This window comes from Lissotriton helveticus, chromosome 9 (genome assembly GCF_964261635.1).
Source record: "Lissotriton helveticus chromosome 9, aLisHel1.1, whole genome shotgun sequence".
NCBI lineage: Eukaryota > Metazoa > Chordata > Amphibia > Caudata > Salamandridae > Lissotriton > Lissotriton helveticus.
In genome coordinates this window covers 1,287,451,088-1,287,512,035 of record NC_136070.1, presented here as the reverse complement: position 1 = coordinate 1,287,512,035, position 60,948 = coordinate 1,287,451,088, and the positions used below count along the sequence as shown (strand labels likewise).

General features: G+C 49.3%; 1 protein-coding gene and 1 non-coding gene across 2 annotated transcripts; one reads left to right on the top strand and one right to left on the bottom strand.

Moving 5' to 3' along the window:
* The first annotated feature begins 7,135 nt into the window (after positions 1–7,135).
* Positions 7,136–39,517, top strand: TNNC1 (troponin C1, slow skeletal and cardiac type). Its single transcript, XM_078661889.1, has 6 exons — positions 7,136–7,387; positions 27,583–27,613; positions 28,779–28,925; positions 29,402–29,516; positions 37,039–37,175; positions 39,352–39,517. Exons 1-6 carry the CDS (start codon positions 7,364–7,366, stop codon positions 39,381–39,383), a joined length of 486 nt encoding a protein of 161 aa, XP_078518015.1. The 5' UTR covers positions 7,136–7,363; the 3' UTR covers positions 39,384–39,517.
* Positions 39,518–59,192: 19,675 nt separating this feature from the next.
* LOC144783531 (small nucleolar RNA SNORA71) lies at positions 59,193–59,323 on the bottom strand. The gene has a single exon (XR_013601489.1). It is a non-coding gene; the product is annotated as a small nucleolar RNA SNORA71 (small nucleolar RNA).
* Between the last annotated feature and the right edge of the window lie 1,625 nt (positions 59,324–60,948).

Below are 60,948 nucleotides of genomic sequence, written 5' to 3'. Positions count from 1 at the left end.
GCCAAGATGCTGGTTCTAAACGTGGCAGCCGGAGCTTTAAGTGGGACGGGTCCTCTTAAAAGCAGGTGCCGAAACGGGTCGCTATCAAGAGCTCCATTTTTACCTTCAGGGTGAGGGGGTGGGAGGGGGAAGCTTAGCTCTGCGACAGAACCACCCGTCACTGCTCTTGATTTAGCTTCAAAGTGACTCATTTTTCAGTATTATAAAGGCAATCTTGGCGCAAACATGCGCACCAGTTACATAACACAAGCACATGTTCATTGTTTTGAATCACAAGATGTTGAGCCGACGTAAAGCTCCAACCTACCTTCTCAGCTCGAAAGTCGGCAACTCTGGCCCTACGCCACAATCTCGTGCACGAGAACAGAAGCATTTTCAATTTTATATACAGCGAAGTAATAGTAATAGTTGTTGTTTACTTATCTTATGCAATGTACAATTATTGACAATGTTATGTTATGTTATAAAACACTTATAACGCTCACAGATACTCAAGAGTGTCCCGGTGCGAAAGCCAACTGCAGAAAACAAGAAGCAAGGAGCTGGGAGGGTCTGTGTGTTATTTGAAAAGCAAGGTCTTAAACTGCTTTTTGAACAGCCTGAGATCCTGAGTGTTTCGCAATTCATAAGGAAGGGCCTTCCAGGCTTCGGCTGCCTTAAAAGAAAGAGAGCTGCCCTCCATTCGTGTAAGGCAATAATGGGGAATGACTGCAATATGTAATGCGACTGATCGCAATTGTCTTCGGGGAACGTATGTTTGGTGCATGCTCAGTGCCCTGTGTCAGGGGACACGACTCACAATCCATGGGACCTGCATGGTGCTGTACCACCGGACTGCGCTGACTGTCTGCTCTTCTGACAGTGAGCAGGGGAAAGGGTCCTAAAAGGTCACATGTCGTACTACATTGCCATGTGTGTACTTTCCCCCCAGCAGCATGTCCGAATTGGGAACGTTGCCAAACGATGCTGTGCAGCTACGACCATGGGACTGCGTCACCTTGCACAGGTGTGTGTACACATGCGTAGGAGCACGCACATGCATTCTGAGTCCAGGCGAAGGCAGACATGTCCACTGTTGTTGTGGGTTATGTGAGCATCCCCCAAGATGCAACAAGGTGTGGGGAGCTGTGCTGTGGGTGAAAATCAGATGTAGTTACTCGTCCATGAATGCGAGCGCAGCTTCATGGGCAATCTGTTCCAATAGTACATCGTTGTCGAGTTCGAGGAACACAAGGGAGAGCCAATCCCTTAACTGGTCGGGGCAGATGTGCTCCGTCCACGCCGTTTCACCAATCCCCAACACAGACCAATAGGGGAGCGCTTCGATGTGGTCACTGCACACGAGGATTTGTGCAATCTCCCATGCAAAACTGCCAGCACATACGCCAAAGATCAAGGCATCCCATGCACGGGTATCCTGGTGATACTACTGTTCATGGGCCAACAGGGGGCGCACAATCAAGTCATAATCCAATTCAGCTAGCGTAGCGTTGGATAGGCAGATCTCCATGGGACACATGAATGTGCATGATTGACAGTGGAACCAGGGCTGGACGCATGTGACACAGGCAAGACGAAAGCTCAGACGGTAACTGATGCGCAACACTGCCAGTGGCAGTGATGTCAACAGATGCAGCATTCGTGCACGGTACAGTTCCATGTGAGGGGTTGTGCGTGTGCCCGGGAATGCCTGCCATTGCGTTTGTGGGTCTCGTAGCACAGGCAATCCTCAGACCGGCGGCAGTTCGGTGGACCATATGCCATAGCTCTGGGCAATGAGTCGTATTTGTGTACAACGTTTGGACGTATGGGTTGTTTTTTATCAATGTGTCAGGGGCATCTTATGCAGGTATAGCTCGAGCAGGGACAAGTGTGTGTGGGGTGTGGACAAGTTGTTTTTTCATTAGCGCCGCCGTTCATGGTGTGGGAGTCGTCGGAGTCTCGTATGGTATCTCACGCAGGGTGTGCTAGCCGCATTCAAGGCCAAGGTCTGAGGTTCGGTTGTCCTTCCGCCTTGTGTATTGATACAAAGAACCTTTCATACCAAATTTTAGTCTGACTACTGCTTGCATTTCTTAAATGTGATGCGACTTTGATGCGAGGCCTTAGATTTGGGGGGCACCAATTGCATAACACACGCAGCAGTTGTCATGTATGAATGAGCCAAGGGCCGGATTGGCTTGCGCTCCTTGTTCAGTCTCTCTCTTCTCTCTCTCTCTCTGTCTCTCTGTCTCTCTGTGTCTCTCTCTCTCTCTCTGTCATTTGATGAGTGCCTGGCACACCTTCTTATCTTGGATATTATCTTGCAGGCTGTGACTCGCAGATTGTCCAGGGATGCCCCACCATGACTCTTCGAAATAGTTGTTTTGAGACATGTTTGATTGTCACATTTTGTTTTGACTTTCAATGGTGAATGAAGGATTCAGATATTCTGTACTCACATGCATGTTACTTGTGGTAAAGGTGCGACATCAGGCGAATGCTTTTGTTCATGATTTTGTGACGTTGATGTGCAATATCTTGGTCCGTGAGGTGGGAGGTGCCCAGTGTAGGGCCTTTGGGGTGGGGGGTAGGGGGTGGTGGTCCTGGGGGTGGTGGCGGTGGGTGTTGTGGCACTCTTGTGTGTCCGTGATTCATGTTCAGTAGCTTCATGGCATCTGTTGTTCTTCAGGTGTGGCTCTGGTCTGGGCTCCCTTTTGTGGTGCAGGTTGTCGTCCGACTTTACACCAGGTCAGAGCAGGTGTTAAATTTCTGCTGCTAACGCGCCTTATCGCGTGTTTTGTGATCTAATCGCAGATCTGGCTGGTCCTTGAGAATGTTGTGACGTGTTTTTTTCGTGGGTTTTTGCTCGGGAACGCCTACTCTGCATCTCATTAGCGATAGTTGCGGGGGTCATCTGTGGCGATGTTTTTTGCGGCTGCTATCACAGGTAAACTGGTGATATGGGCTGTTTGCACCAGCTTATGGATGGGGCGATACATTTATCGCCACTTTGGCTGCGATAAAGTGCCGATAACGCAGTGACAGTTCCTTGAGAATATGCCCCTTGAACTTTAAAACAACAACAGACTACTCACGACACCTCTGCATGATGGACTCCGCGCTCCGTTTACGTTTCTTGATGCGAGTATAGAACCCTCGTGCTTGGACGGCTGCAGGCTCCCTTTTGTATTCTTTTACGTTATCCTGCTCATGTTGTTGAGTGCGTTTAATTGGGGTTGTGTCAGAGAGTGGATGGGAGGATGAGTCGTGCATGGATGAGTGGATGAGTCGGTGGATGGATGAATGGATGAGTCGGAGGATGGATGAATGGATGAGTCGGTGGATGGATCAATGGATGAGTCGGAGGATGGATGAATGGATGAGTCGGAGGATGGATGAATGGATGAGTCGGTGGATGGATGAGTGGATGAGTCGGTGGATGGATGAATGGATGAGTCGGAGGATGGATGAATGGATGAGTCGGAGGATGGATGAATGGATGAGTCGGTGGATGGATGAGTGGATGAGTCGGTGGATGGATGAATGGATGAGTCGGAGGATGGATGAATGGATGAGTCGGAGGATGGATGAATGGATGAGTCGGTGGATGGATCAATGGATGAGTCGGAGGATGGATGAATGGATGAGTCGGAGGATGGATGAATGGATGAGTCGGTGGATGGATGAGTGGATGAGTCGGTGGATGGATGAATGGATGAGTCGGAGGATGGATGAATGGATGAGTCGGTGGATGGATGAATGGATGAGTCAGTGGATGGATGAGTCGGTGGATGGATGAATGGATGAGTCGGTGGATGGATGAATGGATGAGTCGGTGGATGGATGAATGGATGAGTCGGTGGATGGATGAATGGATGAGTCGGTGGATGGATGAATGGAGGAGTCGGAGGATGGATGAATGGATGAGTCGGTGGATGGATGAATGGATGAGTCGGTGGATGGATGAGTGGATGAGTCGGTGGATGGATGAATGGATGAGTCGGTGGATGGATGAATGGATGAGTCGGAGGATGGATGAATGGATGAGTCGGTGGATGGATGAAAGGATGAGTCGGTGGATGGATGAATGGATGAGTCGGTGGATGGATGAATGGATGAGTCGGTGGATGGATGAATTGATGAGTCGGAGGATGGATGAATGGATGAGTCGGTGGATGGATGAATGGATGAGTCGGTGGATGGATGAATGGATGAGTCGGAGGATGGATGAATGGATGAGTCGGTGGATGGATGAATGGATGAGTCGGTGGATGGATGATTGGATGAGTCGGAGGATGGATGAAAGGATGAGTCGGTGGATGGAAGAATGGATGAGTCGGAGGATGGATGAATGGATGAGTCGGAGGATGGATGAATGGATGAGTCGGAGGATGGATGAATGGATGAGTCGGAGGATGGATGAATGGATGAGTCGGTAGATGGATGACTGGATGAGTCGGAGGATGGATGAATGGATGAGTCGGAGGATGGATGAATGGATGAGTCGGTGGATGGATGAATGGATGAGTCGGTAGATGGATGAATGGATGAGTCAGTGGATGGATGAATGGATGAGTCGGAGGATGGATGAGAGTCGGAGGATGGATGAATGGATGAGTCGGAGGATGGATGAATAGATGAGTCGGTAGATGGATGAATGGATGAGTCGGAGGATGGATGAATGGATGAGTCGGTGGATGGATGAATGGATGAGTCGGTGGATGGATGAGTGGATGAGTCGGTGGATGGATGAATGGATGAGTCGGTGGATGGATGAATGGATGAGTCGGAGGATGGATGAATGGATGAGTCGGAGGATGGATGAATGGATGAGTCGGTGGATGGATGAAAGGATGAGTCGGTGGATGGATGAATGGATGAGTCGGTGGATGGATGAATGGATGAGTCGGTGGATGGATGAATTGATGAGTCGGAGGATGGATGAATGGATGAGTCGGTGGATGGATGAATGGATGAGTCGGTGGATGGATGAATGGATGAGTCGGAGGATGGATGAATGGATGAGTCGGTGGATGGATGAATGGATGAGTCGGTGGATGGATGAATGGATGAGTCGGAGGATGGATGAAAGGATGAGTCGGTGGATGGATGAATGGATGAGTCGGAGGATGGATGAATGGATGAGTCGGAGGATGGATGAATGGATGAGTCGGAGGATGGATGAATGGATGAGTCGGAGGATGGATGAATGGATGAGTCGGTAGATGGATGACTGGATGAGTCGGAGGATGGATGAATGGATGAGTCGGTGGATGGATGAATGGATGAGTCGGTAGATGGATGAATGGATGAGTCGGTGGATGGATGAATGGATGAGTCGGAGGATGGATGAGAGTCGGAGGATGGATGAATGGATGAGTCGGAGGATGGATGAATGGATGAGTCGGTAGATGGATGAATGGATGAGTCGGTGGATGGATGAATGGATGAGTCGGAGGATGGATGAATGGATGAGTCGGTGGATGGATGAATGGATGAGTCGGTGGATGGATGAATGGATGAGTCGGAGGATGGATGAAAGGATGAGTCGGTGGATGGATGAATGGATGAGTCGGAGGATGGATGAATGGATGAGTCGGAGGATGGATGAATGGATGAGTCGGTGGATGGATGAATGGATGAGTCGGTGGATGGATTAATGGATGAGTCGGAGGATGGATGAATGGATGAGTCGGTGGATGGATGAATGGATGAGTCGGTGGATGGATGAATGGATGAGTCGGAGGATGGATGAAAGGATGAGTCGGTGGATGGATGAATGGATGAGTCGGAGGATGGATGAATGGATGAGTCGGAGGATGGATGAATGGATGAGTCGGAGAATGGATGAATGGATGAGTCGGAGGATGGATGAATGGATGAGTCGGTAGATGGATGACTGGATGAGTCGGAGGATGGATGAATGGATGAGTCGGAGGATGGATGAATGGATGAGTCGGTGGATGGATGAATGGATGAGTCGGTAGATGGATGAATGGATGAGTCGGTGGATGGATGAATGGATGAGTCGGAGGATGGATGAGAGTCGGAGGATGGATGAATGGATGAGTCGGAGGATGGATGAATGGATGAGTCAGTAGATGGATGAATGGATGAGTCGGTGGATGGATGAATGGATGAGTCGGAGGATGGATGAATGGATGAGTCGGTGGATGGATGAATGGATGAGTCGGTGGATGGATGAATGGATGAGTCGGAGGATGGATGAATGGATGAGTCGGAGGATGGATGAATGGATGAGTCGGTGGATGGATGAATGGATGAGTCGGTGGATGGATGAGTGGATGAGTCGGTGGATGGATAAATGGATGAGTCGGTGGATGGATGAATGGATGAGTCGGAGGATGGATGAATGGATGAGTCGGTGGATGGATGAATGGATGAGTCGGAGGATGGATGAATGGATGAGTCGGAGGATGGATGAATGGATGAGTCGGTAGATGGATGAATGGATGAGTCGGTGGATGGATGAATGGATGAGTCGGAGGATGGATGAATGGATGAGTCGGAGGATGGATGAGTCGGAGGATGGATGAATGGATGCCTGAATGCTCAGATTAGTGACAGGGTGCCTGTGTGATGGCTTCTTGAGTGCCACAAAGGCGCTTTCATTCACAGAGTAGACCTGTTGGCGTTGCCTCAGCTTGTTGCTGATAAGTCTGCGCTTTGAGTGCTCTGGATGTGAGGCCCAGTGTGCGGTGGGGGGCTCTGAGGGGGGGGGACAGGCCGTGAGTGGTGTCATGCTCTAAAAGTGACCGCAGTCCCAGTGACACCCCCCCCCCCCCCGCAGCCTTTGTTCTCCGAGCTCCTGTGCTCTAAAATGGGCATTGTGTGTGTAATCCCCCCAAGGGGGGGGGGGCTGGGGGGAGTGTGTATAAATACATCATATCCCCCCTCCAGAGATGCCTGGCCTCATATCAGGGCCGTGACGTGTCACACAATGGGATGCCAGGGGCTGAGTGACAGGTGCTCCCCCCCACCCTGGGTATAAAGTCAGGCCGGGGCAGAGTCAGCCGGTCGGAGACTGGAGGCAGAGCACCCCTGAAGGAGCAGAGCACCCCCGGGCCCCTGAAGGAGCAGAGCACCCCCGGGCCCCTGAAGGAGCAGAGCACCCCCGGGCCCCTGAAGGAGCAGAGCACCCCCGGGCCCCTGAAGGAGCAGAGCACCCCCGGGCCCCTGAAGGAGCAGAGCACCCCCGGGCCCCTCAGCCGACCAAGACCTCCAGGGACCCTGAACGTGCGCACCCCCGGGGGCTTCTGAGACGTCACAGCATCCTTTGACCCCGGGGCCCTGAAGCTGCAGAGCACCCCCGCACCTTTGAACCCCAAGACCTCCAGACCCCGACCAGGAGCCGCTCACCATGGATGACATCTACAAGGCAGCGGTAGGTGGCGCTGCACCCTCAGCCGGGGCCCTGCACCCCTCGTTTACACATACAGGGCCCTGCACCCCCAGGCGGGGCCCTGCACCCCCAGCCGGGGCCCTGCACCCCCAGCCGGGGCCCTGCACCCCCAGCCGGGGCCCTGCACCCCCAGCCGGGGCCCTGCACCCTCAGGCGGGGCCCTGCACCCCCAGCCGGGGCCCTGCACCCCCCCCCCCCCCCCGGTTACTCATAGAGTGCCCTGCACCCCTTAAATTGATATGCCCATCTGTGGGGTGACACCGCACCCCTTGATGGTGAAGATGTTAACGTTACAATCCAGAGGGTCCCCTTCGATAGCAGCGGGTGGGGGGCACTCTGTGGAGAAGATGCTGAGGGTTCTATTCGGCGTGGATAAAATGCTGAGGCCTGTAGTCAGTGTGGATAAAATGCTGAGGCCTGTAGTCAGTGTGGATAAAATGCTGAGGCCTGTAGTCAGGGTGGATAAAATGCTGAGGCCTGTAGTCAGTGTGGATAAAATGCTGAGGCCTGTAGTCAGTGTGGATAAAATGCTGAGGCCTGTAGTCAGGGTGGATAAAATGCTGAGGCCTGTAGTCAGTGTGGATAAAATGCTGAGGCCTGTATGGAGGGTGGATAAAATGTTGAGGCCTGTAGTCAGTGTGGATAAAATGCTGAGGCCTGTAGTCAGGGTGGATAAAATGCTGAGGCCTGTAGTCAGTGTGGATAAAATGCTGAGGCCTGTAGTCAGTGTGGATAAGATGCTGAGACTTATAGTCAGTGTGGATAAGATGCTGAGGGTTGTATTCAGTGTGGATAAGATGCTGAGGGTTGTATTCAGTGTGGAAAAGATGCTGAGGGTTGTAATGGTTGTAGTAAAATGCCGAGGGTTTTATTTGGCGATGATAAGATGCTGAAGGGGGGGCAGGTGGGGGTGTTGGACATGTCGAGGATTCCCTTAACCTCCAAAGGCGCCGTGAGTTTTTCTCTGTCGTGTGAGAGAGTAGGGACCGTGGGGGGGTTTGTGGTGAATGTTTTCAGCCAATCACGCAGCGACTTTGCACGTTTCTGACCCGAGGTCCCAGGCTGCGCCCCTGGACATAAAGGACACGAAGGAAAGAGAGGATGGATGAAAGGCGGAGCTCGGGAACCTTCTGCCCTCACAATGATGACTTTCACCTGACACTTAACCCGCATTAAGTGAAGTCACACCCCCAAAAAATGATGCCCGGTCCAATATTTCACCGAAAGACTCGTGTGAGCCCCCCTGCGGCGTCCCCGCATCAGTCGCCCCGCCCACTCTGACGAGGGCCCTGCTTGAGCCCCCCCTCCTGCCCCCCCACGGGTCCCAGCTTCAGCCCCCCAGGCACACATGTCAGTCATTCCGAGGGGATCAGAGGGGAGTGTCTAAGGCTCAAAGATGCAAGGGGGCACTCGGGGCACGCTCCGGGCACGCGCAGGGGACACCCAGGGCACATTCCGAGCACCGTCCATGCACGCCCCTGGCACGCTCCGGGCACGCCCCTGGCACCCTCCGGGCACGCCCCTGGCATTCTTTTTCAATGCAGGCTCCGGGCACACTCGGTGCCAGGCCCGGCTTTACCGCTGGTGGCGCCCTGGGCCACAATGTCTGTTGGCGCCCTCCCCCCCCCCCCATGACCTCCTCCGCCACGCATCCCCGCACTACCACCATTTCAGAGCGCCCCTCAAGTCTCCATAACCACTGTCTCTTACATTCATTTAGTTTTATAGCGCCACTCGTGCCAGTGTAGGGTGTCAGAGCACTTTACATCACACACACGTTGCTTGGAGACAATCATATGTGTGTAAATCAGCATATAGGAAATGTAAGATAAGCCCGAGGCCTACAAGGTGCAGGAGTCACAATTCATCCACACTGGTGGGCAGCATAGTTTAACGGCCACATGCCTCATTGTAACATTTTGCGATTTCTTAATTGCGAAAATTAAAGAATCGCAATTAAGAAATCACAAAATGCTATGCATTAAGAAATCGAATTTTTTTTTGCGATTTCTTAATTTTCCTTAATTGCGATTCACAATTTGCTTATCGCAATTAAGGAATCCCTTTTCATTGATTCCTATTGGCCTAGAGGCACATAGGAATGAATGTGAAGGCATTCTCATTTTGCGATTCGCAATTAAGGAATCGCAAAATGAGAATGCAATTTCAAGGGTGCAGGGGGGGTTCAAAGGACCCCCCCTGCACCCCTGAAATTTGACTTTAAGAACATTTTTCACACACACATGCCCCAAGGGCATGTGTGAGTGTAAAATGAAACTTTCAAAAATGCACTTTTGTGCCTTTTTTGTAAGTTTTCGCAAATTACCACAAAGGTATACTGCATGGTAATTTACCTTTACCTATTTGCGAATTTGCATTTTAAAAAATATCATGCATTGCATTTAAGAAATTGCAAAATTGCGATTTCTTAAATGCAAACGCAATTTAAGAAATCGAAAATAAATTGCGATTTCTTAAATTACGAAAAATGCAAAAAGTTTAATGCATCCCAAAAAAGGGATTTGCATTCGCAAACGGCCGAATTTTGCGATTCGCACCGTTTGCGAATGCAAAAACCCTTGATGCATGTGCCCCTAAGAGTCCTTGGTCTGGAAAAGCACACACTCAGAATTTTAAATGTAACACAGTTGTTAGGGGGTTTCCTTAATATTAAGAATTGATTTCTACCCCAAGTAACCCTTTTTGCAATATTAGGATAAGGAAAGACTTGGTAATATATTCCTTGCAGTTGGAACGCAGCTCTTTGACGACTGTTAAGTGCCCACTGCTCTAGGTCAGGATTTTTACTTTTAAACTGCTAGTAACAAAAGGATCCCTGACAAAAGTGATATACCATTGACATATTTATATTTTATGCACTTTGTGATCTGAAAGGGACACGTTCTTTGCAGCAGCCACATTAACCCTCTGAGCTATGATGAGTCAAAACTTTCACTAGACGAAGCTCCAGTATCTCCACGAGGAACATTAATCACCGGAGTTATCGTGACATTTTTATTGATGCCTGAAAATTGCTGGGATAAGGAAGGTGACCTCTGGTGCTTTTAAAACAATAAGCATGGTGCCCCACCCTACGTCAGCGCCCGGTGCGGTGGCACCGATCGCACCGCCCTAGAGCCCTAGAGCCAGCCCTGCCCCCGCCCCCCCCCCCCCTTAGCAATAAAAGTTGCGCTGCGCAAAACAAACACTCCACACAAGTTTTGTTGGAAAACACTTTGCTGCAGGGTTATTACATACAAGGAGTGTGCCAACGTGGTGGGTTAACTGACTGGCGATCCAAGGGCAGGCAGCGGTGACTGACCTAAGCTGCTCTGCCCACCTGATGAGCCAACCTGCACCGTGGCCATTCCAAGCGGTAGAGAACGCCTGTCCAACGGGGCACAAAGAGGGTGACCAGTGGGTGGGCCAGGTAGAAGGACCTGGCCCCAGCCCACTGCGCACCGAAATGATGCCCCAGAGGCGTCGGACGTAGGAGGGACACCCAGAGTAGGGGGTCCCTGCAACAGGGCACAGGGAGGTGTGTAATGCGGCACTAAGGGGGCACACTGCACACAGGGGCATATTCCAGGCACACTCTGGGCACACTTCAGGCACACTCCAGGCACACTCTGGGCACCACACCAGACGCACACTCTGCACACAGGGGCCTGCTCCAGGCACACTCCGAGCGAAAGTAGAGTTGCATGTCTCCACCCTCTGGTGGAGCCCGCACAACAGGATTTATAAGCGAGTGTAGAGTTGCATGTCTCCGCCCTCTGGTGGAGCCCACACAACAGGATTTATAAGCGAGTGTAGAGTTGCATGTCTCCGCCCTTTGATGGAGCCTGCTACAAAGGAATTATAAGCGAGTGTAGAGTTGCATGTCTCCGCCCTCTGGTGGAGTCCGCTACAATAGGATTTATAAGCGAGTGTAGAGTTGCATGTCTCCGCCCTCTGCTGGAGCCCGCTACAACAGGAATTATAAGCGAGCGTAGAGTTGCATGTCTCCGCCCTCTGCTGGAGCCTGCTACAATAGGAATTATAAGCGAGTGTAGAGTTACTAGTCTCCTCCCTCTGGTGGAGCCCACTAAGTCAGGATTTATAAGCGAGCATAGAGTTGCATGTCTCCGCCCTCTGGTGGAGTCCGCTACAATAGGATTTATAAGCGAGCGTAGAGTTGCATGTCTCCGCCCTCTGGTGGAGCCGGCTACAATAGGAATTATAAGCGAGTGTAGAGTTGCATGTCTCCGCCCTCTGCTGGAGTCCGCTACAAAAGGAATTATAAGCGAGCGTAGAGTTGCATGTCTCCGCCCTCTGGTGGAGCCCGCTACAATAGGATTTATAAGCGAGCATATAGTTGCATGTCTCCGCCCTCTGGTGGAGCCCACTAAGTCAGGCTTTATAAGCGAGCGTAGAGTTGCATGTCTCCGCCCTCTGGTGGAGTCCGCTACAATAGGATTTATAAGCGAGTGTAGAGTTGCATGTCTCCGCCCTCTACTGGAGCCCACTACAATAAGAATTATAAGCGAGTGTAGAGTTGCATGTCTCCGCCCTCTGCTGGAGCCCACTACAATAAGAATTATAAGCGAGCATAGAGTTGCATGTCTCCGCCCTCTGGTGGAGTCCGCTACAATAGGAATTATAAGCGAGTGTAGAGTTGCATGTATCCGCCCTTTGCTGGAGCCCGCTACAATAAGAATTATAAGCGAGCATAGAGTTGCATGTCTCCGCCCTCTGGTGGAGCCCGCTACAACAGGAATTATAAGCGAGCGTAGAGTTGCATGTCTCCGCCCTCTGGTGGAGTCCGCTACAATAGGATTTATAAACGAGCGTAGAGTTGCATGTCTCCGCCCTCTGGTGAAGTCCGCTACAATAGGATTTATAAGCGAGTGTAGAGTTGCATGTCTCCACCCTCTGGTGGAGCCCACACAACAGGATTTATAAGCGAGCGTAGAGTAGCATGTCTCCGCCCTCTGGTGGAGCCGGCTACAATAGGAATTATAAGCGAGTGTAGAGTTGCATGTCTCCGCCCTCTGCTGGCGCCCGCTACAAAAGGAATTATAAGCGAGCGTAGAGTTGCATGTCTCCGCCCTCTGGTGGAGCCCGCTACAATAGGATTTATAAGCGAGCATAGAGTTGCATGTCTCCGCCCTCTGGTGGAGCCCGCTACAATAGGAATTATAAGCGAGTGTAGAGTTGCATGTCTCCGCCCTCTGGTGGAGCCCGCACAACAGGATTTATAAGCGAGTGTAGAGTTGCATGTCTCCGCCCTCTGGTGGAGCCCACTAAGTCAGGATTTATAAGCGAGCGTAGAGTTGCATGTCTCCGCCCTCTGGTGGAGTCCGCTACAATAGGTTTTATAAGCGAGTGTAGAGTTGCATGTCTCCGCCCTCTGCTGGAGCCCGCTACAACAGGAATTATAAGCGAGCGTAGAGTTGCATGTCTCCGCCCTCTGCTGGAGCCTGCTACAATAGGAATTATAAGCGAGTGTAGAGTTACTAGTCTCCTCCCTCTGGTGGAGCCCACTAAGTCAGGATTTATAAGCGAGCATTGAGTTGCATGTCTCCGCCCTCTGGTGGAGTCCGCTACAATAGGATTTATAAACGAGCGTAGAGTTGCATGTCTCCGCCCTCTGATGGAGCCCACACAACAGGATTTATAAGCGAGCGTAGAGTTGCATGTCTCCGCCCTCTGGTGGAGCCGGCTACAATAGGAATTATAAGCGAGTGTAGAGTTGCATGTCTCCGCCCTCTGCTGGAGTCCGCTACAAAAGGAATTATAAGCGAGCGTAGAGTTGCATGTCTCCGCCCTCTGGTGGAGCCCGCTACAATAGGATTTATAAGCGAGCATATAGTTGCATGTCTCCGCCCTCTGGTGGAGCCCACTAAGTCAGGCTTTATAAGCGAGCGTAGAGTTGCATGTCTCCGCCCTCTGGTGGAGTCCGCTACAATAGGATTTATAAGCGAGAGTAGAGTTGCATGTCTCCGCCCTCTGCTGGAGCCCACTACAATAAGAATTATAAGCGAGCATAGAGTTGCATGTCTCCGCCCTCTGCTGGAGCCTGCTACAATAGGAATTATAAGCGAGTGTAGAGTTGCATGTATCCGCCCTTTGCTGGAGCCCGCTACAATAAGAATTATAAGCGAGCATAGAGTTGCATGTCTCCGCCCTCTGGTGGAGTCCGCTACAATATGATTTATAAACGAGCGTAGAGTTGCATGTCTCCGCCCTCTGGTGAAGTCCGCTACAATAGGATTTATAAGCGAGTGTAGAGTTGCATGTCTCCACCCTCTGGTGGAGCCCACACAACAGGATTTATAAGCGAGCGTAGAGTAGCATGTCTCCGCCCTCTGGTGGAGCCGGCTACAATAGGAATTATAAGCGAGTGTAGAGTTGCATGTCTCCGCCCTCTGCTGGCGCCCGCTACAAAAGGAATTATAAGCGAGCGTAGAGTTGCATGTCTCCGCCCTCTGGTGGAGCCCGCTACAATAGGATTTATAAGCGAGCATAGAGTTGCATGTCTCCGCCCTCTGGTGGAGCCCGCCACATTAGGAATTATAAGCGAGTGTAGAGTTGCATGTCTCCGCCCTCTGCTGGAGCTCGCTACAATAGGAATTATAAGCGAGTGTAGAGTTACATGTCTCCTCCCTCTGGTGGAGCCCGCTACAATAGGATTTATAAGCGAGCGTAGAGTTGCATGTTTCCGCCCTCTGCTGGAGCCCACTAAGTCAGGATTTACGAGCGAGCATAGAGTTGCATGTCTCCGCTCTCTGGTGGAGCCCGCTACAATAGGATTTATAAGCGAGTGTAGAGTTGCATGTCTCCACCCTCTGGTGGAGCCCACTAAGTCAGGATTTACGAGCGAGCATAGAGTTGCATGTCTCCAATCTCTGGTGGAGCCCGCTACAATAGGATTTATAAGCGAGCATAGAGTTGCAAGTCTCCGCCCTCTGGTGGAGCCTGCTACAATAGGAATTATAAGCGAGTGTAGAGTTACTAGTCTCCTCCCTCTGGTGGAGCCCACTAAGTCAGGATTTATAAGCGAGCATAGAGTTGCATGTCTCCGCCCTCTGGTGGAGTCCGCTACAATAGGATTTATAAACGAGCGTAGAGTTGCATGTCTCCGCCCTCTGGTGAAGTTCGCTACAATAGGATTTATAAGCGAGTGTAGAGTTGCATGTCTCCGCCCTCTGGTGGAGCCCACACAACAGGATTTATAAGCGAGCGTAGAGTTGCATGTCTCCGCCCTCTGGTGGAGCCGGCTACAATAGGAATTATAAGCGAGTGTAGAGTTGCATGTCTCCGCCCTCTGCTGGAGTCCGCTACAAAAGGAAATATAAGCGAGCATAGAGTTGCATGTCTCCGCCCTCTGGTGGAGCCCGCTACAATAGGATTTATAAGCGAGCATATAGTTGCATGTCTCCGCCCTCTGGTGGAGCCCACTAAGTCAGGATTTATAAGCGAGCGTAGAGTTGCATGTCTCCGCCCTCTGGTGGAGTCCGCTACAATAGGATTTATAAGCGAGTGTAGAGTTGCATGTCTCCGCCCTCTGCTGGAGCCCACTACAATAAGAATTATAAGCGAGCATAGAGTTGCATGTCTCCGCCCTCTGCTGGAGCCTGCTACAATAGGAATTATAAGCGAGTGTAGAGTTACTAGTCTCCTCCCTCTGGTGGAGCCCACTACAATAAGAATTATAAGCGAGCATAGAGTTGCATGTCTCCGCCCTCTGGTGGAGTCCGCTACAATAGGATTTATAAACGAGCGTAGAGTTGCATGTCTCCGCCCTCTGGTGAAGTCCGCTACAATAGGATTTATAAGCGAGTGTAGAGTTGCATGTCTCCACCCTCTGGTGGAGCCCACACAACAGGATTTATAAGCGAGCGTAGAGTTGCATGTCTCCGCCCTCTGGTGGAGCCGGCTACAATAGGAATTATAAGCGAGTGTAGAGTTGCATGTCTCCGCCCTCTGCTGGCGCCCGCTACAAAAGGAATTATAAGCGAGCGTAGAGTTGCATGTCTCCGCCCTCTGGTGGAGCCCGCTACAATAGGATTTATAAGCGAGCATAGAGTTGCATGTCTCCGCCCTCTGCTGGAGCCTGCTACAACAGGAATTATAAGCGAGTGTAGAGTTGCATGTCTCCGCCCTCTGCTGGAGCCTGCTACAATAGGAATTATAAGCGAGTGTAGAGTTGCATGTCTCCGCCCTCTGGTGGAGCCCACTAAGTCAGGATTTACGAGCGAGCATAGAGTTGCATGTCTCCGCGCTCTGGTGGAGCCGGCTACAATAGGAATTATAAGCGAGCATAGAGTTGCATGTCTCCGCTCTCTGGTGGAGCCCGCTACAATAGGATTTATATGCGAGTGTAGAGTTGCATGTCTCCACCCTCTGGTGGAGCCCACTAAGTCAGGATTTACGAGCGAGCATAGAGTTGCATGTCTCCGCCCTCTGGTGGAGCCGGCTACAATAGGAATTATAAGCGAGCATAGAGTTACATGTCTCTGCCCTCTGGTGGAGCCCGCTACAACAGGATTTATAAGCGAGCGTAGAGTTGCATGTCTCCGCCCTCTGGTGGAGCCCGCTAAGACAGGATTTATAAGCGAGCGTAGAGTTGCATGTCTCCGCCCTCTGGTGGACCCCGCTAAGACAGGATTCATAAGCGAGCATAGAGTTGCATGTCTCCGCCCTCTGGTGGAGCCCGCTAAGACAGGATTTATAAGCGAGCATAGAGCTGCATGTCTCCGCTCTCTGGTGAAGCCCGCTACAACAGGATTTATAAGCGAGTTTAGAGTTGCATGTCTCCGTCCTCTGGTGGAGCCCGCTACAACAGGAATTATAAGCAAGTGTAGAATTGCATGTCTCCGCCCTCTGGTGGAGCCCGCACAACAGGATTTATATGCGAGCGTAGAGTTACATGTCTCCGCCCTCTGATGGAGCCCGCTAAGACAGGATTTATAAGCGAGCGTAGAGTTGCATGTCTCCGCCTTCTGGTGGAGCCTGCTAAGACAGGATTTATGTTATGTTATGTTATGTTATGTAATATTGAGCTTGTAAAGCGTGCAGATACTCAAAGTGTCCCGGCGCTAGCTCCTGAAGAAAGGATGAGTGTGTATAAATCAGATTAAAACAGCAAGGTCTTGAGTTTTTTTTTAAAGAGCACTGGGTCTTGAGTAGTCCTTAGGGCTAAAGGCAGTAGATTCCAGGCCAAACCGGCCCTACGCAAAAAGGAGTTACCATCAAGTTGCTGGCGCTTGAACTTCGGAATCTGCATCAGCCATTGGGGAGAGGACCGAAGCGCTCTGCCAGGCACATAAAAGGCAAATCTCCTTTGTAGGTATAGGGGCCGGTATCATACAAGGCCCGGTGAGCGATGGTTAGCATTTTGAATTTCAGGCGGGACTCAACTGGCAGCCAGTGCAAGGCACGCAAGTGAGTCCGCACACTATCTCGAGGAGAAAGCCCCATAAGGAGTCTGATCGCCAAGTTCTGCACGACCTGTAGCTTTTTGACCAGGGACCTCGAGCAGCTTACAAGGAGCGCATTGGCGTAGTCCAGCCGGGAGAGAATCAATGCACGGACCACGGTTTCTCTGGAGGCACTCGACAGGAGGGGGAGAAACTACCTCAAGCTCTTCAGTATGCCGAAGCAGGTACTGGCCAGTTTCTTCACGTGCGTCACAAAGTGCATGTTTTGGTCAAACCAGACACCCAGGTTTTCTACCGTGCCCGTTCTTTTCAGAGGGCCGAGAGAAACCCGGAGGCCAAAGCCTTTCTCTTAAGTCGGAGGGAAAGGAGCCAAACAACAGCACCTCAGACTTCCTTTCGTTGCATTTCAACTGGGTCTTAGATAGCCAGTGGAAGACAGAGGAAAGGCAATTTTGGGCCAACCCAACCGAGTCCCCTTCCTTGGGCCAGGTAAACAGCAACTGGGTGTCGTCGGTGTAGGCCATCACCTTAGCCCCCAGTGACTCCACCAGATACTTAAGCGGGGTCACATAGATGTTAAAAAGGAGGGGGCTAAGTGATGAACCCTGAGGCACACCCGTCGACACCGGTAGAGGCGCAGAGGCACTCAGGGGGAGCCAAACTTGCTGCTGCCGGCCCTCAAGGAAGGAACTAATCCAATGCCAAGCGTTGCCAACAATGCCAATAGCAGACAGGCGGTTGAGGAGCATGGCATGGGGAACCGTGTCGAATGCCCCCGAGAGATCCAGCAAGACCAATGCTGCACTCCCGGATAGCCTCCGCGACCTCCAACAAAGCCGATTCCGTGCTGTGGGCAGCACGGAAGCCTGACTGGGCCGGGTGAAGCCCCTTGGACTCCTCGATGAACTTAGTGAGTTGAAAGGTGACAGCCTTCTCGCACACTTTCGCCAAACTAGGCAGAAGCGAAATAGGGCGATAGTTCTCAGGCCCTAAAGGGTCCAAGGACGGCTTCTTAAGTAACGGAAGGATCAGGGCAAGTTTCCAGGCTCTAGGCACAGAGGCCAAGCAGAGTGATTATTAATCAAGTAGTTCACCTCTGGGTTGACGATGTCGGACAAGTCCGACAGTAGCCTAGCAGCACAGGGATCATTGGGAGAGCCGGACTTAAGAGCTTTCAGAATTTTTAGAGAGCTGGCCAAATCCAATAGGTCAAAGTCCGAAAAGGAAAAGAGGGGCTCTGCCCTACTGATAGATGGAAGTAACCCCGTATCATGGGGCCCTGAAAAGATGGAAAGCGAAGCTTGGATATTAGCTACTTTATCCTTGAAGAAAGTCGCCAAGGAATTACACCAAGTCAGAGACAGGAGTGGCCACCGACTGTGCACAAGGGGCCAGAAAGCTTTGAACAATGGCGAGTGTATAAGTGAGTGTAGAGTTGCATGTCTCCTCCCTATGGTGGAGCCCGCTACGATAGGATTTATAAGCGAGCATAGAATTGCAAGTCTCCTCCCTATGGTGGAGCCCGCTACAACAGGAATTATAAGCGAGCGTAGAGTTGCATGTCTCCGCCCTCTGCTGGAGCCCGCTACAACAGGAATTATAAGCGAGTGTAGAGTTGCATGTCTCCGCCCTCTGCTGGAGCCCGCTACAACAGGAATTATAAGCGAGCGTAGAGTTGCATGTCTCCACCTTAAGGTGGAGCTCGCTACAACAGGAATTATAAGCGAGTGTAGAGTTGTATGTCTCCACCTTAAGGTGGAGCTCGCTACAACAGGAATTATAAGCGAGTGTAGAGTTGCATGTCTCCGCCCTCTGGTGGAACCCGCTACAACAGGAATTATAAGCGAGTGTAGAGTTGCATGTCTCCACCTTAAGGTGGAGCTCGCTACAACAGGAATTATAAGCGAGTGTAGAGTTGCATGTCTCCACCTTAAGGTGGAGCTCGCTACAACAGGAATTATAAGCGAGCGTAGAGTTGCATGTCTCCACCTTAAGGTGGAGCTCGCTACAACAGGAATTATAAGCGAGTGTAGAGTTGCATGTCTCCTCCCTATGGTGGAGCCCGCTACAACAGGAATTATAAGCGAGCGTAGAGTTGCATGTCTCCGCCCTCTGCTGGAGCCCGCTACAACAGGAATTATAGGCGAGCGTAGAGTTGCATGTATCCGCCCTTTGCTGGAGCCCGCTACAACAGGAATTATAAGCGAGTGTAGAGTTGCATGTCTCCACCTTAAGGTGGAGCTCGCTACAACAGGAATTATAAGCGAGTGTAGAGTTGCATGTCTCCTCCCTATGGTGGAGCCCGCTACAACAGGAAATATAAGCCAGCGTAGAGTTGCATGTCTCCGCCCTCTGCTGGAGCCCGCTACAACAGGAATTATAAGCGAGCGTAGAGTTGCATGTCTCCGCCCTTTGCTGGAGCCCGCTACAACAGGAATTATAAGCGAGTGTAGAGTTGCATGTCTCCACCTTAAGGTGGAGCTCGCTACAACAGGAATTATAAGCGAGTGTAGAGTTGCATGTCTCCTCCCTATGGTGGAGCCCGCTACAACAGGAATTATAAGCGAGCGTAGAGTTGCATGTCTCCGCCCTCTGCTGGAGCCCGCTACAACAGGAATTATAAGCGAGTGTAGAGTTGCATGTCTCCACCTTAAGGTGGAGCTCGCTACAACATGAATTATAAGCGAGTGTAGAGTTGCATGTCTCCGCCCTCTGGTGGAACCCGCTACAACAGGAATTATAAGCGAGTGTAGAGTTGCATGTCTCCACCTTAAGGTGGAGCTCGCTACAACAGGAATTATAAGCGAGTGTAGAGTTGCATGTCTCCACCTTAAGGTGGAGCTCGCTACAACAGGAATTATAAGCGAGCGTAGAGTTGCATGTCTCCTCCCTATGGTGGAGCCCGCTACAACAGGAATTATAAGCGAGCGTAGAGTTGCATGTCTCCGCCCTCTGCTGGAGCCCGCTACAACAGGAATTATAAGCGAGCGTAGAGTTGCATGTATCCGTCCTTTGCTGGAGCCCGCTACAACAGGAATTATAAGCGAGTGTAGAGTTGCATGTCTCCACCTTAAGGTGGAGCTCGCTACAACAGGAATTATAAGCAAGTGTAGAGTTGCATGTCTCCGCCCTTTGCTGGAGCCCGCTACAACAGGAATTATAAGCGAGTGTAGAGTTGCATGTCTCCACCTTAAGGTGGAGCTCGCTACAACAGGAATTATAAGCGAGTGTAGAGTTGCATGTCTCCTCCCTATGGTGGAGCCCGCTACAACAGGAATTATAAGCGAGTGTAGAGTTGCATGTCTCCGCCCTATGGTGGAGCCCGCTACAACAGGAATTATAAGCGAGTGTAGAGTTGCATGTCTCCACCTTAAGGTGGAGCTCGCTACAACAGGAATTATAAGCGAGCGTAGAGTTGCATGTCTCCGCCCTCTGCTGGAGCTCGCTACAACAGGAATTATAAGCGAGTGTAGAGTTGCATGTCTCCACCTTAAGGTGGAGCTCGCTACAACAGGAATTATAAGCGAGCGTAGAGTTGCATGTCTCCACCTTAAGGTGGAGCTCGCTACAACAGGAATTATAAGCGAGCGTAGAGTTGCATGTCTCCTCCCTATGATGGAGCCCGCTACAACAGGAATTATAAGCGAGCGTAGAGTTGCATGTCTCCGCCCTCTGCTGGAGCCCGCTACAACAGGAATTATAAGCGAGCGCAGAGTTGCATGTATCCGCCCTTTGCTGGAGCCCGCTACAACAGGAATTATAAGCGAGTGTAGAGTTGCATGTCTCCACCTTAAGGTGGAGCTCGCTACAACAGGAATTATAAGCGAGTGTAGAGTTGCATGTCTCCTCCCTATGGTGGAGCCCGCTACAACAGGAATTATAAGCGAGCGTAGAGTTGCATGTCTCCGCCCTCTGCTGGAGCCCGCTACAACAGGAATTATAAGCGAGCGTAGAGTTGCATGTCTCCGCCCTTTGCTGGAGCACGCTACAACAGGAATTATAAGCGAGTGTAGAGTTGCATGTCTCCACCTTAAGGTGGAGCTCGCTACAACAGGAATTATAAGCGAGTGTAGAGTTGCATGTCTCCTCCCTATGGTGGAGCCCGCTACAACAGGAATTATAAGCGAGTGTAGAGTTGCATGTCTCCTCCCTATGGTGGAGCTCGCTACAACAGGAATTATAAGCGAGTGTAGAGTTGCATGTCTCCACCTTAAGGTGGAGCTCGCTACAACAGGAATTATAAGCGAGCGTAGAGTTGCATGTCTCCACCTTAAGGTGGAGCTCGCTACAACAGGAATTATAAGCGAGTGTAGAGTTGCATGTCTCCTCCCTATGGTGGAGCCCGCTACAACAGGAATTATAAGCGAGCGTAGAGTTGCATGTCTCCGCCCTCTGCTGGAGCCCGCTACAACAGGAATTATAAGCGAGCGTAGAGTTGCATGTGTCCGCCTTCTCTACAACAGGATTTATAGGCGATCGTAGAGTTGCATGTCTCTGCACACTGGTAGAGCCGCTACAACAGCATTTATAAGCGTAAGGTTACTACCAGTAACATTTCATACCTAAGTGGATGTCTCTGCCCCTGTGGTGGAGATCTCCTGATGGCAATGTACATGGAAAGTATTCAAATTATTATTCTTAAAGAAAAAATGAACTATATTAGTATAACATGTTAAATAATTTAAACTATTTATCTGAACCCATAACTATTAAAATTAAATGTAACAGCACATTAACTACGTAAAGTAAATGTGCATTAATTATTTAATCAAAGTATATTATAATTTTGGTAAATATGCCTAAAAACGTCTTTTTTTATTCCCACTGAAAGCAACATTTTTATTTTTATTTAACATGGATTAAAAGTTTTGTTCAGAATGAATTAGATTTTTTTTTAAAAAACAGCTTAAAACGTTTTCATTCAATTTGTAATATTAAATTACAGTTATTATTAGATTGAAAAATGATTAAATTAATTATTTAATACGTATTCATATTTTTAAACATGAAAACAGTTATATATAATTTTAACATTTGACATGGTATTTATTTAACATTAGTTCCTACAGGGTGTCATTTTAAGTGTCTACATCCCATACTTTCGAAGGCAGTGTGGTGTGTTCCTTGTGAGTGGACATGTGTGGTGCTTGACTTACTTCACGCAGAGCTGCCAGAGTGGTGGGACATTACCCCGGGTGGAAGCTAGAAACACGCAGACTGGATTGACGCGTCACCGCCGACTGTCGCGGTTTCGGTCTTACTTCCATTCAGTTTGAGTACATTTACACGGTCCAATAATGTCGCGGAGTTACAGATCCACGGCTCTCGTGTCCAGTTCTGGTTGTGTCCGGGGAGTGAGGCTGTGTTGGGGAGCAGGGGTGTCTGAGCAGCATTACCGTGTTTGTGTGGCGGAGGATGTCTTCGTGGTGATTGTGCTCTGAATTGAGGTTTGTGTGATCATAAAGAGCGTTTGTGGAGACACTTTCAGTCTTGTAAGTAGGGTCTTTGTGACTGTGAGTGGTTGTTGGGAGTGAGTGTGTGCTGTGAGTTTGTTTGCATTGAGTGAGTGTAACTGTTGTGACAGAGGTTAATTATGAAGGATGAGTATGCTTGCATAAAAGGTGGAAGAGTTTGTGTAGTGAGTAAAAGTGTTAGGAGATTTTATAAAGACTTTAGGCCGTGTTTGCATCACAAAAGTGGCGCAGATCGACACAAAATCTTTTTTTTCCAATCTACTTTTCAGTGCTAAACTTGTTTAGGGCTGGAAAGAACGTGAAAGTTACACAAGGCAGAGCATAGCGCTGCTTTACATTACTTAGCGCCAAGCGGGCGTTCCCAGGCAACCACTCATTGTTTCTGATGCTAAACCCTAGTTACTAAATCGAGTAGACAGAGTTTAGGGTCAGAAAACAGCGCCCCTTTGAAGGAGGCGCAAGGAGAGAGAAATGAGATCATGTCTCTTCCTTCTCCGACTTTGTACTTGTGCTGCGTTCTGAAGGAGGAATCCATCCACCGATGTCTAAACCAGCCCTTAGTGTCTCACTGAAGGAGTGAGTGTGTGATACGTTGAGATGCCTGTATGGTGAGTGCAGGTGTTGAAGTGGTAAGTGAGTGTGCTTGGAGGTGAGTAAAGGTGGGCTGCTGCCCTTGAGTGTACACGAGTGTGTGGTAAGTGAAGGTGCCTGTATGGTGAGTGCAGGTGAGTGCCGGTGTTGGAGTGGTAAGTGAGTGTGCTTGGAGGTGAGTAAAGGTGGGCTGCTGCCCTTGAGTGTACATGAGTGTGTGGAAGTGATGTGGCTGTATGGTGAGTGCCGGTGTTGGAGTGGTAAGTGAGTGTGCTTGGAGCTGAGTAAAGGTGGGCTGCTACCCTTGAGTGCATGGGAGTGTGTGATATTTGTAGGTGCCTTTATGGTGAGTGCAGGTGAGTGCAGGTGTTGGAGTGGTAAGTGAGTGTGCTTGGAGGTGAGTAAAGCTGGGCTGCTGCCCTTGAGTGTGCACGAGTGCGTGGTAAGTGAAGGTGCCTGTACGGTGAGTGCAGGTGTTAGAGTGGTAAGTGAGTGTGCTTGGAGGTGAGTAAAGCTGGGCTGCTACCCTTGAGTGTGCACGAGTGTGTGGTAAGTGAAGGTGCCTGTACGGTGAGTGTAGGTGTTAGAGTGGTAAGTGAGTGTGCTTGGAGGTGAGTAAAGCTGGGCTGCTACCCTTGAGTGTGCACGAGTGTGTGGTAAGTGAAGGTGCCTGTACGGTGAGTGTAGGTGTTAGAGTGGTAAGTGAGTGTGCTTGGAGGTGAGTAAAGCTGGGCTGCTACCCTTGAGTGTGCACGAGTGCGTGGTAAGTGAAGGTGCCTGTACGGTGAGTGTAGGTGTTAGAGTGGTAAGTGAGTGTGCTTGGAGGTGAGTAAAGCTGGGCTGCTACCCTTGAGTGTGCACGAGTGTGTGGTAAGTGAAGGTGCCTGTACGGTGAGTGTAGGTGTTAGAGTGGTAAGTGAGTGTGCTTGGAGGTGAGTAAAGCTGGGCTGCTACCCTTGAGTGTGCACGAGTGTGTGGTAAGTGAAGGTGCCTGTACGGTGAGTGTAGGTGTTAGAGTGGTAAGTGAGTGTGCTTGGAGGTGAGTAAAGCTGGGCTGCTACCCTTGAGTGTGCACGAGTGTGTGGTAAGTGAAGGTGCCTGTACGGTGAGTGTAGGTGTTAGAGTGGTAAGTGAGTGTGCTTGGAGGTGAGTAAAGCTGGGCTGCTACCCTTGAGTGTGCACGAGTGCGTGGTAAGTGAAGGTGCCTGTACGGTGAGTGTAGGTGTTAGAGTGGTAAGTGAGTGTGCTTGGAGGTGAGTAAAGCTGGGCTGCTACCCTTGAGTGTGCACGAGTGTGTGGTAAGTGAAGGTGCCTGTACGGTGAGTGTAGGTGTTAGAGTGGTAAGTGAGTGTGCTTGGAGGTGAGTAAAGCTGGGCTGCTACCCTTGAGTGTGCTTGGAGGTGACTGACCACGCGAGCAGAATCACAGGAAGTCACCCTGTGCGACTCTTCACCCGAGCGGGATGTTTTTTAACGAATGTGTATTAAAATCATAAATCTTCGGCGTTTCACGGAGCACAAACCCCCAGAACTAAAAGCAGCGGGGGGTGGCGGTGGGGGGGGGGGGAGGGTCGACAGTGGGTCAGTTTAAAGATGCGCCTTGAGGCGGATAGACGGGTCTGGGAGTAGGCGCTGCAGCAGGGGGCAGGATGGAGACCCCCAGCTGCGCTCCCCTCTGCCCCCAGGAGTGGGTGCGTGTGAGTGTGCGTGCCAGTGCGTGGGAGTGAGTGAGTGTGCGTGTCATAGTGTGTGAGTGTGCGTGCTAGTGAGTGTGCGTGCCAGGGCGTGTCAGTGAGTGAGTGTGCGTGTCAGTGACTGAGTGTGCGTGCCAGTGCGTGTCATTGAGTGAGTGTGCGTCTTCAGTGCGTGTGAGTGAGTGAGTGTGCGTGTCATAGTGTGAGTGTGCGTGCCAGTGCGTGTCAGTGAGTGAGTGTGCGTCTTCAGTGCGTGTGAGTGAGTGAGTGTGCGTGTCATAGTGTGAGTGTGCGTGCCAGTGCGTGTCAGTGAGTGAGCGTTCGTGTCAGTGCGTGTGCGTGTGCCCTGCTCTGGCTGCTTCTATTCCGAGGGCGTCTGCACTTAACTCCAAACCTGCACAATGGCGCCCCCCCCCCCACCCCTGGTGCCGCCGGACCTGTGCGGGGTGCAGTGCACAGCCCTGGGTGGGTGGGGGGTGCCCAGGTGCCCCCACCCACGGAGCCCTCGCTCCCTCTCATGCCCACACAAGGCCAGGCTGGGGCCGGTCTAATTCTGGGAAGAATGCGGGGCCGAGGCCGAGGACAAGAGACGAGATAAAGGCCCCCACAGCCCCCGCCGGATGCCGAGCGCAGAACAATCCCCAGGTTTATCTCCCCCCCTCCCCCCCCCACCTGCGGCCCCTGTTAAAAATACCCGGCCTCGGGAGTCCTGTTACCAGGGTGGGGGCACAGCAATGTTCACCAGGCGGGGGGGCTGCCAGGACAATAGGAGACAGGGTGACCCCCCTGGACACCCCCCCAACAGCTGTCCGGCCCATCACAGGGGCATGCCCACCCTCGCCCCCGGCAGCTATTGTTATCTCCCAGAACAGCCCCCACCCCAGCTATTGTTACCCTTCCCTGCCCCCCCCCAGCTATTGTTATTGCTGACCCCCCCCCCCCCCCCCACCGCAGCTGTCATGAACACACGGGGGGCGTCAAGGACACATGCGAGCTATTGTTAACTGCTGGTGAGTGTTAAAGTACAGAGACACTGCCGAATAGGGCCCGGACCCCCGTACACTACAGGGGGCATATTTACAAGGGCGTTATCTCCGCTTTTTTGGCTTAAAAAGCCAAAAAAGCTGAGATAAAACCATCGCCCTATTTACAGGAGGGTGCTAACATGCATAATCGCATGTTAGCACCCTTTTCCCCAACGCCTCCCTTTTATCTCTAATGAGATGCAAAGTGGGCGTCACTGGGCGTACCCCGGATGGACAACCTTGCAAATAACGCAGATGTTCACATCGCAATATTTACAAGGCAGCCCCAGCATTTTAGCACACGTTAGTTTTTGGAGAAAACAGCTGTTTTCTCCAAAAACTAACGTCTGCTAAAATGCAGACTTACCTATCCCCAACATTGGGGTGGATTATGCTGATACGACCCTGAGGGTCGTATCAGCAAGGTTATCGCTGGAAAACCAGCGATGTTCACTGCAAAACGGCGATAACCTCGCTACCTTTGCAATTTTTATCGCCCTGGAGTAACGCGTTGTTAATAACACGCTACCAGGGCGATAAATCCCAGAGATAGCCTGCGATAATATTATTATCGCTAAGCACGGCCAGCGATAATTATCGGTGGACGTTGATAACATGCCCCAGAGTCTCTGGGCGGCGAGGCCGAGGCTGTGTCCTGCTGAGGAGGTCGCCTTGATATTTGTGTGACTGTAGGTCCCCCTTCCCTCCCGTTTTGAAGGCTCATGGGGCATTTTCTGAGCGCTATAAGAAACCCATTCAGCAACACACCTACTGGGGTATAGTATACTGTGCATGTTAAATGTACGTGCACCACTTAGTTAAGATTATATGTAAATACACCGTTGTTTTGCTTTGAGTGTTGAAGGGGGTCTCTTCTAGGTCCTGATGAGAAGCCAGGGGAGGGCTTCAAACTTGTCCACACAGGAGACACGGCTCATTAAAGCATAGGAGCTCCAGCTCATTCCCCACTTTTAACAAGACCAGCTCAAAGGAAAATTAAAATTGATTTTTTTCCACGGAGCCAGGTATTTTTTGTTTTTTACCATTCACTCACTTCTGAACCTTCCACTCACACTCCTACACCACACATAGTGTTGTTTTTCATAATCAGTGCTCCCACGTAGTCGTGGGTTGCAGCACACCCCGCCCCGCAGCGGGGCGGGAAGACCCCGATGATGAAGCAGGCCACCAAGGGTGGGTGACAGGGCTGGACTGGCCATAGCTGGCACCAGGCAATCCCCCGGTGCATCACATAGGTAGGGGCAAGTTTTGGGCCGCTGGGGCCAGTTTTTGTTACAGGGCCGTTAATCGGCCCTGTACCAAAACCGGCCGAGAACCGGCCCCGGCAAAGAGCTCGGCGGCACCTCCAACCCCCCCGAGTGGGGAGGAGCGGCCGAGCACTTTGGCATGGCCGGTTGTGGTTCCCAGTCCAGCCCTGGCGGCTGTGTGCTTTCCACCATTGTAGGAGACACACGTAGTCTGGAGAAACGCTTCTATACTTTCCCATAAGAGAGGATCCTTTGTTTTTTGACACCTGAGCATATGACAGCAGTGACACCAGAACGCGTCACACCTGTACCCATCACATCTGATCCTGTGCCACCCGAACAAGTGCCACCCGAACCCGTGCCACCTGTACTGGTGACATGCCGCTCGCACACTGAGACCTGAAAGGATTATCCGGCGATGGCTCTGCCGTGGAGGTGACGTAGCTATAGAGGGAGGGACGTGTTTATGAAGGAACTCCGTGCAAACGGAAGCAGGTCCAACCCCACAGGAAGTGTAAACCATGGACAGGGGTGGGATAGTTTTATCAGTCTATGGACCTGCTCTTTCGTACTGTTGGTTTGATATCATTTGTTTATCTGCTTTGTGTGAACCGGATATAACTGTATTTAAAGTATAAATGAAGCTATGAATGAGATTGGAGCTCAGATCTCACAGCCCGGCCTCTCTCTCCCCACCACAGGTTGAACAGCTGACGGAAGAACAGAAGAATGGTGAGTGCCACGACTTTACTTCAACACTGAAATATATCCACAGGCCGGAGCCTATAGAGGGAGAATAGATGGACTATTCATAGCGCCTTGAATATATATGTATAATCTAGGTACATGTATGTGGAGTTAGGTATAGAATATCTCTACTTACCTTTCAATATTTCGGTCTAATGAGCTTGATTAGACACAAGATGGTTCTGTGGGTGTATTACACAGCGAGGTCTCACAACCACACCATATAACACCCCAAGGGGCATATTATCAAGGGTGGCGATAGAATTATCGTCGCTTGGCCGCTAAAGCGACATCTTTTAGGTGATAGCGAGTGGTTTGGGGCCCGCTTTGCATGTTAACAATATTTATCGCTAATGACATGTAAAGTGGGCGTACGCAAACTGTTAGCGACTGAAAACAGTCGCTAACGTCGCTATCGCCTATTAGCAAGGTAGGCGTAGCGATGGAAATATTCGGGCTAACCGCAAATATCTCCAAATACTAACACCTGCCCAGACCAGTTCTTAGCCATGTTATACAATGGGAGGTGGATAACATGGCTAAGAGCATTTTGCCGCTAATGCGTGAATATCGCTGTATTCTCCGCGATATTCATGCATTTCGCCGCTATCGCCGGAAAATGTATCGCTTTGGAGATAAACGTTGCTAATAACACGTTATCTCAGCGATAAATTCCGGCGATGCTCAGCGATAAAAAAATCGTCGCTAAGCCTATTTAGCGATAAATATCGCTAGTTGTTGGTAATATGCCCCCACATTCCTCACACAGAGTCAGGTGTAGCTCGGCTTCTTCAGGACACCTATAGATACATGATTCAGCAGAAACCACATGTTAAAGCGTATATAGGGGCACGGAGGCCCCCTGGTTCTTGATAATCAGAAATATCTCAGACACCTACACCCATCCTCACCGCCACAGCCTGGGTGGAAACCTTCTGCTGTGGTGCAGGCGTCCCTCCCCACCAGGGACGCTGGATCCAGGGTGGGTGCAGGCGTCCCTATCCCCGCCAGGCACGCTGGATCCAGCGTGGGTGCAGTCCTGGGTGGACACCTTCTGCTGTGGTGCAGGCGTCCCTCCCCGCCAGGGACGCTGGATCCAGGGTGGGTGCAGTGGCGGCTTCTGATGAGGGATGTTTTTATCTTTCCGCAGAGTTCAGGGCGGCCTTCGACATCTTCGTCCTGGGTGCGGAGGACGGATGCATCAGCACCAAGGAGCTGGGGAAGGTGATGAGGATGCTGGGGCAGAACCCCACCCCCGAGGAGCTGCAGGAGATGATCGACGAGGTGGATGAGGACGGTGGGTCTTCTTTCTGACACCTCTCCAGGGGTCAAACGCATGGGAGCCCTCGCTGGATGATGGGTCGAGATAGAACTCATAAATGACTACATGACAAGGCATGGTGGGGGCACGTGCGTGTTCTCAGTCTGGAGACGTAAGTGAGGGAGCTGCACTGAGAAGGCCTAAACGGGCTGGAAATAGCGCCTGGAAACCCTCATGGGTGAATATCGTGCTTTACAAATCCTGATTGATTGATTGATTAAATGATGCAAGAATCGTGAGACTTCAGGCCACGATCCACTCAACGCATCAGTGATTTATGGTAAATCAGTTTATCTCGGGTGGCAGCTACCCCGGTTACCTGGGACAGGTGGAGTCAGTCTGGCTCTAGGGAGTCACCTGACGTCCTTTCATTCTGTTTCACATTTCCATCCTGGTGATGCCCTCGCTGAGGCTACACTGCCCTTGTTCTGACGCCTCTCCTTCCTCCCCAGGCAGCGGCACGGTGGACTTCGACGAGTTCCTTGTCATGATGGTCCGGTGCATGAAAGACGACAGCAAAGGGAAGTCGGAGGAAGAGCTGTCGGACCTCTTTCGGATGTTTGACAAGTAAGTCATTCATTCATTCACTCACTCAGGCTGTACCCTTGGAGGGAGCTGGCCATGGAGAGATTCACATCAGAGGGTTGGGCCCCTGAATGGTAAACGCTTAGGGCCCGATTCACAGAACTAACTTAAGACAAAATCCTAAACTTACTACTTTTGGTATTCACAGAAGTTAGGATTTTGTCTTAAGTTTGTCTTAAGACAGACTTAAGATGTTTGCCTTTTGTCGCATTGTTGGTTTCTGAGTGTTGTTTATGTAAACCATTTACTTTGCCGCTCATGTCACTGCTGTGATTGGATTGAAATAGTGAGCTATGGATTTACAATGACCATCATTTCAGCTCCAAAAATATCCTCGTGGTGGAGTTAATAGTAAATCTACAGGTATGATATTTCGATAGTCGATATTATGGTCAAAATATACCTGTGGGTCGATATTTCCACTGTGGTGTTGTGACAGAACATAGCAGACCAGGTGATGAGAGTACAAGAACTTCTCAGTGTCGCTGTTCCTAAGTCTGATCCAATGCTGAGGTCACATCTTTGGCTTGCACACGTGGCGAGGGTACGAGAGCTTCTCTGTGTCGCTGTTCCCAAGTCTGATCTAATGCTGAGGTCACATCTTTGGCTTGCACACGTGGCGAGGGTACGAGAGCTTCTCTGTGTCGCAGTTCCTAAGTCTGATCTAATGCTGAGGTCACATCTTTGGCTTGCACACGTAGCGAGGGTACGAGAGCTTCTTCGTGTCACTGTTCCTATGTCTGATCCAATGCTGAGGTCACACCTTTGGCTTGCACACGTAGCGAGGGTACGAGAGCTTCTCTGTGTCGCTGTTGGTAAGTCTGATCCAATGCTGAGGTCACACCTTTGGCTTGCACACGTGGGGAGGGTACGAAAGATTCTCTGTGTCGCAGTTCCTAAGTCTGATCTAATGCTGAGGTCACATCTTTGGCTTGCACACGTAGCGAGGGTACGAGGGCTTCTCTGTGTCGCTGTTCCCAAGTCTGATCTAATGCTGAGGTCACATCTTTGGCTTGCACACGTAGCGAGGGTACGAGAGCTTCTTCGTGTCACTGTTCCTATGTCTGATTAAAATGCTGAGGTCACACCTTTGGCTTCCACACGTAGCGAGGGTACGAGAGCTTCTCTGTGTCGCTGTTGGTAAGTCTGATCCAATGCTGAGGTCACATCTTTGGCTTGCACACGTAGCGAGGGTACGAGAGCTTCTCTGTGTCGCAGTTCCTAAGTCTGATCTAATGCTGAGGTCACATCTTTGGCTTGCACACGTAGCGAGGGTACGAGAGCTTCTCTGTGTCGCTGTTCCTATGTCTGATCCAATGCTGAGGTCACACCTTTGGCTTGCACACGTGGCGAGGGTACGAGAGCTTCTCTGTGTCACAGTTCCTAAGTCTGATCTAATGCTGAGGTCACATCTTTGGCTTGCACACGTAGCGAGGGTACGAGAGCTTCTTCGTGTCACTGTTCCTATGTCTGATCCAATGCTGAGGTCACACCTTTGGCTTGCACACGTAGCGAGGGTACGAGAGCTTCTCTGTGTCGCTGTTGGTAAGTCTGATCCAATGCTGAGGTCACATCTTTGGCTTGCACATGTGGCAAGGGTACCAGAGCTTCTCTGTGTCGCTGTTCCTATGTCTGATCCAATGCTGAGGTCACATCTTTGGCTTGCACACGTAGCGAGGGTACCAGAGCTTCTCTGTGTCGCTGTTTCTATGTCTGATCCAATGCTGAGGTCACATCTTTGGCTTGCACACGTGGCGAGGGTACGAGAGATTCTTCGTGTCACTGTTCCTATGTCTGATCCAATGCTGAGGTCACACCTTTGGCTTGCACACGTAGCGAGGGTACGAGAGCTTCTCTGTGTCGCAGTTCCTAAGTCTGATCTAATGCTGAGGTCACATCTTTGGCTTGCACACGTAGCGAGGGTAGGAGAGCTTCTTCGTGTCACTGTTCCTATGTCTGATCCAATGCTGAGGTCACACCTTTGGCTTGCACACGTAGCGAGGGTACGAGAGCTTCTCTGTGTCGCTGTTGGTAAGTCTGATCCAATGCTGAGGTCACATCTTTGGCTTGCACACGTGGCGAGGGTACCAGAGCTTCTCTGTGTCGCTGTTCCTAAGTCTGATCTAATGCTGAGGTCACATCTTTGGCTTGCACACGTAGCGAGGGTACGAGAGCTTCTGCGTGTCGCTGTTCCTATGTCTGATCCAATGCTGAGGTCACATCTTTGGCTTGCACACGTAGCGAGGGTACGAGAGCTTCTGCGTGTCGCTGTTCCTATGTCTGATCCAATGCTGAGGTCACATCTTTGGCTTCCACACGTAGCGAGGGTACGAGAGCTTCTCTGTGTCGCTGTTGGTAAGTCTGATCCAATGCTGAGGTCACATCTTTGGCTTGCACACGTAGCGAGGGTACGAGAGCTTCTCTGTGTCGCAGTTCCTAAGTCTGATCTAATGCTGAGGTCACATCTTTGGCTTGCACACGTAGCGAGGGTACGAGAGCTTCTTCGTGTCACTGTTCCTATGTCTGATCCAATGCTGAGGTCACACCTTTGGCTTGCACACGTAGCGAGGGTACGAGAGCTTCTCTGTGTCGCTGTTGGTAAGTCTGATCCAATGCTGAGGTCACATCTTTGGCTTGCACACGTGGCGAGGGTACCAGAGCTTCTCTGTGTCGCTGTTCCTATGTCTGATCCAATGCTGAGGTCACATCTTTGGCTTGCACACGTGGCGAGGGTACCAGAGCTTCTCTGTGTCGCTGTTCCCAAGTCTGATCTAATGCTGAGGTCACATCTTTGGCTTGCACACGTAGCGAGGGTACGAGAGCTTCTTCGTGTCACTGTTCCTATGTCTGATTAAAATGCTGAGGTCACACCTTTGGCTTCCACACGTAGCGAGGGTACGAGAGCTTCTCTGTGTCGCTGTTGGTAAGTCTGATCCAATGCTGAGGTCACATCTTTGGCTTGCACACGTAGCGAGGGTACGAGAGCTTCTCTGTGTCGCAGTTCCTAAGTCTGATCTAATGCTGAGGTCACATCTTTGGCTTGCACACGTAGCGAGGGTACGAGAGCTTCTCTGTGTCGCTGTTCCTATGTCTGATCCAATGCTGAGGTCACATCTTTGGCTTGCACACGTGGCGAGGGTACGAGAGATTCTTCGTGTCACTGTTCCTATGTCTGATCCAATGCTGAGGTCACACCTTTGGCTTGCACACGTAGCGAGGGTACGAGAGCTTCTCTGTGTCGCTGTTGGTAAGTCTGATCCAATGCTGAGGTCACATCTTTGGCTTGCACATGTGGCAAGGGTACCAGAGCTTCTCTGTGTCGCTGTTCCTATGTCTGATCCAATGCTGAGGTCACATCTTTGGCTTGCACACGTAGCGAGGGTACCAGAGCTTCTCTGTGTCGCTGTTTCTATGTCTGATCCAATGCTGAGGTCACATCTTTGGCTTGCACACGTGGCGAGGGTACGAGAGATTCTTCGTGTCACTGTTCCTATGTCTGATCCAATGCTGAGGTCACACCTTTGGCTTGCACACGTAGCGAGGGTACGAGAGCTTCTCTGTGTCGCAGTTCCTAAGTCTGATCTAATGCTGAGGTCACATCTTTGGCTTGCACACGTAGCGAGGGTAGGAGAGCTTCTTCGTGTCACTGTTCCTATGTCTGATCCAATGCTGAGGTCACACCTTTGGCTTGCACACGTAGCGAGGGTACGAGAGCTTCTCTGTGTCGCTGTTGGTAAGTCTGATCCAATGCTGAGGTCACATCTTTGGCTTGCACACGTGGCGAGGGTACCAGAGCTTCTCTGTGTCGCTGTTCCTAAGTCTGATCTAATGCTGAGGTCACATCTTTGGCTTGCACACGTAGCGAGGGTACGAGAGCTTCTGCGTGTCGCTGTTCCTATGTCTGATCCAATGCTGAGGTCACATCTTTGGCTTGCACACGTAGCGAGGGTACGAGAGCTTCTGCGTGTCGCTGTTCCTATGTCTGATCCAATGCTGAGGTCACATCTTTGGCTTCCACAAGTAGCGAGGGTACGAGAGCTTCTCTGTGTCGCTGTTGGTAAGTCTGATCCAATGCTGAGGTCACATCTTTGGCTTGCACACGTAGCGAGGGTACGAGAGCTTCTCTGTGTCGCAGTTCCTAAGTCTGATCTAATGCTGAGGTCACATCTTTGGCTTGCACACGTAGCGAGGGTACGAGAGCTTCTTCGTGTCACTGTTCCTATGTCTGATCCAATGCTGAGGTCACACCTTTGGCTTGCACACGTAGCGAGGGTACGAGAGCTTCTCTGTGTCGCTGTTGGTAAGTCTGATCCAATGCTGAGGTCACATCTTTGGCTTGCACACGTGGCGAGGGTACCAGAGCTTCTCTGTGTCGCTGTTCCTATGTCTGATCCAATGCTGAGGTCACATCTTTGGCTTGCACACGTGGCGAGGGTACCAGAGCTTCTCTGTGTCGCTGTTCCCAAGTCTGATCTAATGCTGAGGTCACATCTTTGGCTTGCACACGTAGCGAGGGTACGAGAGCTTCTTCGTGTCACTGTTCCTATGTCTGATTAAAATGCTGAGGTCACACCTTTGGCTTCCACACGTAGCGAGGGTACGAGAGCTTCTCTGTGTCGCTGTTGGTAAGTCTGATCCAATGCTGAGGTCACATCTTTGGCTTGCACACGTAGCGAGGGTACGAGAGCTTCTCTGTGTCGCAGTTCCTAAGTCTGATCTAATGCTGAGGTCACATCTTTGGCTTGCACACGTAGCGAGGGTACGAGAGCTTCTCTGTGTCGCTGTTCCTATGTCTGATCCAATGCTGAGGTCACACCTTTGGCTTGCACACGTGGCGAGGGTACGAGAGCTTCTCTGTGTCACAGTTCCTAAGTCTGATCTAATGCTGAGGTCACATCTTTGGCTTGCACACGTAGCGAGGGTACGAGAGCTTGTTCGTGTCACTGTTCCTATGTCTGATCCAATGCTGAGGTCACACCTTTGGCTTGCACACGTAGCGAGGGTACGAGAGCTTCTCTGTGTCGCTGTTGGTAAGTCTGATCCAATGCTGAGGTCACATCTTTGGCTTGCACATGTGGCAAGGGTACCAGAGCTTCTCTGTGTCGCTGTTCCTATGTCTGATCCAATGCTGAGGTCACATCTTTGGCTTGCACACGTAGCGAGGGTACCAGAGCTTCTCTGTGTCGCTGTTTCTATGTCTGATCCAATGCTGAGGTCACATCTTTGGCTTGCACACGTGGCGAGGGTACGAGAGCTTCTTCGTGTCACTGTTCCTATGTCTGATCCAATGCTGAGGTCACACCTTTGGCTTGCACACGTAGCGAGGGTACGAGAGCTTCTCTGTGTCGCAGTTCCTAAGTCTGATCTAATGCTGAGGTCACATCTTTGGCTTGCACACGTAGCGAGGGTAGGAGAGCTTCTTCGTGTCACTGTTCCTATGTCTGATCCAATGCTGAGGTCACACCTTTGGCTTGCACACGTAGCGAGGGTACGAGAGCTTCTCTGTGTCGCTGTTGGTAAGTCTGATCCAATGCTGAGGTCACATCTTTGGCTTGCACACGTGGCGAGGGTACCAGAGCTTCTCTGTGTCGCTGTTCCTAAGTCTGATCTAATGCTGAGGTCACATCTTTGGCTTGCACACGTAGCGAGGGTACGAGAGCTTCTGCGTGTCGCTGTTCCTATGTCTGATCCAATGCTGAGGTCACATCTTTGGCTTGCACACGTAGCGAGGGTACGAGAGCTTCTGCGTGTCGCTGTTCCTATGTCTGATCCAATGCTGAGGTCACATCTTTGGCTTCCACACGTAGCGAGGTTACGAGAGCTTCTCTGTGTCGCTGTTGGTAAGTCTGATCCAATGCTGAGGTCACATCTTTGGCTTGCACACGTAGCGAGGGTACGAGAGCTTCTCTGTGTCGCAGTTCCTAAGTCTGATCTAATGCTGAGGTCACATCTTTGGCTTGCACACGTAGCGAGGGTACGAGAGCTTCTTCGTGTCACTGTTCCTATGTCTGATCCAATGCTGAGGTCACACCTTTGGCTTGCACACGTAGCGAGGGTACGAGAGCTTCTCTGTGTCGCTGTTGGTAAGTCTGATCCAATGCTGAGGTCACATCTTTGGCTTGCACACGTGGCGAGGGTACCAGAGCTTCTCTGTGTCGCTGTTCCTATGTCTGATCCAATGCTGAGGTCACATCTTTGGCTTGCACACGTGGCGAGGGTACCAGAGCTTCTCTGTGTCGCTGTTCCTAAGTCTGATCTAATGCTGAGGTCACATCTTTGGCTTGCACACATAGCGAGGGTACGAGAGCTTCTTCGTGTCGCTGTTCCTATGTCTGATCCAATGCTGAGGTCACATCTTTGGCTTGCACACGTGGCGAGGGTACCAGAGCTTCTCTGTGTCGCTGTTGGTAAGTCTGATCCAATGCTGAGGTCACATCTTTGGCTTGCACACGTGGCGAGGGTACCAGAGCTTCTCTGTGTCGCTGTTCCTATGTCTGATCCAATGCTGAGGTCACACCTTTGGCTTGCACACGTGGCGAGGGTACGAGAGCTTCTCTGTGTCACAGTTCCTAAGTCTGATCTAATGCTGAGGTCACATCTTTGGCTTGCACACGTGGCGAGGGTACCAGAGCTTCTCTGTGTCGCTGTTCCTAAGTCTGATCTAATGCTGAGGTCACATCTTTGGCTTGCACACGTAGCGAGGGTACGAGAGCTTCTGCGTGTCGCTGTTCCTATGTCTGATCCAATGCTGAGGTCACATCTTTGGCTTGCACACGTAGCGAGGGTACGAGAGCTTCTGCGTGTCGCTGTTCCTATGTCTGATCCAATGCTGAGGTCACATCTTTGGCTTGCACACGTAGCGAGGGTACGAGAGCTTCTGCGTGTCGCTGTTCCTATGTCTGATCCAATGCTGAGGTCACATCTTTGGCTTGCACACGTAGCGAGGGTACGAGAGCTTCTGCGTGTCGCTGTTCCTATGTCTGATCCAATGCTGAGGTCAAATCTTTGGCTTTCTCATGTGGCGAGGGTACGAGAGCTTCTCTGTGTCGCTGTTTCCAAGTCTGATCCAATGCTGAGGTCACATCTTTGGCTTGCACACGTGGCGAGGGTACCAGAGCTTCTCTGTGTCGCTGTTCCTAAGTCTGATCTAATGCTGAGGTCACATCTTTGGCTTGCACACGTAGCGAGGGTACGAGAGCTTCTGCGTGTCGCTGTTCCTATGTCTGATCCAATGCTGAGGTCACATCTTTGGCTTGCACACGTAGCGAGGGTACGAGAGCTTCTGCGTGTCGCTGTTCCTATGTCTGATCCAATGCTGAGGTCACATCTTTGGCTTGCACACGTAGCGAGGGTACGAGAGCTTCTCTGTGTCGCTGTTCCTAAGTCTGATCCAATGCTGAGGTCACATCTTTGGCTTGCACACGTAGCGAGGGTACGAGAGCTTCTTCGTGTCGCTGTTCCTATATCTGATCCAATGCTAAGGTTACATTCTTGGCTTGCACAGAAATGCGGATGGCTACATCGACCTCGAGGAGCTGAAGATCATGCTGGAAGCCACTGGAGAGACCATCACCGAAGACGACATTGAAGAGCTGATGAGGGACGGCGACAAGAACAACGACGGCAAGATTGACTATGATGGTGAGTCCTTGGGGTCTGAGCAGTGAGTGTTGTGGAGGGAAGTGCTCAGGCCACCTGAGCTGTGGGTCCTTCAGGAGAGCTGGCAGCAGGTCATGGTGTCTGAGCAGTCAGGAGGTCCTGGGGCAGAGCTGACCAAAGAAGGGTCACTTGTACCTCAAGTCTCCAGCTTGTAGCTCCTAGATCCAGCATCGGATCCTTAAACCTGCCCTACTGCTAGTGTAGGGTCCTGTGATCCATTTGGGTGGGTGTCGGCTCCTCTCCATCTCCACAGCACTAGAGTGACAGTGACTCCCACTCTTCAGCTGCACTTAGAATTGTCCCCCCTCTTAGATGACACCTTCTTTGTGCAGCAAGACTTGTGTACCCACTACTTGCCTTTGATGAAGTGACGCTGCCACAGAGAGCTCACACCCTAGGGTGTCCCAGGGAGCTAGAGAGCTCACACCCTAGGGTGTCCCAGGGAGCTAGAGAGCTCACACCCTAGGGTGTCCCAGGGAGATAGAGAGCTCACACCCTAAGGTGTCCCAGGGAACTAGAGAGCTCACACCCTAGGGTGTCCCAGGGAACTAGAGAGCTCACACCCTCATGTGTCCCAGGGAGCTAGAGAGCTCACACCCTAGGGTGTCCCAGGGAGATAGAGAGCTCACACCCTAGGGTGTCCCAGGGAACTAGAGAGCTCACACCCTAGGGTGTCCCAGGGAACTAGAGAGCTCACACCCTCATGTATCCCAGGGAGCTAGAGAGCTCACACCCTAGGGTGTCCCAGGGAGATAGAGAGCTCACACCCTAAGGTGTCCCAGGGAACTAGAGAGCTCACACCCTAGGGTGTCCCAGGGAACTAGAGAGCTCACACCCTCATGTGTCCCAGAGAGCTAGAGAGCTCACACCCTAGGGTGTCCCAGGGAGATAGAGAGCTCACACCCTAAGGTGTCCCAGGGAACAAGAGTGCTCACACCCTAGGGTGTCCCAGGGAGCTAGAGAGCTCACACCCTCATGTGTCCCAGGGAGCTAGAGAGCTCACACCCTAGGGTGTCCCAGGGAACTAGAGAGCCCACACCCTAAGGTGTGCAGGGAGCTAGGAAGCTCACACCCTCAGGGAGTGATAAGTAGTCAAGAGATCCCAGACAGGTCTGCCACTTACAATCCTCTTTCCTGAAACCCATGGATGTGACTCCACTTTCATAGTTTGGGGATTGAAGCAACATGTCATTTACAATAAAGAAACAGACAGGCGTGGTAAAACATATGAGCCTTGTAGACGCAGCCAATGTTTAAACCTCCAGGAGAACCAGAGACATGTGGAGTGGTCGTTTCATTGAGTGTGCATCAATCAACAACAAATACACATAACAAAAGTCACCGCGCCAGCACTAATGCACAAATCCACGCTATATCTTGTACTGTGTATTATTCACCACACTATCCCACTAGCATTGGTGCCAAAGGCTCCCGAAGAAGGACAAGTTTGTCTTCGCTTGTAAAACACCTTGAAGGTTACCCTCGCGGGCGATATTGTACCTTACAAATACACATAACATGCAACACGGGATAGCTTCAGGATTTCAGAATTGTTTGAACCATAGACTCTGCTTACATGAGATTCGAGCACAGCGTGAGCTCCGCCTACCTCTGCTTGCGCTCCACCTACCTCTGCTTGAGCTCCGCCTACCTCTGCTTGAGCTCCGCCTACCTCTGCTTGAGCTCCGCCTACCTCTGCCTGAGCTCCGCCTACCTCTGCAGTGATTAGTAAACAACACAAAATTTTCCCAATAACGTCTGATGTGAGAATATTTTCTATTGTGTGTTCTAATGATTTCTAAATGTGTAAATAGTCTTTGCCTTTAATGTTTGCTAACATTAGTCCAGCCTTGTAAATATTTGTAAATATTTGCAATCAATGTCTTTTTTCTGTCAGTAATTTTTTCAAAGTATAGAAAATACAAAATGATTGACACAAAATAATGGTGTCCAGGGAAGCGATAATAAAGTGTTTCTTACCCTATATCAAAAAATTGTATTGAGTAACTGTGGTTTTGGCATTTTGTGTTGTTTACTAATGTTATTAGGTCTAGCCCTCACCACATTAAGGACCTAACCCCTTTTGTTCCCTACCTCTGCAGTGATGGCATTGAACAGCCACAAAGCTTGCTTACATGTATGTTCATTTACTTTACAGAGTTCCTGGAGTTCATGAAAGGAGTGGAATAGATGGACATGAGACCGGTGCTCAACCTTCTCTTCGAAGCCTTCGACGTCTTGTTTTACACAGTTGTATGTGCATCATTAGCCGGAAGCCTGAAGACTGTCACAGAACAAGACCAACCTTCTCCAAGTGCCCCTCAACCACCCATCCTACAGCCCCCCAAGCTAACCCAGTAGCCACAGTGACTCAAACAGTCATTCCCTACAGGGATAGTAAGTCCATTCTTCAGGGCCCACCATCCCCCAGCATGCCTTCGACAGGGTGGCCCCAGAAATCCCAGCCTTGATCGCTTCATATGTCTGAGCAGCAAACTACTGCTGTTTACTCCTAGTCTCAGCTGCAGAGTGTCTTCTACTAAGAATGCTTAGCTTTCAGTGAACGGCTAATCGATTCCTGCATAACCGGTTGCATAACCGGATTGAATCGGCGATCACCTGGCGTCCGTTTAACGTTCCAAAAACAACTCGACATTTCAAGAATGTCTGTTTAAGTCAAAGGTACAGAGACTTTAAATGATAGCAAGAAAATGATGTCTGCATCCCCCACTGATGATGGAAATAACTTATAATTATCCAAAATGTTCTTTTTGAAAGTAATAAATAATTTATGAGAACTTCTGCACATGGGGTTATTGATTTTTACTATATTGTATGATTTCTGCAGTGAGCTGCTAGTTATACACAGACCAGATGTAAGACACCCAACTCATGTGGAGGTCTGACGCCTCCCTGATCACACTGACCATGAGGAACGACACGACTGACACACATCCTAAAGAGTCTGAGGACAGATGTATCACTCGCAAACCAGGTTCCGCATTTTTCAGAACGATTAGTTTAGGAAAGGGAATTAAGTTTGGGATGTGACCTGTTTAATACTAGGTCGCATTGCAAATTGTTCAAAATGACCTGCCTGGTGAATTTTATTAAGCAGTTCATAATTTATGACCCTTATGTGATTGGCTGCCAGTGGAGGGATGGAGGTCTTTGTCCCTGCCTTTGTTTACCAAAATGGGATTTTTTTTTAGGTCTCGGCTAGACAGCGCACATGATGTATATACTTTGTGGGCCTCAGCCCGCCCATGGGCTTCCTGTTTACTGGCTCTATCACCACACCCCTATTCTTTATCCCCATTTGTACATGGTATTCATGCATCATGCCTCTTCCTGTGTTTAGCCCTCCCGAGGGCAGAGACCAGTAACAGTATCCAGCCACTGGTCACATTTTAGCATGTTTCAGGAATTACTTTTTTTTGTTGCTTAAAAGCACTTAACACGTTCATGTTTTCGTTCGCTGCTCCAAGCTCCTCTGTAGAGAAGCCTGTAAATCTTGTTCTTATCTCATCACATCTGCTGTGCAATCGAAGACCAACTGGTTAATATGTTAGGCTGCTTCTCCAACAAAATACATCCGAAGCAGCGCAAGCTAAAGGATGGTTTCTTTCTGGGCATGGTTTTAAGGTGGGTCATGTGATATCACTTCTACAGACCACATGATAAACTCAAAGACATGTTGTTGCTAAGGAAACGCTTGCTCTTCTGCTCACATTGACCTGCTGGTCATCCATTTGCTGCACCTGCTCTTATCTTTCTACGATAGGCTCACCTCCTTCTGGTTCTGTAGCTGATCTCCCAAGAGATCACTCAACCAGAGGCGGCTGCGCTAACATCCTAGACCGACGACCAGTATGCAGCTAGATGATCACTTCCTGAGAGGCCTCTCCCGGTGCAGCGAGAGGCGGCATCTTCCAGTGCAAGTGGGACGACTTTTCTGGGGTTGGGTCGTTTCCCTAACCAATCGCAGTATTCCTTGGACAATATGGCTACGTAGACTTGCGTAGCGGAGTCCACTTGTTTTACCAGTTAGGTTACAGTAGTTTGTGTGTCACCTGTAATTGCTTCTGTTTGTTGAAAATAATGGGAACCTGCTATTTATTGAAGTCCAGTGATGTGGAAAGGGAAGCAGAGGCCATCGGATTTCTAAGATTCTCTACTGGGAGGTGGAAGGTAAGAGCCGCTTCCAGGGACCACCTGCGTGCTTGAGAGGTTGCCATGTATTTCTTTCAAGTGCAAGTTCCTGGAATCACAAACACATGGTTGCAGGTCACGCAGTACACCTCACATTGCTTGTATGACAATCCTGTGAACCTCTTATGGGTATATATTGTGCTCTTTGTAGACAACTCAAAAGGGACAGAGGAAGCAGAGAGTACAGCTAGTGTTGAATTGAGGAGTCAACTTATTTCCAATTGCAGCTGTAAAATGGGTTTTGGTTTCCTTACACAGAAATATCAATTGCTGACTGTTGAGCTAAACTGCAGGGCCATGGTGGCATCAGCGTCGAAGATAAATTGAAGATTTGAGTTTTTCTCTGCTCAAGCAAATCAAACACTAAACATTTTTTGGGGTATTTGCTTACGTCAAATGGGAGGCAAATACATGTAATCGTGTGGATCAAGGTGCGCCCCTTTCATGAAGGTTGGCATTGCGTATTAAACAAAATGGCGGCTAGAGGCAGACTAGGATTTCAAATAGAAGTTGATCAAAGTAACAGAATTTAGTTAGCAGTAGAGCTATTTCCAATTACTTTGTTCTTTGGACTCTGTCATGATTCTGTTTTTCATTATCACTCATAGTGTTTGCTTAAATTTGTACGGTAAGCCTCCAGCTGCAACTGTTGAATTTATAGTTAATGTAAACATTGTTGAACCATAATAATAGCCAGGTCACGTGACCGCTTCGAATCAGCTGGCCTTCGCCCCCTCATTCTCAACCCCCTACCCACCACTGAGATAGTTTCAAAAACAGGAACACGTCATAACAGGCTTGCTGGTTAGTAAAAAAGCAGGCTGTGGGAAGGGCCGGTTTCAATTCCCCGGATGGTCATTGTAAAGCATCACATGCCGCCAACCGCACACCTAGGCGCTGGAGTGAATCTGTATAGTAAGTGTTTTGTGGTTGACAATACAGCGCACAGTACATCAGCAATCCTACCCATGGTCTCCATTGCAATCAGCTCTGCGTTTTGAGGACCACTGGCTGCGATACTTCTAACCAGTCGGATAGCTCAGTGGGTTCAGTGCCTGCAGCAGGCGTGTGTGTGTAACATGCAAGTCAGAAATATACATTGCACTGTTCTTGAGAGGTGAACAAAATAAGTATCCTAATTTTACATGATTATTTTGGCATAAGTCGGTAAAGGGAATGGACACATTTCATATTGTGTTTTGCTCTCTATCAATTAGTAAATGTTATGTGGGATGCCTTGTTCATGTATGGCCATGGTCACGCAAAGGAGTAACGGTGCATCGGCTGCGGGCGCTGGAGTGCTGCATCTGCCTGGGACACACTAACCACCTGCCCATGCAATGCTGAAGCTCCTTGACATTGATAAAGCCAATAGTTCTTGCATTGCCAAGACCGATGGTCTTGGCTAATTGTTGTAATATGCTTTAGTAGCATCAGCTAGGCATATGCTGCACTCACACTTATGACACAGTTTGGTTCTATACTTGGATGTTGGTTCAGGCATCGTCAGTCTGCTGCTGTGCCTGGCAAGAGTGTGGTGTGGGGTCTCATCTTTGTACTAATAAAGTACATACATCTCATTATCATACAACGGCGAAGCTTCATTTATTTGCAACATCTTTGGCGACGAGGGTGGGATGACACTTTACTGAAACTAATTCATTGTTCAAGACTGCCATCTGGTGGTTAGAGCGAGTACGACAACAAGTTTCTTTTATTTATTTTGTGGTTTTGCTCTATTTGGTTTATTTTCAAATTGTACTATGGATGTCACAACTGCAATTGTCACGCCACCACCTTTTTTTTTATGCTACCAGGCGAACCACCTATTGATTGGGAGGATTATTTAGAAATGTACATATTGGCACTGGATGGTGCTAGATTTCCTACGTTATGGGGAAAAAGCGTTATTGGTTGGATCTCTGGGTAAAGAAGGGCAACATGTTTTCAAGTATTTATCTCCTGCTCCTGATGCTCAAAGAAATGCTATTGCCGATGTGCACACAGAGGCCGTACAACGTCTGCGAACAAGGTTTGCCAAACAAGTGAACGTGGTAATGCAACGCCATAAATGTTATACTCCGCCCCAACGGTCTACAGAAACAATTGGTGATTTTGTGGCACGGCTGAGAGAATTATGTGCCAAGTATCAATGTGGGTTGATGGAGGAAATGATTAGGGACCAATTAATTGTCCAATGCAACAGTAAAGATTCAAGCTGGGTTGTGGGCAGCCAGTAATCCCACCTTGAAGGAGGCTACTACAACTCTTGCAGAGGTCGTAGAGGAGTCCGAAAAATGCATGATAGAAATGAGAATTTCCACTCTAAGAACAAAGCTTCTAAATCTACAGCTTTGGTTGAAGATTGTGATCAAGTCAACGCTGTAAGAGGGAAACCACAATTTACTGCGGGTAGTTTTACAAAAACTGTGGGTTGGAAAAATTCCTTTACTATGAATGGGAAGTCTTCTTGTGTTTGCTTTAGATGCAGAAGTAATTACCACCTTGCAGACTCTAAACACCGTTTTGCTGTGGGCAAAGACTGTCGGAAGTGTGGGGAAAAAGAGCGACTTAGTGCGCATGTGCAAGGTGGGAGAAGAGAGTTGCTTTTCTTGAAGATGAGCACGGATTACAAAATGTGAATGGTTCACGATGATGTGCTTGACGGCCATGATGAGGAGCGTACACTATCTCGTCCTAGAGCGGATTTTGAGGTCAATGGTGAAACTGTCCCTTATGGTAAACACTGGTTCTCTCTACACAATAACAACCAAAGTATTCTTTGATACCACATGGCCTGGTGGTGTCTTAGTAACCTCTGATGTCATACTTAAAGGTTATCAAAGGTCTGACATTGGTGTCCTAGAATTCATGAATGCAAAAATTTAGTGAAGAGATCGTCAGACTCAAGGGAAGATTCATGTGGCACCTGACAGTCGTCCAATACTAGGCTGGTTACACCAATTAGACATGTGCATCTTAACATCATAATTAACCCCAAAGCTGACAGTAAAGTCATGGTGGTAGAAACATCGGACCTTGAAGGACTGCTCTCTCATCACAGTGAGGTTTTTGAGGACAGATTGGGGGAGTTCAAGAACTGTGAGCATGGAATCAAGATGAAAGATGGTGCTGTCCCTATTAAACACTGCGAATTCCCATGGCTGCAAGGGCAGCGGTAAAAAAGGTCATCCAGCAATACTTGGCTAATGGTGTAATAGAGACGGTCGAGGCTACTGAGTGGTTGTCTCCAGCGGTTATCAAGAGAAAACCTGATGGTTCACTCCGCTTCTGTGTGGACCTCTGCAGCATAAACCAAAATGTTGTCATCAACAATTTCCCCTACCGAACATTAAGGAACTTATTTTGATGTGGGGGGGGGTCTCTAAGTTAGATCTTAGGAGTGCCTACCATCAGGTAAAGATCCATCTGCACTCAAAGAACTTATCATCTTTCATTACTTCAGAGGATACCTTTCATTTTTGTAGACTCCCATTTGGGCTATGTTTTGCTGCCAGTGTGTTCCAATGGTTGATGACTGGGATTTTGTTTGGTCTCAGCAATGATGTGTTCCAGGACGACATTCTGGTGTATGGGAAAGAGTTAACTCGCATAAAGAAGGCAGGTTTGACATTACGTAGAGAAAAGTGTGTTTTTTAGGTTCAAGGGGTGAAGTATTTGGGTTACATGATCACCATGAGTGGTGTAAAGCCCAAAATGAAGTTGGTGAGTGCCATTATTAAATCTGATGTCCCTGGGGCCAAAGATGCTCTAAGAGCCTTATGGGATCAGTGGAGTATTACTCCAAATGTGTAAGATTTGGCCCTCAAAACTGAACCACTCAGGGAATTGTTGCAGCAAGGCAAGAAAGTTGTGCGGAGTGAGTTACAAAAACAGGCATTTTTTGCCATTAAGAACATTGCCAATGCTGGGATTCTTGCACTGTTCCGAAGCTCATTGAGGAGCATTGTCACTGTTGATGCTGGCACAGTTGTGATTGGTGTGGTTTTGTCTCAGTTGCATGGCAAGCAAGCGAAGACCTCACAGTCATTAACCGACAGAGCGCAATTATTCAGTTATTAAGCGAGAAGCTTTAGCTGCTGCGTGGGCTGCAACTTACTTCACTCTTTTTGTGGGGAGGTGTATTTTCTCTTAGGACAGACCATAAACCTCTACTCAAGGTTTTGGGACCAGGTGGCAGTAAGAACTGTTCTGGGCATTTGGCTAGGTTGGCTGTCGGGTTGCAAGACTATGATTATTGGATTGAATATATCCGTGGTTGGAAGAATAAAGTGGCTGACAGCTTATCTAGACTTCCAAGATGGATCTGCGGAACCTGCCGAGGTAGTCACAGAAGAGGTGGTTACAAGTGTGGGAGATGTTAGAGAGTTTGTGAGCTGCCATTTCCAGAGGGGAGTGGATGAGTGCTATGGAGAAGGATATGACTCATCAGTGAGTGTTGAAAACTGTAAAAGGGGAGGTCAGAAGGGAAAGCATTCTACCTCATGTGGTCAGACCATTTTTCAAGGTGGTTGATGAGTTGTCTCTTTGGAGTATGCTTATTGATGCGTAATGAAAAATGGGTGCCTCCTGTTTCTTTAAGGTCACGTCTTATTGGGTTGGGACAGACTTTAACCACAAAGAGGATTTTGCTGGCTGCTCATGGATGCTGAAACAAAGGAATGGATTGTACCTTCTGTGTGCATGGATTCTGAGAAACTTCTCGGAATGGGTGTTGGACGTGTGCAGGAGGAGCAGCATGTGTCTGATGCTAAGGAGGTGTGGGAGAAAGTTTGCCTAGATTCTATGGGGCAATTTTCATTTTTACCTGAGCAAGAAAGAATTGCAGTGTTACTTGTTGGAGCCAAGTCCAGGTGGGTGGAGGTTGCATTTATGCGAAACATTACCACTACCTCTACGATCGACTTACTTCGTGTTGTGTTTAGGAGAGGTGTACCTTCAGTTATCCTCACCGATAACAGCACTCAGTTGAGGTCAGTTGACATTTTGTCACTTTGGGAGTGAACCATGCTTTTTCGTCTTTGTACAATCCTCAGGGAAATGGTCTCATGGAAAGAGTCAACAGGCAGGTTAAAAGGACAATGCAGTTGGCCTGCAGTGCACGGATGTCCGTGGTGGGGGATGTCAAAGACATGCTTTGGGCGTATCGCACTCCGGTTAACGCATACTCAGGGAGAAGTCCATTCAAAATTATGCGGGGAAGCAAGTTGGTGCCTTTATGGATGCATGAGAGTGACAAAAGGATCATGGAGGTCCAGATAGGATGGGAAAAAAGTTTAATTGCAGTCAGAGATAGGGTCAAAGTCTGGCCAGGTGTTGGTGTGAATGACATGACCAAGTTCTGCGGCCCATTAAGAGTTTGTGCAGTGGGGTGAAATTGGATCATGGACAAACCTGGAACATAAGATGGGTTGCTCTTTACCAGAGACAGGGAAAAGTGTTGAGGTGTGTTGTGTGCGATGAAGATTCATGTTCGCCTTAGATGTTCATGAATGGTTGTGAGTTTACAGGTGATCGGGCTGGTGTTAGACTTAGAGTCCCTCTGGTGTGAGAGGAGATGTGTCAAGTTGATCTTGTTCCTTCTGACAATCTACTGGAGCAAGTGGATCCTGAAAATAGGTGTGTGTTAAATGCTCCTCATGTTGGTAGAGAGATGAGGGTGAAAAAGCCTATTTATTTGAAAGATTATGTTTGCCCTTAACTTTACTTGTTTCCTTCAAACAAGTATGTTCTGTTGTTTTAACATGTTGACTTGTGTGGTCTGTTCTTTTCCCTTCCGTGTTTACTGCAAGACTTTGGATGTCCCGTAAAAGTGCTTTTACGGCGAGTAGCACGCTACTCTGAAACCCATAAAGGATTAGTGTTGAATTTGTATAGTGAAATATGAAAGCAATTTAAGTGGTGGATAAATGAGTCAGTTATTTGGATGCAGAAGGGGGAAAAAGGTTCGCATTTATAACATGAAAGAGCATTAAAAGCCAACTAGCTATACAAGTAGGACATCCGTACTAAATTGAGTACCAATAGTCTTCAATAAATACATACCAACATTACATACAGGAGTGAAGTTATAAGTGCACTTAATTGTGCGCATACTAAAAAGTGATAACTTCGTGGAGAAAAGTCTCAAATGGGCAGAGTTTGGTATGCTGTGAAAAACAACAAAGGCCATATAATACTACTAACCGGGTGTAATGAAAATCAGGACTGGGTTTGCTGCTCTCACCTATCACTGTATAATCTGAGATCTCACAGGCACCCCCTTCTGCCCCCACACCACGCATCAAGTGCCCTCTGCTAGATTGTGCGAGAGTTATCCCCTCAGCTTCTGAGTACTGTGTACTTATCCTGAATTCGGCCCACACCGGCGAGGGACTTGGGGGTGGGTGGAGGGTGGGGCCCCGCCGCACGTCTGGCGATGGTTGTGAGCGGATGGCGTGCAGTTGGACGTGTTAAGTATGTTTAATTAGGCAAGATGAGGAAACTGACCTAGTGCATTACACTTCATTGTGGTTGGGGGGGGCGGTGTTATCGGTTGGGGTTAGGGATTGGGTAGGTGGAGAAAAGCAGATTTCTTATGGGCGCCTCACTATATTGGTCCCAAGTGAACATTGATATTATTGTACTCTCGCCTGGCTTCGGTACGGATTTATAACTATCGCCGCCCTGCCTCCGGGATGTGGGCTGAATGGCTGTGTATAATTTTGTTTCTTGATGAGGACTGGCGATGAGCCGATACAGGCGGGATTGTCTCTTTGATTGTATGTTCCTGATTCTGAAGTAAAAATTGTTTTACAAAAAAAAAAAAATCAAGTGCCCTCTGCTACACATAATTCAGTTCAACAGAACAGTAAGTCCCCCATCCCCCTCTCCCCTGACATAACAACCCCCACCCACAACACCTCCCACCTATATCAGCGCCAGAACAGCACGCGCAATGACAAATCCCACCCTTTGTTCCCCCCCATTCTCAATCCCCATGTGAGCACACCCCCTCCCATACCTCCTCGATACACCCACATCCTCGACTCCCCCACGCCCCCTTCCCCCCACGCTACACCCCCCATGAACGCTTCTGAACACGCCACCGTCCTGGGTTTATCTCCCCCCCTCCCCCTCCCCCCCCCAAGGCAGATCCACCTCCCTCCCCACCCTCACGACACCCCCACCCTCGCATCGAGTCCCACAGAACATACCGCCTTTCTTACCTTAACATCCCCCTCTCTCTCTCCTCCTACTCTCAGCCCCCACTACCTTCCTGCCACCCCCACTGTCCTCAGCCTTCACTCTCTCTTTAACTCACCTGCACCGTCTCCCACTGACGACACCACATATGTCTCCCACTCCCCACCTACTCCACCCACACCCCTCGTCCACAAATATGCCCACACTTCGAATACCATCCCACTCATCACCGCAGAACGTTTCAACAACGCCAGCATATCCCCCCACCCCCCTCGATACCCTGCCCGCTTTCCAGCTCACTACTCAACCATTCACCAATGGCTCTCACCACCAACGCCATCTCCAATACTTCTGTTGACCTGACCTTATCTACCCTCCAACAAGTCAAAGAGGATCTCCTACAAGTCAAAAAGGATGTCCACGACATCAAAGACCTCCTCCTCGCCCAGCCTACCTCCCACCATCCCACTACCCTACAAACGACGCACCCTCCCTACATACCCTCGCCTCAAACGATCCCCGAGATGGCCGACTATCCCCGTTCGCAATAACCCCCACCGCCCTCGCCGTGTCCTCAACTCACTGTCTGACCGCGACCTATACTCTCTCCTACGCTCCTATGGCCCAGGTCCTGAAAAACACATAACCAACGCACACATCCCCATACCCACAACTCACTCAAACCCTCTGAGGCTCCCAACCCATAGTAACAGAGGTTCCATCCCTAGCAACCTCAGAAAAATCCCCCTCTCTAGAAGGCTCGTCCACCCTTCTCACTCCCAAACTCAAATGCATCCTACTCAACTGCAGATCGGCCCAGAGACACTCCCCCGACATCGCTGATCTCGTATCAGCAATGGAACTGGACTTAGCGATTCTGACTGAAACGTGGCTTACTGAAGCCTCTACCCCGATAATGGACATATTAGTCCCCCCCAATTATCACATCATTAGACTGGACAGGCCTGGCAAGACAGGCGGGGGAATTGCATGCATTTTTAGGAGCAACCTCTCCGTCACTAAAGCCGCCTCCCCCTCCCTTACCTCCTGTGAACTCCTCTGCCTCGATATCACCAGCGAGGGCAAACAAGTTTGTGCTTTACATCCCATCTATCACCCGCCTGGCGACAACCTCATATTCACCCAACAACTCATGGACACGATCACCTCTAATGCTGGTCGTCAGATCACCCAAATCTACTTGGGTGACTTTAACCTCCACTGGAATGATCAGAAAGACACAGAGGTGAACAGTCTCAAAACTTTCCTCAAAGCGCTGGACTTCACCCAAATATGTGATAGACCAACACACGACAAAGGCGCGATACTCGATCTCATCATCACCAAGGAGGACTCTACCAAACTGGAGGCGATCCAACCCTGTGATTGGTCAGATCACCACATTATCACCTTCTCTATTAACGAAAAAGTTAAACCTAACCCGGTTCAACCCACCAAATCCAAAATCTGGAAAAGGGACATGAAGAGTCTTAATCCCACTACACTGCCTCCCCACCTCGGCAGTCTCCTCCTTCCCCCTCCAGGTGTCTCGGATGCCCAATCACTGACCGACCACTACCTTGACTCTATGAAATTAATAGTCAATGAAGTCGCTCCACTGCAATTGGAGAGTCTCCAGCAAAATTTCTAACCCCTGGTACGATGGCAGACTCAATGACGAAAAGCGCACTATGCGAATGGCAGAGCGTACTTGGAGATCTGACCCCTCATCACTGCATCTAAAAACGCTTAAAAAGAAGAGAAATGACTACTTTAGGAAAATAAAGCGCACAAAGTCAGACTTCTTTAGCAGTCTACTGGACCAAGCAAAAAACAGGCCAAGAAAACTGTTCGAACTAATCAAGACTCAAACAAAGACACAACCCTTACAATCAAACAAAGCAACAAGCGACACCCCACACTGTGAAGCCTTCTCTTCTTTCTTTAAGCAAAAGACCGACAACATAAGAAATGACCTCGTCATGGACTTATGCCGATTCCCCAATCACACCAGAATGTCTAACACTCAACCTAAAAACAATGCATCCTGGCTGCACTTCGACACCTACACGGAAGAAGATATACACAAACTACTCTGCACTCTGAAGCCCTCGAATCACCTCACAGACCCTCTACCTGCTAATGCTGTAAAAGACTTCACCCCCTTGGGACCAAAATCATCAACAGCTCCCTACAACAAGGTCTCATCCCAGACTCCCTCAAGGTGGGGCAAGTCACGCCTATACTCAAGAAACCCACAGCTGACCCGTCTGACCTGAACAACTACCGGCCTATCACCAATATCCCCACCCTGGCCAAACTGCTGGAGAAATGTGTCCAACTCCAACTAACAAAACACATTGATCAATATGACCTCCTCAACCCTCATCAATCAGGCTTCCGAGCGAAACATAGCACGGAAACAGCTATGACACACATAATTGATGACGCCCTCCAAATCCTTGATCGCAATGAGCCCTGCCTCCTCATCCTTCTTGACCTCTCTTCAGCATTTGACACGGTCAAACATGAGAACTTGCTGGAGCTGCTAAGCACTAGAATGGGTCTTTCGGGAACTGTTCTCAAATGGTTTTCTTCTCTCCTTCATAACCGGTCGCAGAAGTTCAAGATCGACAATGTGCTATCTAAACCAGTGCCTGCAGATCTAGGTGTCCCGCAAGGATCCTCCCTCTCCCCCACACTGTTCAACCTCGTCATGGAACCACTCGCCACCTTGCTCCAAGCATCCAATGTTCAATTCCATATGTACGCCGATGACAACTTTACCTAAAGCTACAATCCCCGGAAGATATCAAACTACTGAATTCCACACTTAGCAACACTCAATCCTGGCTGGACGTTAATCACCTCAAACTAAATGCGCTGAAAACTGAGTTCCTACTCATCTCACCCCCGGCGAAAACTTCCACCACCCAAACGTGACTCAATAACCTGACAGCACTCAATGTCCAACCTACTATCGTGGACTCAGCGAAATCCCTAGGCATCACAGTTGACGCCAAGCTCAACATGCAACAACACGTTAGCAAAGCCACAAAAGGGGCTAATTTCCAAATCAACACACTGAGGAAACTCAAACCCTTCCTCCCTGCCAAAGACTTCCAAACAGCTGTACAAGCTTTAGTCATCCCTCGCATAGACTACGGAATTGTGGCCCTCAGCGGACTCCCGCAATCCACAACAGCACCCCTAAGAGCCACCCTGAACGCTGCCGCGAGACTCATTACTGGCTCAAGAAAACATTCGCATATTTCCCCAGACCTAAAATCTCTAAAATGGCTGCCTTTTGAAGCCAGAATACAGCTAAAAATTGCAATAATGACACTCGGCCGTGCACCACAAAGCACCCAACTACCTCGCGCAAAAGCTGTCTATTTCAGGAGGGTCGCGATCCAATCGTAGTACAAAAAAAATCTACTTCTGAAACCTAGTAGATTCCGGAAAGAAAAAACATACAAGCGCTCCTTCTCAGGAATGGCACCCAGGATTTGGAATGCGCTCCCTCCGGAAACCAGGCTTATCTCCTCCACTGCACTCTTCAAGAAAGAGGTGAAAAGAATCCTTCTGGCCAAGATCTCCTGAACCTTACAGAGACTGGATCTGAGTCTCTGCATCGCGCTGTACCACTGATCACCCTGCCCTTTGGCGCTATCCTCCTACCTAGGGGGTCACTACTACGATACTCTCTAACGACCAATATATGCTACGCTTTGTTGTATTTATATTACTTGTTTACCTGACGGTATGTTGACATGTTTCTGTACATTGTTAGCTTCTATGTTTAGTGATTACTATATTGCTTCCATTATATTGTTCATTCATGTTGCCCTGCCCCTGTCTCTGTGAAGCGCTCTGATATCTGTAAGGATCTTGTTCGCGCTATATAAAACTTTGAATAAATAAATAAACAAGTCACCCAGTGCCTCCATATAGAACAAAGTAGCACTCTGCTGCCTTAACATACAACGCCCTATAATCTGATATATACACCACGGTGCATAAATTAGCCCCTGAACGTTACAGACTTGAACCTTTGCCGAGTCAGACTCCGCCTTTTTACGGTGAATAAAAAAGTACCACTGGGTAGAAGTTACTCAAAGTAACAATCACAGGATGTTCTGCGATGCTACTACAGGGTAGGCGCATAAGCAACATCAAAAGGAAGTCGATCACATACCCTCACCCGCCAGACCCTGCATCCCATAACACGATAATTGCCCCTCAGTGGACATCATGCATGACATAACACTTTACATATAGGCTAAAAACACCCTCCAAGCCCTACAGCACACAGCGTAGCTTGCGACCGGGTGGCTAAGCCCTTCAGCACCCCACCAAAGGGTAGTATGCACTATACAAATGCTAGAATCATACAATAAAAACAAGTTAAATAAAAGCTTCATGGGGCACAAATGCATACTCATCACAACATGACAAGAACATCCTATCCCGATCATCGCCCCAAAGCACTTGGAACAAGTAGGGTTACCCATTATCTTCAGCAAGAACGCACCCTCACTTCAGATTTGGTTTACTGAGGTCAAATACACCTTAAATAAGATTAGAGGACTCCAGCAACTTCCAAAGACGTGGAATAGTAGGTTTCAGATGGTTCATCAACACTAAAATGTCAGTAAGAAATCAAAAGCGGGAACAAAACAAATCCTGGGCAGGGGCAATTAATCAGCTTCCGCTTCAAATCATTGCTATCCGCGTACCCTCTATACCTGTGCAAACAATCCTACACCAGCCCCATCACTCACGGCACGGGGAGGTTGGCAGGCAGTGTGGTAGGTACTGGCAGTGTCATGGGGAGGTTGGCATGCAATGGCAGTATGGCATGTACTGGCCGTGTGATATGGGTTGTGGTACAAGTGGCAGTGTTAGAGAAAGCGTGACATGGGTGGGCCGGGTGCTTGAGGCCGAATGTGACAAGAATGAGGTGGGAGACAAAGACTGGGTGTGTAACTTAAGTGCAGCCTGGAATGAAGTGAGACCGGCGCACAGGGCGATGGGAACTGGGATTGTGACAGTTGAATAGTGACAGTCAGGGAGGGTGACTGGAAATACAAGTGTGATTGGGACTGGAAGGGTGACCGCGATGGTGAGGCTGTTTCTTGGCTAGAGTGGTTGAGATGAAAGGGACCAGGAGTGGAAAGGGCTGAGGGAGGGAGTGTAACAGGGTCTGTGACTGGGACAAGGAACAAGACAGGTGATGGAAAGGACTGCCAGGAAACGGAGGCTGCTATCGTGAATGTGAGGGAGGGTGTCTGGGACCTTTGAGTGTAAGAGGGACTGGGAAGATGGTAGGATTTGGGAATGTGGTAGGGAGTGTGGGGCGGACTACGAGTGACAGGAAAGAGGGGGGTGGAAGGGACAGTGAGGGTGAAAGAACTGAACGTGACCAAGACTGAGAATGTAGAAGCACTGGGAAGTCAGAGCTGGAGGTGGCAGGTACAGGAGGGTGGCACAGACTGCGCCTCAACCAAACACTTGGATGGGGAGTGCGTCTGGGGTTGCGGTGGGGCGGAGCGCTCGACAGGGGTTGCGGCGGGGCGGAGCGCTCGACAGGGGTTGCAGTGGGGCTGAGAGCTTGACAGGGAAATGAAGCATGACCAGGACTGGGGGTGGGCGACGGGGTTCGGATGGTGCAGAAATTAGTGACAGCCTGTAGGATGCTGACCAGGATTGGTAGTGACAGAATGGGAAAACACTAAACACACTGAATCATTGCTCTCCCCGGCCCACACCAGACTCCTGCAGTTGTCAATCTGATCATCTCTTAAAATGAACAACCAGAGCATTCTTTCTGAAGACCAGTCACCGGTGTAGAGGCAACCAAATCCCCAACTCCCTCCTCGAGGTGCCAACTCCATACATCTACAACCCATGGGCACTGTGCACTCAGCCCAGTGCCTCACGCTTAACCTGCCCGCCATGCCCCATCTTCCTACCCTTTCCACCAGACCTGCCCTCTACACATCGGATTGCACCGACCGCCTTCACCGCCCGTACCTCAGACACCACTTGCTTCATAGTTCTGCCACACCTCATTTGTTCCAAATCTTACCTCCTTTAGCAATTATTCATCTCTCCCTCCAGTGCCCACCCGCTGGACATCCACAGTGCCACAATCCCGCCCTACGGTAATCAAAACCCCCGGCCCCATCTTGGTCATTAGCCTGCAATCCACTTGCCACCACACACCAGTCTGCCCAGTCACTACTTGCCCAAATGCTGCATCCCTTCCACCACCTCAGTCATTTCACACCCAGGGCCTGCCCTCTAACCCGGTTACTATCCACCTACTGCTCCACGCATCAAATCCAATTAGAAACCCAAAATCATGCGGCTACCAGAGTGCCCACTACCCCCGCTAGCATACAGAACCGAACCGAGAGTCAGCCCAACCCCTTCCAGATACTGTGCATCCGGCAGCATGAGAGCCATACCAGGATTCACTCACGACTAGCTGGTGAGCTTCTGCTAGTTATCAAGCTGCCAGTAAAGAGCGGTCGAATATGCATCATGTAGTAGTGTTCATTCTTGAATTAGAATAGATCGTTTTGAATGTGTGTTCTACTTAAAGGTTCTAGTACAAGTTACTTCGTGGCATGCATTCATGTATGACAAAACTATACATTCAAGACAGAACTCCTAAGCTGACGTTTGGAGAAAAATGCTGAACTTCCAAAATACATTTAAAGCGGATATTCAAGTGATAACGTGGGGAGTCTTATTATAGCTACAATCCTTCCTCTATGACCTCAACCGCGTACAAGCCTGCAATAGCCCGACACAAAGGAGTCACCTGTGACCGTATCATTGCTAAAGAGAACACTGTACAAGGTGATTCTGTTCTTCCATGCGACTGGACCGACCACTACTGTGTCACCTTCTCCCTAAATCTAGCAGAAATCACCTCCAAAGGCCAAGCAAAGAAAGCCAAACACTGGATCCGTGACACCAGAAATATTAACACTGTCAACGATCAGTAACGAGATCCTGCTCCTGCCTCCCACCACGACCCTATGCCCAGGACCTCAATTCCATGGACACTATAGTCCCAAAGCAATTAAAAAGAATCTCGTCCAAACGATTCAATCCTTGGTTCAACAGTAACCTTAACGAAGAACAGCGACACCTCAGACTTGTTGAAAGAGCGTGGAGACACATCCCCTCCTTGGTCAATCTGATACTCCCACATCAATGGCGCAGCGCCTACAACAGGCACATTAGGAACTCCAAAGCAGCCTTCTTTCAATACCAACTAGACATTGTCTCTAATAGGCCCAAGAAACGGTTTGAAATGATCAGAAAACACTCCTCTTGCAGGAGTGACCCTACTTCCACCAACAATACCGCACCTCCTGACAAACCTTGGTCTCCTTTTCCACTGAGAAAACAGTCCAAATTACCAAAGACATCCAGGTCGCTCCCAATCTACTTCCGCACCAACCGCTCCACAATGAATAATGAAGCTTGTCCATATAGATCAAAGACAAAATACCACCTCCTGGTCTAGCTTCTTAACCCTCGATGAGACTGGCACTCAGTCTTTTGACCTTGAAATATTGAAACCACTTTACTGATCCCCTACACCTCCTTTAAGAGTCCATTCACCTCCTACTCCCACTATGGACAAGGACAACCAATGCCTCTCACATGGCTCTCCACCAGACTGCCTCAAAATTGGTCAAGTTACCCCTACCGCCCCCATCTCCATCATCCCTACTCTGGTCAAACTCCCAGAGAAATGTGTATATTTGCAGCTCCACAATCACATTGAACAATTCCTACTCTGACCACTGTCAATCTGGCTTCTGCCTGAGCCATAGGACTCAAACTGCCATGGTCCACATTGTCGGTGATGCCAGTGCTTCCTAATCAAGCACCTTTCCTAGCAGTTTCCGCTATAGCTGGGTGTCCCCCGACTATCCATCCTCTCCACGACACTGTTCAACCTCTATATGGAGCCCCTTACTGAAATCCTCACACTCTCCCACGTCTATCATATTTATGCTGACAAGGACTACACAAGTATAACTTCCATCGAGGACATACACACCCTCAACGTCGCCCTAACAAAAACGCAACAATGGCTAACTCAACCACTACAGTCATTGCCCTTAAAAACAAATTCTTACTTATCGCTCCACCCACTACAACCCCATCGTCAATGACTGGCTCCCTTATCTCTACCTTGAATTGCACACCAGACACTGCCAAATCCATAGGTATACACTAGACAAAGGCCTCATTGCAAAAACACACCCGTGCCATTATTAGGAGCTAACCACCAGTTACATATCATTAGGAAACTAAAAAAATCCCTCCCCACGGTTGACCTCACAACTGCGAGTCATGCATGTGTGCTCTCAAAGTTTGACTACGGTAGCACTACCTTTGTGGGCCTCTGGAAAACCTCACTTGCATCTCCAAAGGCTACCCTCAACACGGGTTTAAAAAAGTGATCACATAGCCCCGACTTCCGTGCACTGAATTGGCTTCCATGCGAGACCAGGATGCATTTCAAAATTGCCTGCATGACACAAAGCGCTGCACCACAATCCCCCCTGAGAAACTGACCCTAATTTGAGGAAATAGATCCTCAGAAGCACGAGTTTCCTACTTCTCATGCTAAAAATTCAATAAAATGAAAACCTACACCTGTTCTCTCTCGGGAATGGACCCCAACAGTTGGAACTCTCTACCCATGGAGATCAGATGCAACCCTTCCGCATCCCTCTTCCGGAAAGAGGGAAAATATTTGTCCAATAAATTCCTCTTATTATGACTAGGCCAGGTATCCCCGCCCCCTACCCCACTTAACCTGTGCATCACTACCTTGGGGGGGGGAAACCATGCCTCTACTCTCCCTACCCTGTATCTCCCTCCTCTTCTACCTCAGAACGTTGCGTTCACATATTTTACTGTACATTGTTGGTTTACATTTTTTATATTGGGTTTCCTATTTTTATCAACAATTACGTAAGCAGAGTAATTGCTGCTAATATAAACTTCCACAATACCATGACCGACATAGCCAAATTGATGAGGGAATGCTGCCTCAAACTCAATTCCGGCACAACATAAGCACTAATCTTCTGGAAGAACATCTCCACATGGGAGCATAATCCTTGGCCAGTGGAACTCAGACCAACACCCATGTAGACAAACCATGCACACAACTTAATCATCCTTGACAGCCAACTGACCATGAGACAAGTCAATGCAATCACCGCCTCTTGCTTCCGCACCCTTTGCATGCTCTGCATAATGTTCAGATGGATGCCAATCAACATCAGAAAGACAATCATGCAGGCCCTGGTTTCCAGCCGCCTCAAATATGGCAACGCTGTAATCTCCACCCAGCTCTTCAAAAGCCTCCAGTCCATAGAGAACACCGCAGCCAGACTCATCCAGGACCCCCCCCGCCAAACCCACATCACAGAAACCTCCACTAGCAGCCCAGCCACAGGAACACTGAAAACGCGGCACCTTTGCCTTAGCCTGGAATCTGCTGCCCAAACCATGCCCAGGATCAAGCCATGCAGGTGGTGAAGAAAAAGGGTAAGCATTAGCAATCGCAACGCACGAGATTCAAATGCATGTAATATCTAATGGTTTACGTTGTCACCTGCAAACTGGTCCAGGCTCCATTGGTTGGGTGCGGTCTGGGAAATTCCAAAATAAATAAAGAAGCTGATTGGCAATGCCCCCACCCCCAAATTTGATCAGCCACTGCCTCTAAAATAGCCCCCTGGCAAAGACCAAACTCCCAGGAGAAAAGCAGTTTCTTCATGGAAACTCAGCAGTGACTTTTTCATCGTTTTCAGAATCAAGAGGACCAAGGGTCTTCTCCCGCAGAACAGATTTTATTTTACAAAATGCTCGATAGTTTACTCTCTTGGTGCTGTAACAGAACACCAGTCCGTTCTTTTGTAGGTCTATTTTTTGGACTGCAAGGCAGCGTTTGCTTGCATTTTCTTGATTCCCTTCTTGTTGTGCTTCTTGGCAAAACGCATGTTCCGCATAAATTTGGGATCCACCTGGAAAAAAAGAAGTCAAATGTTCAGGATAATCATCAGGCCGAGATCTATAGTGTCATCAAGGTTACAGCGTAGTGTCCTGCTGGGCAAGACTAAAGGCACATCACAGAGGGACAGAAAAACTGGTACTGTAGACGAGCCACAGCAGACATTCAGATGCCACCAGGGAGCCAGAGTAGGGTCAACATTAATCCCCTAAAACGCAGAATCATTTCGGGTTGTCAACATGGCTTGGTTCAAAGTACAGCTGCAATGGGGAGGAAAAAATGCAATGGCCTTTTGGGATAATAAAAAGCTTTGAGAACAAACTGTTTGAAGACCATTCACAGTGCTTTAAAAAGAACTGAATCCTCATTAACCACAGGCAACAGACAGCCGGGGCTTCGGGTAGTAAAAGGCCAACATGACATGCAAGCAAACAAAATGCAAACTTCCACAACTGTCCCTCACATAAATATGCCACTGAAACAAATACATTAAACCACATGCCCGAGTACAAGTATAGAAGTGTCCAAAAATTACGAGGTCTGATGGAAATTCGGCTATTCCAACAAACACGGGAAAGATTTTTGGGTTGCTCTCCCTGCAGTATCAATGACCCAGCAACGATATATGCTGAAATCACTTTCGAATGCAGGACATTTTTATTAAAATGTAGAGAAAAACAAAGAGTTGACAGTGCTTGCCAATTTTAAGCAGTTTGTGTTTTACGTTCAGGACACAACCCTGCAATTACAGATTTGTTCAGATCTCACATATGAGCCTAAGTGGTGTCACCTCAGTAAAAGATTAAGTATTGGCAAAGAAAAGACTTCTCCTGTGAAATCTACTGGCTTTGCTAATACTTTTACCTAGATGGCAACATTTGCATGTTTAGAGGCCACCGTCTACTGCTTTTTTAAGCTTTAAAGACAGCATTACAAGATGGCCACCATGTAAGTTTGGAAGCAACATAGTTGAATAATTTTCCTTAATCAAAAGAAACTAAACAATGGCTGCTAAAATACGTGGCAGTTTTTTCTTTAGAGACAAGATTTGATTGACAAGTCTCAAGCCACTGACAAAGAGGATGGTTTGAGAGAGAATGGTTAAAGGGGCAGACCAAAATGCAGGCCTAATAAGAGCCAACAAATACTTACTCCTTTGAGAGATTCATATCGCTGAGATCTGGGCTTCTTGATGCCATTTCTGTGCCATTTGCGAGCTGTCAAAAGAAACAGAGGGTGCATGAGAGAAAGGACAGCATAAAATGTACTGTTTCAAAGTATAAATGGGAGCGACTTACATTGGTTATGAGTTGTATGGTTCTTGGACTTGGCCATGATTGCACCTGTAGACAGATATTTCAATAAATAAAACAGTTCCAATGTGAAAAAATCACAATAACCAATCGTGCAAGCCATGTAGTTCGGATGCACGAGCAGTTAGGTTTGCTCTGTTCTTTACAAGTCTCTAGTTTCCCCTTCTTGTCATTGGTAGCCTCTGGCATGGCACTTAAGGCGTCATGCCCTATGACCTGGAGCTCACCACAACACAGTGTTCATGCCACCCTTGAACTAAACCCAAACCAGAGAAGCTGCAGGAAACTAAGATGAAAATTCAAGTCTGAGAAAAATAGAACGACTGAATGCATTTAATTAGGCAACTCTTGTTCTTCTGTGCTGCGCATAGCTATCAATTCTCCCCCGCTATTAATTTCATTGGAAGGGTATCGCTCCCTAGATGCAGAAAATGACGACATGGCACAACAAATGTGGTACAAAAGACGACAACTCCTAACTTAAAAGGACTTTCGCCACGCAGCTGTCCTGACTCATACTTTGAATAGTATTGTGACAGATTGACTTGGGGGTCACTGATAGCACCTAATAAGATGTGCGAGCCATATGTAAGAATTCTGAGGCCAGTCTTGTTGAGGTCTATACAATGACTACACTAGTATAGCAATCTCGGTATAGTGCTTAAAGGAAGCAAGCGCCAGAACCCTAGAGTTCAGATAGGGCAGCATAGAAGCAAGAAACAAGTGCCATCAAAAGCACACAACCTGGAGGACCTGGATGACTGCAGGCTGAAGGCCAGGAGCCTTCCAAGAGTTCCAAACGACCTCGGACCCGAGCCTGGCTCCCCGACATCCACCCAGATACAAGCAGTTGTCCTTCCCCACCGGCATGGAGGAAGTTAGTTCCCTGGTCAGCCATGTCCCGGTGCCACCTTGACCCGTGCGGGCCATCCTCAGACTGCTGCATGTGTTACTGAAGGACTGG

Coding starts and splice junctions, on each gene's coding strand:
- TNNC1 (XM_078661889.1), top strand. CDS start 7,364: ATGGATGACATCTACAAGGCAGCG. Junction 7,388..27,582: donor ATGACATCTACAAGGCAGCG/GTAGGTGGCGCT, acceptor TCCCCACCACAG/GTTGAACAGCTGACGGAAGA. Junction 37,176..39,351: donor CGGCAAGATTGACTATGATG/GTGAGTCCTTGG, acceptor TTTACTTTACAG/AGTTCCTGGAGTTCATGAAA.